A 66654-nucleotide genomic window follows, 5' to 3' on the forward strand; every position below is an offset into this window, starting at 1 on the left:
GCTGGAGCTGGCACTGGTGGGAGGATTCAAACCAGCAGAAATATGTAATATGTTTCATAGTGATAAGAGCGAGGTTAAGGAGATACAGAGTAACAAGGGTGTCTCTCCCCATTAAACAGTTCTACCCCCTCTCCTTCTCATCTATGCTCCTGTGGGTCTCCCTGCCTGTTGTCTGCCAGAAACTCTGGCTGAGCCAAGGTCACTTCCAGACACCGTCTGTTCTCCCCAGGAGTGGGGCCTGTACCAGCTTCAGCGTCTGGACTCTTGGCACGGAGCCCCAGAGCCCTGGAGCGAGGGAACGCTGGCCTGCCCCACATCAGGAAGGGAATCCTCCAGTTTGGCTGTCTGGGACTGGTGAGATGGAGGGCTTCCGAGAAAGAGAAGCCGGTGCAAGCTGGGTGGCCTCCCTGAAGGAGGTGGAGGACTGCTGGGCGAGAAGAGTTCCTTAATTAGACTGATGAAGACGGATGTAAACAATTATATTCCTAAACACCATCAAACACGTTCAGAGTGCCTAGTTTGGGGCAAATGTTGGACATTTGTTATGGCACCTAAGTGCTTTATATATGTTATCACAGCTAAGAGGCAGGGGGTATTTACGCTATTTCACAGATGAAGAAATTGGAGTTCAGAGAGGTGATGCCATTTTCCAGAGGTCACACAGCGAGTGCTTTGAAGAGCCTGTAAAGGAACTCAGGTCTGTGTGGGTCCAAACACTGACTCATAACCACCACCTGTACCACCTGCTAAGCAGCACGCCATCCCGGGCCCACTCCCAGCACCGCCCCTTTCCCTGGAAGCCCCCGTCGCACCTTCTGCCTCTGCTTTCTCCCCTCCACTGGGGCCGGCAAGAAATACAGCCCTGGGTTACAATCTGCGGGTCGGTCCTAGTACCAGTCGTTTACCTTGGCCAAGTGAGCACACATCTCTGAGCCTCAGTTTCCTTAACTGCCTAATAGGGATAGAAATAGAGCTACTGAGAGGAGTCCGTGCGTTGATGAACGTAGGGTATCTAACCCCCGCGCCGGGCGCAGTCTGCACTCAGTGACCCGGCGGCACGCTTTTAGGCAAGTTCTAACTCTCTGTGCCCGTTTCGTCCTGGGCACGACAAGACAATCAATGATAGTGCCTCTTAGGTCGTTCTCGGGAATAAATGTGTACGTGTACATGTAAAGCACTAAGAACCGTGCCCACAGTTAGCCGGGGTTGCTGTTTTTACTGTTGGGGACGGGGGAGGGCAGTGGGGTGGAAGCAGGGCCAAGCCAGGAAGGCTCTGGAGAATCGGGGCGCCCTGTCCTCCGTCCTGCAGCGTTTGGGTCTGGGTTCGGGATGTCAGGGCCCGCTGACCTCGGAGACCTCCGCCTGCTCCTCCGCACCCAGGATGGCAAGGACCAGCGCCGGGCGCTGACGTCGGCCTTCAAGGCCCCATTACCCACCCCACCCCCGCCCACCGCGGCCTCCTCTGAGGGCGGAGCCCGCGAGCCCACCGCCCCGCCCCTGCGCGCCGCGGGCCCGGGGCGCTGAGAGGGGCGCGCAGCGGAGCTCTCAGACCCCGTACCCCGAGGCCCAGACCCCTAGGAGCGCGGGACTCACTGAGTTCCCCCACCCTGAGCGGCAGGATCGGGGAGGGTGTCGGTGCGGAGAGCCCAGGAGGTCCCGGCCTATAGCCGTGGGCTGTGAGAGGCGCAGCTTGCGGGGCACCGCTCTTCTCCCGGGTCCTGGCGCTGGGGACAGGGAGGCAAAACCTTGGCCAGGAAATCGGCTCAAGCCAGGTTTGGACTGAGGGCGGGAGACTTGGGGACCCCCGCAGGGGGACTGTGAGGGCGAGAATAGTCTCCGCGGTTGAGTCGTGTGGTGGGTTGGTGGTGTTATGGGGGAAGTGTGCAAAGGTGGATTGTGGTAAAACAGGAGGTGTCAGCGGAGCGGGTGAGTGTGGGCCATGGATGTGGGTGGAGAAAGAGAGGGGTGTGTGGCCCCAGGTGTTTGGGCAGATGTGCAAGGGAAGTGATGCGGACGGGGGAGAGTGTCCAGGCTGCATGTGTGGGAAGCCTGTACATATATGTGCCTCTGGGGAGAATCTGATGCTGGGGGGATTAGGATGAATGTGCAAGGAGTTATTTAGGGTGAGTGAGTAAGACCGTTGGGAGCTCGTGTTGTTTGGGGCAAGTATGCAAACAGTCCCTTGGGATGTGAATGTGCACAGGTGGAGGTGGGGACTGGGCTTGCCTGGATGGGTATGTGTGGCAGGTATTGAGAGTGTGCAGGCTTGGGGGCACAGGCGGTGTGTGAACTAAGCATCATTGGGGTTGGGTGTGGGGGAGAGGGATGAGAGTGTCAACCCAGGATGGGTGTGTAGTTCATGGGCCAAGTAAGTGTGTAAGGCATGGTTTGGAATAAATGTGCAACAGGTGTGTGGTTTTTGCCTGAGGAGAGAGAAGCCTGGAACTGAATGTCCAGAGTCCTGAGTTCTCTTCACAACTTGGACCAACCTCTGTTACTCTCTGGGCCTTGGTTTTACTATCTGTAAAATGGGTCTGAGGATGGTTCAGCTACCTAGTCTCTGCCTGGAGTCCCTCCAAAGCTAGGAGTCAGGGGAAAGATAAAAGTGAGACTTTTACAACTTGTCTTTTTCTTTCCCCAACTCCCAGGAAGCTCCTCTGGGAGCCTCTCCCGAGCCATGGACAACCCCAGTCTTCCAGATGTCCAACAGCCTCTGCTGGTGGGTGTAGGCGGTGAGCCCCCTGTCCAGAAGCCTGGCGAGCCTGAGCCAGGGCCTCCCTTTCGAGAGACAGCCTTTGTAGAATCACTGAGGGGTTGGCAGTTCCTGCCACCATCTCTTCCTTCTGTGAGTGCTGTACTGGGGGAGCCAGGGCTCCCCGACCTTGAGGTAGGAGCAGGACCACTAAGGTAGGCTCCTTAGTGGGAGCTGGGGGAGGGGGCTGGAGGTGAATCCAGCTGTGGCCAACATCCGGCAGGCTGCTGGCCAACTCCAGCTGCCAGCTGCTGGCCTGGAGTCTCACTTCGCAACTGCGTTTGGCCTTCCTGGGTTTCCAGGTGTGGTTTTTCCTGTTCTCCATCCCCCCTGGCTTCTCTACCTTTTTCTCTCCAGATTCATCTCTCATCTTTGTTCCCTTTGTGTCTGTTTGTCTTCCCTCTGATTTCTGACCCCCCCTGTTCTCTATCAGTCCATCTCTTTCCAAAGCCGATGCATCTCTGTGCCTCTGTTTGCCCTGGTCTCTCTCTCGCTCTCTTTTCCAATTAATGCCATTTTTTATAATTTCTTATTCCTTGTGCATTTTGTCAAGCTTGTCTTTTATCTGCTAAACATGGTTTTCCAGTTGCTATTGCCACATAAGAAGTCACCCCAAAGCTTAGTAGCTTAAAACAACAACAATCATTATCATGGCTCATGGTTTCCATGGGTTGGGAACTTGGGAAGGACTTGGGTGGTTCTGCCTCAGGGTCTTTCATGAGGTTGCGGTCAGCCAGTGGCTAGAGCTGGAACAGTCAGGGTTTGAAGCAGCTGGGGTCTGGTTGACTAAACTCTCTCTTAATGTAGTCTCAGGGCTTCTGCAGGAGTCTCCCCACGTGGGCTGGTTTGGGCTTACAGCACAGCGCCTTCAGGGCAGCCAAGACTCCTTATGTGCCTCCAGCCTCCGGCAGGAGTGTTTCAGCAAAGCAGAAGCTGCCTCACCTTTTCTGACTTATGCTTGCAAGTCGCGTTGCATTACTTCCACCACATTCTATCAATTACAAATGAATCATAGCCTTCCCAGACTCAAGGAAAGTGGACATAGACCTCACCCCTGATGAGATTATCAGTCACACAGTAAGAAGAGCATGTGGGAGGGGAGAGATGGGTGTGGCCATCTTGGGAAACACGGTCTGCCCCACTGTGGCAGTAAGCGTCCCTTTGACATGGTTTGTGTCAAAGAAGCCCATTATTTTAAGACCTCGAGGGCCTTATTACCTAGCTCTCCTCCATGGTTCCTGTCTGCCTGGTTATCTTTGCATGCTGGTCACTGTATTTGAAAAATTGTCTTGAGGCCTAGAATGAAAGTACCTTCCTCAGGAGAGGATTTGGTTTGCTTTTGTCAGCTGTCTGGGGGTACTACCAGTGAAAGATCATTTTTAATCTAGTTCAAGGTCTGAACGAAAGGTTAATTTTTCATTCAGGGATTGGTAAATGGGATTGGTAAATGCCTGCAGGGCGGAAGGGGCCTTCTCTGTTCATTTGACCTCTCTGTTAAATTAACCTTGATTTTCACTTCAGTTTTGGCTTTACAGTAACTCCTTAAAGTCTTGTGAGCTATTTGATGCAAGATTTAAAAATATATATTTTTAACCTAGAACCTGTAGTTTCAGCAGGCAGGTTTGTCCTAGTAATTTAGGCCACCAGAGCTGGCTCCCCTAATCGCCATCTTTTTGCAGGTTCCAGTCACCATTGGTTTCTGTCTCCACTTCAGCGGTTTTTAACTTAGAGCTTATAAGCGGCTGTAGTATCCATGAGTGGACCTGTGAGCTTGAAACTGAACTCAGAGCTTTTGAGTGTGGGTGAGGCTTTTCTCTGGAGACAGGGTCCAGAGCTTCCCGTCAGAGGGATCCAGGATGTGGGCAAGTGAAGGGCCTACCTCTTGGAACATTTTTCTCTCTTGGTGTCTTTGGGGGCACGGGGAGTGGAGCAGTGGGGCAAGGAGGATGGGTGGAGATGACCACTTAGGCTGTCTCCTGCCCATAGGATGTGTCATCCAGTGACAGTGACTCGGACTGGGACGGGGGCGGCCTTCTCTCCCCACTCCTACCCCACGACCACCTTGGCTTGGCTCTCTTCTCCATGCTGTGCTGTTTCTGGCCCGTGGGCATTGCCGCCTTCTGCCTGGCCCAGAAGGTCAGTCTGTGGGTGGAGCTGGGAGGGGGTTGGATAGAGAAGAGAAAAATGCATTCGAAAGAAAAGAAAAAAAGAGGAGGCCTGCTTGGGGGGGAAAAAAAAAGTGATGGAGAAAGGATTTACATAGAAACATTCAGGGGTAAAATGAGGCATTTTTCACAGAGGGCAGCCCAGAGTGGTGGTTAAGAACCTGAGCTCCAATCCTAGGCCTGCCACCCTCTGGTAAGGTTGTGGGCAAGCCACTTAAACTCCTGGTGCCTCATTTTCCTCGTCTGTAAAATGGGAACGAATAATTCCTGCCTCAGGGTCATTGTGAGGCTCAGCGAGTTAGAACTGTGGCATATAGTAATATATGCATCTTTTCATTAATCACCCAGTATCCCCAGTGCCCAACTGTGCCTGACCACAGTAGCTGCTCCCTATGTTTTTGGAACATATGAATGAATACGTGGGTGTGTTGGGTGGGGGAGGGGTCGGGCTGCGGGAAGCAGGGTGGGATGAGGGGATACCTGAGTCACCGCTGCCCAACGCCTCCACAGACCAACAAGGCTTGGGCCAAGGGGGACGTCCAGGGGGCAGGGGCCGCCTCCCGCCGCGCCTTCCTGCTGGGGGTCCTGGCCGTCGGGCTGGGCGTGTGCACGTACGCGGCCGCCCTGGTTACCCTGGCCGCCTACCTCGCCTCCCGGGACCCGCCCTAGCTGCCCCTGCGGTCCCCACTGTGAACCCAGGGGCCGGCCGCCCAGCGCGTCCGCGGTCGGAGTGGAGAATCCAGGTGGATGAGGCGGCGGCGGCTGCGGCGGCAGCAACGTCCAAAAACGGGGAGTGAGTCGGTTCTCCCCCTCCCCCGCACCCCCCTTCCTGGAGGCCGCAAACAGCGATTAAACACCAGACACTCCTGCCGCCAAACCTGTGTCAGTCTGTGTGGGAAGGCGGAAGGGACGGGCCGGAGTGACAGGGTGCCCCCCGGGGTGCTTCCGGACACCTCAGAGCCAGTGAAGAGGGAATCCGAGGAAGCTCGGCGGGCTTCCAAATTGCAGAATATTCTCTTCACAACGTGGGTGATAGGTAGAGAATTAGAGAAAGCCAGGTTCCAAGGCCTTCCTCCTCCAAGTTCACTGTGTAACCTCTGCCCACGTACCTTCTGAGCCTCACTTTTCCTCATCTGCAAAATGGGACTAATTTCTCCCACACCTGGAGCAGTTCTGAAGACTAAATGAGTCATACAGTGTAAACAGCAGCCTCCCCCAGAGCTCCTTCACCATCAAATGGCAAAATCCAACTCAGACTGCCTTACACCACAAAAGGGAAGCTGAGGGAGAACTGGATTGAGGGCCTCAGATAAAATAGTCTGGTCTCCCCACCTCTTGGCTTCACTGCACAGGCTCCGCCTCGTGGGGGAGGAGAATGGAGCAGGCAGCTCTGGTACCCCAAAGGTCCTCTTCCCCAGGCACCCTCTCAGTGGCCCACCCGGGCTAGGAGGCAGCCCCATCACATAGCCTGAGATTGGGAGGGATGGGGCCTTCAGGGCTCAAAGTGCTGGCACTCTGGCAGGCAAAACAGCCCTGTTCTGAGCTTATCAGAGGTACACTAGCCTGATATTACCAAGTAATAAACTGAGAGTGGTTTAGTTTTTTCATTCCACTTAATGCCATTTAATCGTACTTCTTAGAAGAAAACACTATTCCGTTTGTGCTCTCCTGCATGTCTTCACGGAGTGTAACTTCAAGGTAAAGATATTTATGCATTTCCTTCTTGTTTACTGGGGATGAAAATGACACCTGCTCAAAGGGGCAATTGTGGGCACCGTGTGGGCCAGTTTAAGCATGTGAAGTGTGCAGCACAGGGCCCCCAGATGTGTCATAAAACCCTACACGTCAGTGGCACACAGGACTTGGCAGCCACGTGGCCCACCTGTGGGGACGTTATGCCTTGCTGGATGCTAGCGTGATCTTGGCTCCTGACCCCTGAATGGGAGGGTGGGGATCAGTCAAATCAGAACTGAAAATACACCCATTTCCGAAAGCCCCTCAGGGGGTGCTATCACCCCTGAGAGAGAACCAAGAGGCCTTGGCCACTTCCTTTCACAGACAGGGACCCGAGGTCCAGAATGCGCTGGCACCTCCAGTGTGTGTCTGCACAGTGAGGGCTCTGGGTCTGGACCTTTCTTTTTTGGCCGCACCAAGTGGCACACGGGATCCCCAACTAGGGATCGAGGCCATGCGCCCTGCAGTGGACGCGTGGAGTCTTAACTGCTGGACGGCCAGGGAAGTCCCTGGGTCTGGACTCTTGAGTGGGGCCCGTGCTCCACCACTTAACTAGCTGGTGACCTCTGGTGGATAACTGGCTTCTGAGCTTGTTCCCTTACCTTATTCTTTTTTTTTTTTTTTTTTTGTGGTATGCGGGCCTCTCACTGCTGTGGCCTCCCCCACCGCGGAGCACAGGCTCCCGATACACAGGCTCAGCGGCCATGGCTCACGGGCCTAGCTGCTCAGCACGCAGGATCCCCCCGGACCGGGGCATGAACCCGCGCCCCCTGCATCGGCAGGCAGACCCCCAACCACTGCGCCACCAGGGAAGCCCTCTTTCTTGAATTTTATTTATTTTTTTGGCTGCGTTGGGTCTTCCTAACTACACGCAGGCTCTCTCTAGTTGCGGCGAGTGGGGGCTACTCTTGTGGAGCACGGGCTCTAGGCACATGGGCTCAGCAGCTGTGGCACGTGGGCTCAGTAGTTGTGGCTCGAGGGCTCTAGAGCACAGGTTCAGTAGTTGTGGTGCACGGGCTTAAGTGCTCCTTGGCATGTGGGATCTTCCCGGACCAGGGCTCGAACCCGTGTCCCCTGCATTGGCAGGCGGATCTGTAACCACTGCGCAACCAGGGAAGTCCCTTGTTTCCTTACCTTAAAACAGACTGTAACAACAGCCACACCTCACAGGGTTGTCGTGTGGGTAAAAGCAACATTCAGAGCCAGATTCCCCTCCGGGGCCCACGAAGGCTACTGCCTCCCTGACCATCTCCTTACTCTCCTTAGTCCTCTGCTCCAGCCACACTGGCCACCTTGCTGGTCCTTGAACCTCTGCCCGTCTCTGCCAGGGGGTCCTCTCCCAACATGTCCACGAGTCCCCAAGTTCGTCCCTGGCCTCTTCCTGGGCTTCCCTCAGATGTTCCCCTCTCCACGGAGGTGTCCCCGACTGATGTTATTAAATCTGCCCTCCCCCGACTCACCTAAACCCGTCTTCCCTGTTTGTTCTTAAATAGCATCCGCCATCCAAAAAACACCAATTTTATTTGTCCATCACATCACTGCTCCTCGAACCTGGGACGCGGGCCTCATTCACTGCTGGGGCCTGCACACTCTAACAGCAGTCCCACTTCACCGGGCTGTTAGAATGAGTCGAGTCAGTCAATAAATGCACCATCCTACTAGTGTTTTCCTGGGGTGGGATGGAGTCTGTGCCCCCCGGGCCCAGGGGCTGGCTATAGCCACTTTCTCAGCAGGGCTGGGCTACCAGTTTATTTGATGCTGGAGGTGGTGGGAGGGGCAGCTTGCCCCAGCGTGCCTCAGCTCTTGGAGTAACGCCTCTGCAGAGATTCCCGGTAGAAGCGGAAGACGTGCTGGGAGGCAGCCTGGGCTGCAGCCAGGCACTGCTGGAGCTGGGAAGGGAGAGGGGCTTAGTGCTGCGGGCCCAGGCCTGCACCCACACGGCCTGACAGGCCCCACCTCCCAGTACACCGGGAGCCCCGCCCCCCAAGGGGAGGCAGGTGGAGCGGGATTTACTCTCAGTGCATTTCCTTCTTCCCCACCTCATGGGCTCCTTCAAGGGGAAGAGGCCTCAGGGGTCAGGTTCCAGCAGCTCCAGGCCCTCAGACCAAAGGCATCAGGCATCCTGACCCCTGGACGTGACCCCAACCTTGTTGAGCTCCGGGGCCAGATTGGAATTTTAGAGCCACAGGCCCTGTGACTCCAAATAGTCTTAAAAGCGTGGAACCTGAGACCCCAAATCTTTACTGCCTTGTATACCTGGATTCACAGGAGGGCCAGGTGGGAAATATTCTTGGAGACCATTTGGCCCAACAGGTGCCAAACTCTGTTTTTCAGACACCCCGAGTTCCGGGGTGCACAGCTCTGAGCTGGAAGCTGGGAGGCCTCAAGGCGCCCCCATCTCTTGATTTCAACCTGTGCCCCTCTTCTCATAAATTGGCCTTCCCTTTAAAATTCCCACAAAGGTTTCTATGGCTACAAAGTTTGAAAACTCCTATTTACAGAAGGGATGCAAGGACGAGGCCCTCCTTAAGCTTCCTAGGATTGGGACAGGGCCTCGTGTCAGGTGGGTGGGAAAGATCTGGCATTCACCCCCAATTGCACACTGGTACCTCAGCATCAGAGTAGAGCCCCTTAGTGGTGGACATCAGCAGCTTCCGTTCCACGCTGTCAAGTGCAAAGGTCAGGACTGCCCGGGCCTCCTAGGGATGAGGGGTACAAGGTGGGGGACCTGGGACTCTCTCCTCAGACACAATCTTAGCTGGTCCCAAAGAGGGGGCTTGCTTTTCCCTCACGTATCAAGTGTATTTTTTTTCTTTTTGGGCTACATACCACCCCTTCCCTGCTTCCTTGAGTAATCACTACCCACGCCAAATTCCACCACATGGTTCTGACAGGGGGTTCAGAGCACAGTATCCTGCGCCACAGGGGCAGCAGCCACAGTGCCGGTCATTCCCCGGTGCCTCCCATCTCCCTGCAGTGCTCTGTACCCCTGGGGCTGGAAGCCAGCAAACTGTACTTCCCAGATTCCCCTGCCAGTCAGGTTCTACCAGGAATCTGGTGGGAGACTGGGAGGGAGGAGACAGCATCTTGGTCCTCATTGCAGCAGGAGTTTGGGGTATATCACCTGCCACAGGAGGCATGGAGATGGGGTGGGTTCTGGACTTCAGCAGCCAGGGCAAAGCCAGCCCATCTCTGTGCATCTAGATCTGACTGCATCAGTGTCTCCACCAGTGCAGAGCAGGAGCTGGCTTCCGGCTTCTAATCTCTGGGTGTCCTTTCTTCTTCCCTTTTGCTCCTTCAGCTCTTCCAATACGGTTATAACTAGTTCCTTGCATTAAATTCTGTCTGAAATCTCCCCAGGGGTTTCTGCTTTCCCGACTGGATGTGACTGTTACAGTCCTGAGCAGATAACTGGGAATAACCAGAACCCTAGCACACTGTGACCTTGAGCCAATGAAGAAAAAACTCTTTCCTCCTTTGCTTTTGTTTTTGAACCTCTTAAAATCAGTTCCCTTTTTTGCTTCAGCAGGTTAGAGTTGGGTTTCTAGCACTTGCCCAGATGAACAGGGCAGAGCTTGCCAGCTGAGACTGAGGTGACAAGCCAACTGTTTTGGAGAAGTGAGGCCTAGAGGAGGAGAGGAAGAGTGTCTGCCCAAGGCCTTTCACCACCCTGCCCTTCATACCTACCTTTTCTTGCTTGGCTGTGGGGTCCAGCAGGAGGGTCCCATCAGAGTCCAGAGCACAGGTGACCCCACAGAAGAGGGCCCGCATGGGCACACCTGCGTCCACCAGTGCCATGCAGGCGGCATTCAGGCAACAGGCCAGGAGCTGAGTGCCACAGGCAGTGGTTAAGAGTTTCTTTTTTTTCTTCCTTTTTTTTGGCCGCACTGTGAAGCTTGTGGGATCTTAGTTCCCCAATCAGGGATTAAACCCAGGCCCTCAGCAGTGAGAGAGCAGAGTCCTAACCACTGGACCGCCAGGGAATTCCCAGGTTAAGAGTTTCTACTGGAGGGCTGGTCAGCAGAACATATCCATGCCTCCATTCACCCTGCCAGTGCCTGTAGCAGACATCACTAATTGATCACAGAAAGGCAGAGTAGTTCTGGGATCACGTATCCTTGGGTTCCAGACCTGAATTTGCCACCTCTAAGCTGTGTGACCTTGAGCAAGTTATGTATTCCCTCTGAGCCTCAATCAGGGATCATAATGATATTCAACAGATATGCACCTTCAGGGAAACGGAGGGCAGAAGCCTTCCAAGATCACACAAGTAGGCAGTGGCAGAGCCAGGCCTGGAGCTGGGGTATCTAGAGCATGCAGTGCTACCAGGCAATAGATGGGCAGGGTGACAGCGGGAGGGGTCGGTGTCCTCAGGGAGCCCACAGCCCAGGGGAGAGGTGTGGCCCTGGCATAGTGCAAGGTGAGCACAGGCCTGAGTCAGACAGGTGGCCCCACCTCCGTTTCCTCAAGTCTTTCCTCCCCAGGGCCCAGTTTCACAATCAATCAGTCCCACCTCTGCCACTGACCCTCCATTGCCTCCCCTCTGTGAAATGGGTTCGCAACAGTCCTCCTTTTCCCTCATCTGTGAAGTGTCTGCCCAACGCAGGGCCATGCACCTGCAAAGCCATCTAGAAATGCCTGTTTCTGGTCCTTGGCCTCTACCTTTCTCTACCTCTACCCAAACCACAGCGATCTTTCAAGGCTGAGCTGCTGAACCTAAGGTTCTACCTGCTCAGGGCTCCCCCGGTGTTGAGCCTCAAATCCAAGCTCAGGGTCAGAGTTGAGGTCACTGGCAGAGGCTTTGGATTCTGGAGGACTTCCTGGAGGAGGTGGCCTAGAGGAAAGGATACAGAGCCAGCATCGCTGACGACCTGCAGCACCACGGTTATGGAGGTGCGGGGGTGCAGAGCTCCCAGCACCACCGCTTCACACGTGTTTCTGATCAGCCGCTCCCGGCTCTTCTCCGCTACGCCTGGGGAAATCAGGGGTGGGGTGGGGTTGTCAGGCTCTTCCCTTCCATCTGGCTCACCTTCCTCCATATGCCCCACCCAAGCCCTCTGGAAAAGGGCCTGCAGTCCCAGTCCGGGCTGCTGGAAGACCCTGAATGGATAACAGAGGAGTCCCAGTGGGAAGGAGGCAGGGCCTGACTGCCACCCACCAGACCCCTGCCACTTCCAGCACCCACCAAAGGAGCCTCCCGGGGAAGAGAACCTCTGAGCTCCCATGTCCAGTGCTGCTGTCCACTCCCATCCCAGTGGGCCCAGCCCTGGGGAGTGAGGGGGACAGAGTAAAAGAGTGGAAAAACAGGTTAATGGAAAGGAGGAGAGATGGAGCCAGGAAAGAGGAGGGGAAAGTGAAGATGGAGAGAGACAGGGAGAAAGAGAGAAAAGTGACAGAAACAGAAACTCAGAAGCAAAGAGTTGGAGAAAGAGACAGAAATAGCTGAGGGCAGGGGACTTCCCTGGTGGTCCAGTGGGTAAGATTCCGCACACCCAAAGCAGGGGGCCCAGGTTCGATCCCTGGTTGGGGAACTAGATCCTGCATGCATGCCGCAACTAAGAGCCCGTATGATGCAACTAAGACCCGGCACAGCCAAAATAAATAAATATCAAAAAAAAAAAAAAAAAAAAAAGGAAAGAAATAGCTGAGGGGTGATGATGAGAGGGAGGGGGGGAGTGGAGACCAGGAAAAGCAGTGAGGGAGACACGGGGTGAGAGGCCCAATTACCAGGCAGACCGATCTTCGGCCTCAGGGTCACCTCCAGTGTGGCCTTGTTGAAGATCTCTTTGCTGACTTTCACCTCTGCTGGCCCGTACACGCCTGCCAGGACGGAGGTATCGCCTGGGGAGACAGCATGGGAGGCCTCACCCAAATCTTCCCTGCCTCTGGGGCCCCACGCCTGGCACTTAACATTGTGGGCCCTGAGCCAGGTGGCCAGGGTTGCCCACATCACCCTCACTGGGGCTCACCATTTGCTGGCAGTGATTCTTTGAGCACTTGCTTCATTTCTCTGCCTCCACTTCCTCATCTGTAAAATGGGGATAACTACAGTACCTCCCTCACAGCTGTGAGGATTACATGAGATAAAAAGAAAACACTTACGACTGTGCCTGTAAGTGCCGAGTGCCCAAAAGACTTTAGCTATTACTAGAAACTTTAATGGGAAGTTCTTCCTGAGAGCTCAACTTTCTCCCTCTTACTGCTGCTGTTCCCAACTTCTCCATCCAAAGCTTCCCTTAGCCCAGCTCTCTTCCCTCAGGCTCACATCCCCAAACTGTGCAGCAGTCGGGACACCTGAGAAAGAGATAAATATCTGGGGGTGGGGCCTGACGCCTGCTTATTTCCTCCAGGCTCTGTAACCCCAGCCGATTTTGCTCACTTCTCTGGGCCTTAGTTTCACCATCTGCAGAATGAGGAGACTGGACCTTGGCAGCAGCTTGCAAACTTTCCTGACCCTAACTCCCAATAAGAAATACGTTTTAGAGCAGGACCTAAAACTCACCCAAATCTGTGTGCATATAAATGGAACAAAAGCCTCACAAAACAACTCTTACCGTTATTGCTTTGATATACTCTGATATCTTCTACTCTATTGCAGTTAAAAATAACCACGAATGACGCAGTGGTTCTCAACCCTGGCTGCACAACGGACTCACTGCGTAGCTTTAAAAGATACTGATGCCCAGGTCCCTCCCCCAGAGAGCCTAATTCCATTGCTGGGGGTTGGGGCTCAGGCACCAGCAGCCTCAGAGCTCCACAGGCCATTCTACTGTGTAGCTGGGCCTGCAACCTGCAGTGGGAAGAAACGGAGCTCCAGCAAAGCTTCAAAACACTGGGCTGCAATCAGACTCACCACAGCAATTAATTCAAAAATGGAGAAGGCCAGCCTTAGTTGGGAGTGGGTAGGTTCTGGGGCTTTGCATTTTAACCTCATCAGAGATTCTGAGGCCAGAAGCATGTGGGACACACTTTTGAAGGTCTGCAAAGGACCCTGCTCCAGGGTCCTGGGCTTTGGGGTTTTAGAACACAAAAGGGGCTCAGTATTTCTTAAGCGCTAAGAAACTCCAGGCATCTGCATTGAGCAAGAGAGCTAAGCCCTGGGGAGGTCTCGGGTAGAGGCCTTTTTTTCCCTGGGGTTGGCGGGGAGGAGCTGCCACACAATGGAGGGGATTCTCCCAGCTCCAGGCTCCAGGAGAATGCACCTGAAGGGGGAAATTATCCAAGCAGAACAAGAGCCACACTGGGGCCTTCCTTCCTGTTACTCCAGTGAGCACGAGTCCCTCCCCTCTGGACCCCACATCCATCTAACTCCTGCCCCATTTACCTGGTCCTCTTACAGCAAAGCTCCTGAATAGCTGTCTCCACTCACTGACTCTTTCTTTTCCTCCTTGACCCCATCCCTCCACCAGAACAGCTCTTGACTGCACCACCAATGACATACGTCCAAGTTGTCAACCCACAGGTCTAGCCCATCCTCATGTGATGCAGCCTCTCAGTAGGACTAAGGCAGTTGGTTGGCCCTTACAGCTCAAACACGTTCTTCTCTGGGCTCCAGGTCACCGCCCTCTCTTGGTTTTCCTCCTACCTTACTATCTTCTCCTTCTCAGTGTCTTTTCCTAGCTCTGCACAAGCTAGACGACCCAGGGCTTAGTCCTGGGACCGCTTCTCTTCTCCATCTATACTAATTTTCTTGGTGATCCCATCCAATCGGTAGCTTGAAATACCATTTACCAATCGGTAGCTTGAAATACTATTTATAGCCGAAGGATTCCAAATTCCAGACTTGTATGTACTGCTGCCCCAGTCCACACTGCCACGGGGATGTCTACTATGCATTGTAAATTTAATGTTCCAAACTGAACTCATCTTCTCCTAGCACAGCTGATCTGGGAAAAAAACTTTCGCGTTATCCCTGACTCCTTTTTTTCATATCCCCAAACCAAACCATCTGCAAAATCTGTCAGTTTTCCCTTCAGAATCTCACCCCCTGCACTGCTTCCACTCTGGTCTGAGCCACCCTTACCTCCCCCTTTCCCCCTCTAACCTCAACAGTGCAGCCAGAGAGATTCTGTTAATATATATTCAGATCATGTCACATGGCTCCATTCTCAATCACTAGGCCTTACATGACGGGCAGGCCTCCTTACCTCCCTCCCGCCTCCTGTCTCTGCTGCAGCCACACTTGTTCCCTGACTATTCCTCACCAAGCAAGTTTTGGCCTCAGAGGTTCCCAATGCTTGGTAAGTTTTCCTCTTGATCGCTTTAGGGTTTGCTCCCTTACCTTTAGGTTTTTATTCAGAAGGTACCATCTCAGTGAGGCCGTTCCTTACCATCCTAATTAAGACTGCAACCCTTTCTGGCACACCCTAATCCTCTTCCCTACTATATTTTTCTCCACAGCATTTTACTATATATTTTACTTAGTTATCTTTTGTCTGTCTCTTTGACTAGAACGTAAACTCCATTAGGGCAGGGATTTAAAACAAATTTTTATCCATGTATTCTCAGTGCTAGCAAAAATACGTGTGTTCAGTGAAGGAATGAATGAAAGCAGGTTCTGTACCTGGGTCTGAGGTAATGCCCTAAGGCAGGGCCGGAAGCATTTATGGGGGTGATCCTTAGGCCTGTCTCCAGAGGAATATTTCCCGGGGTCAGGGAGGTGAGTCTAGTCTGAGAATTATTTAGCTAGGGGAAGGGGATATTTACCTCATAGGTAAGACCTGCCCCAATCTTAGGGATATAGAAAGAGTTGTGTATCCCAGTCAAAGGGATATTTACCCAATGGGTGGGGGTGGGGCTGGGGACATCACCCTCAATCTGATAAGTATCTACTTCGGTAGAAGATCTGCCACGGGTCCAGGGAGTTATTAAACCGCTAGTGGTGATCTGCCAGTCTACCGGGTATTTATGCGAACAAAGGGGTTTGCCTCACCCCGGGATGTATGGACGCAGGGTGCGTGTGTGGGAGGCGGGGGAGGAACCTAGTCAAGGGAGACACCCGGGTAAGGAGATTTCCCCTATTCTGGAGTATTCATTCTTAAGAGGAGGTCTGCCCCTCCCTCATTCTGAGTACTTACCAAAGTGGAAATACCTTCTCCCGGCTAGTCTGGAGAGAGAGGTGTATGTATGCAGTAGTATCCACCCCGGCAAGAAATGCACCAGTCCAGGAGGAATATTACCAGCTAGCACAGTACACTCTAACCGCGCCCTAAAACGAATACGACCTGGGTGAGTTCCTACCTTGCAGGAAAGAGGCCGAGCCATCGGGCCGGGACAACAAATTCTGTTCGCAGGCAAAGTTCCGGAGGCTACAACCGGGACCCCGAGGGCCGGACTCTATTCCAGACTCAGTGCGGATCTTAGTCTCAGTCTGCATCACTCCCTCCATCGCCCCGGAGCCCACGTGCAGCCGGGATTGTCGCTTCTGCCCAGAAGCGCGGGCTTGCTTACAGACTGCGTACCTAGTGCGCACGCGCCGACCCAGGGCGGGGGAGGGGGCGTCTCCAGGATCAGCTTCCGCACGTGGCTCCGCGTTTACTAACAATTTGGTCCCTCCCACTCCCGCCTCGAAAGTCCAGGAAAGCCATTGGACAGAAGCGAAGAGATGGAGGGCCTTGGTCCTACCCGAGGTCCCCGGGCCCTGAAACCCTGAGGCTCTGGTCAGGTTGCCCTCTTCTTTGCCTGTTACAGGAACAACTGCGATGAGGCGGTCAGAGTAATTTTGGGGAAGCTAGATTATTTTATCCATCTGCATATGTGCCCTAGAGACCGCAGGACTAGTAGCAGGTGGTTTCTTGACAGGGTGATGCTGGCATTTGCGTCAGGCTTATGAAGTGGCAGCCCCAAGCTCGCCGTGGAGGGGCGGATCGGCGAGGGACTGTTAGCAAAGATGGCGGTGGCGGCTGCCGCGGCGAGGGTCTGGGGATCAAGTCGAGGCTTGGGCCGGGTTGGCCTCCTCCTGCGGCGGCCAGGGGCTCGTGGGCTGGCTAGATCAGTGAGTATCTGGGACAACGGGGAGTTTTCTCCAAGGAGGTATAGGGATGTTTACGCTGTCTTCAGAGTGTGGGGGTTCCTCTAGGGAGTGGAGGAAGGGCTTTTAACAGAAGGGACAAGGGCTGGGAGAACCACTTGGAGAGGACACCCAAGGGAAGAACTTCCAGTTCCTTAGGAGGAGAAAAGCCAGGCAGCCCCTTTGTAACCCTGAAGGAGAGAGACAACTTGGATAGAGCGAGGGAGCTTCTTGTTAGTTGCCGCCGTTCCCCAGGGGAGGCCGCTTGGAGGACGCGGGCGGGGGAGGTGTGACCTTTCCTCTCAGTAGTTGGAGAAAACTGCCTTTGTAAGGGACAGACTTTCTTCTCGGTAAAGACTCCCCCCCTTCAAGGAGGAGAAAAGAGAGATCAGGTTTCCCATCAGGGACTTTTATGGTGCCCTTTGCTCCAACTCTGATTTTAAAGTGAATTGCGTAAAAAAAAGTCGTTTGATCCTGTGCCCCCGATAGAATGCCTTGTCGGTTTTGATGACTGTACAGAGAAGATGATCAATAAATATTTGTTGAATTAATGAGAGGGTGGGAGCGGGGGCGGGGGGAGAGAGGTCCAGACAGAGCACTTAGCCCACATTTCTTAGAAACACTTGAGAAATGCCTTGTTTCTTGTCAAAAGTGTTAGGTTGATGCTGCTAATTGCTAGCTCACACAGCAGAAATCTAGTTAGAAGCCGCTATTTAGGAGAGAGGCCGGGGGCTGAGAAAAGCAGTGAACTAAGATTTCGCACGTAAGAGAGTCGTGGTTAAGAAGATGGGCTCAGGAGCTAGACCATGTGGCACCATGTCCCTAATCTGCCACTTTCCAGCTCGGTAGCTTTGGGCAAGGGACTGCTCCTCTCTGGACCTAATTTCCCCCTCTGTAAAATGCTAACAATGGCCCCATCTTAGGGTTGTGTAACTTAAATGTGTAAAGTGCTAAGAACAGGACCTGGTATATGACGAGTGCAATCAGAATGTTGGCCGCTGTTGAAAGTGAGGGTGGAGGGAAGGGACAGAAACTGGCCTCGGAGATGGGGGAAGAAGAAAGGAGGTGACCTTGGGAGGGTCTGGATTGGTGAGGGCCTTGGCGGGAAATCTATCAAGATCTTGTGGGGTTGGGCCTGACCGTCTGATGCCCAAACCATTGGGAAGGGAAGATAGAATCTGTGGGAAGAAGCTCTAGCTAGGGAGAGAAATGGGGGCAAGAAGATGGGCTGGGAGTGAGGTGTGGGGACACCTGGGAAGGGAGTTGAAGCAGGTAATTTCCGAAGGGCTGCTGGAGCAAGATGGAGGTGGAGAGTCCCTGCCTTTGGGCTGTTCTCGGTCAGTTTTGTTTTGTTTTGTTTTTGAGCCCTCAGATTCCCCACAGCTGAGCTCCCTAGAGCCCATTGGTTGGGCCTGCGCGGTGGGGTTGGGCTGGACTGGGGCAGGAGTAGGGAAGGGTCATTCCTGACTGATTAAATTGGCTTCCTTCCTGGCTCAGTCTCCTTGCTGCCCTTCACGCTTACTTCCCCTCCTTTTTTTTTTTTTTTTTTTTTTTTTTGGCGGGTTGGGTTGGGAGCAGGAGGTCTTTCAGAGTCTCTACGTTTTGCGTTTATATTTTTAGAGTCCCTGTTTTTTCTTCTCCACTTTTAAGTATTTCACTTGTTTTTTTCTTTCTTTTTTTTTTTTTTTGCGGTACGCGGGCCTCTCACTGTTGTGGCCTGTCCCGTCGTGGAACACAGGCTCCGGACGCGCAGGCTCAGCGGCCATGGCTCACGGGCCCAGCCGCTCCGCAGCATGTGGGATCTTCCCGGACCGGGACACGAACCCGTGTCCCCTGCATCGGCAGGCGGACTCTCAACCACTGCGCCACCAGAGAAGCCCCTCACTTGTTTTTTCTTAAGATTTAAAAAGGAAATTTTTTTTTTTTTTTTGAGGGGAGGGAAGGAGTAGTAGCATTTAGTCAAAGATTTTGAGCCTGATCTGGTCAATAGGACTTTTTGTAATGATAGGAGTGTTCTGAATCTATGTTGTCCAGTATAGTAGCCACTAGCCACACGTGGCTGCTGAGCACCAGAAATGTGGCTTAGCGTGACAGAGGAATTGAAGTTCTCATTTAATTTTTTTAAATAAATTTATTTATTTATTTATGGCTGCGTTGGGCTTTTTCTAATTGCGTTGAGCGGGGGGCTACTCTTTATTGCGGTGCACGGGCTTCTCATTGTCGTGGCTTCTCTTGTTGCGGAGCAGGGCTCTAGGCTCACAGGCTTCAGTAGTTGTGGCTCGTGGGCTCAGTAGTTGTGGCAAGCGGGCTCAGTATTTGTGGCGCACAGGCTTAGTTGCTCCGCGGCATGTGGGATCTTCCCGGACCAGGGCTCGAACCCATGTCCTCTGCATTGGCAGGCGGATTCTGAACCACTGCGCCACCAGGGAAGTCCTTAGCTAGTCTTAATGAAGCACTTTATCATTTATAGTGCCAACTGACACCATTATTGTATTTTTTTATTTTTTTCATTATTGTATTTAATACTGCCATACTGCAAGGTATGTACTGGTAGTTTTCTTCTATTACAGGGGAGGAGACTGAAGCTCAGAGAGGTGAGGTCTGAACTTGGAGCTCCGGACTCCAAAGCCTAGTCTCTTTCCACAGTACCAGGCTGCCAGGAGGAGAAGGGGTAGGGCTTCGGTTCAGGTCTTGCAACATCCTGCTTAGTCCAGACATGGTGTGTATCATCAGAGTCTGCCCGGGGCTGGTGGGAAGAGCCGACCTCAGCCCCCATCATGCCCTCCCTTCACTGCCCTTCAGCCCCACTGGCCGTTTTCCCCTTTCCTTGGATGAGCTCCTCCCACCCGGAGGCCTTTGTAGGGATATGGTCCTTCAGGTGTCAGGCTGAGAGTTCACTTCCTCAGAGAAGCTTTCCTGACCCCATGACCGGTCTCAATGTGTAAAACAGGGACAATAGCAGTACCTCCCTCAGAGAGATACGCTGAGGGTGAAAGGAAGCAGCTCTTAGGAAGCACACGTACATCCATGTGCTCGGTAAGGGCTCAAGAAATGGCGGCGGCTGCTTTGCCCCAGGAACAGTGAATCTGTCGTGGCCTTGACTGATGCAGGGAAAGGATGCTTCCCATCTTCAGTGGCTGGGGAGCTTAGTGCTGCTAAAGCCGCTGGGTCCCTGAGGCCAGAGAAAGCCTGACGCATCTCCACACTTCCTTGGCCTCCCCAGCCGGATCCCCCTGGAAGGGAAGGCCGCTGATGAGGTCACTGACATTCCTGAGCTGGAAGTAAAGCCAGGGTCAGCTTTGCACTCTTTGAGGCAGAGCGCCTCAGACTCCAGAGAGAGAGCAGGCTTGGCTGGCCTCAGCTGTCCTAGCTTCCGAGGACTCGGTTACCTGGCACCATCCACACAGCCTTCCCGGGCTGGACCCCGCTCTTCTCTCCAGCTGCCCTGTAGTGGGCAGGCTGCCTGGCTTCAGATGCTGACACCGCTGCGCATCATCTCCCTGGGTCACGGCCAAGTCACCTAACCCCTGTGAGCCTTGGGGCCACCTGTGTGGTACGGAGGCGTGGTCATGGCGCCTGCTTCACCTGGGTGCCGTGCAGGTTCAGTGAGTCACAGGCACCGTACAGCAGGTGCCTGGTGTGGCGCCGAGGCACGTAGTTAACTGCTGTGGTTACCGTGCTACAGCCAGGTGGTCTCCAGGGTGCCAGGATCTCTCCTCTTGCCTCAGAGCCTTTGTCCTTCCCAAGGACTGACGTGTTCTCCCCCCAGCCTCTGCCTGGCTCACCCCTGCTCGTCCCTCAGGCCTCGGCTTCGCTCCGCCTTCTCCAGGAAGCTTTTCCTCCTGCTGCATGTGATGCAGCTAGTGGAAGTCTTCCTACTCGATCTACAGCAGGTGCTTTATACCCGCCTCACCACCAGCCAGTGAAATAGAAACTCTTATTTCCACAAGGGGACGCGGGTTCAGGGAGACAGTCTCCTACCCAAGGTGACGTGGCTGGAAAGGGACAGAGCCAGGATTCAAACACAGGCCGCTTGGCTCTCCAGCCCTCATCCTACCCTGCCTGTGTGTTAACTAACCTCTCTGCAATCCTGCCTCTTCCGACATCGCCCCTCCTGACTATGACTTGTGTGTTCAGTGTCTGTCATCCGTCTCTCCCCGTTGTCCCCAGCCCTCAGTTCAGGGCCTGACTTGGAGCAAATATTCAATGATGACTTGTTTGACCGCTACAGTCATCAAGTACACTTGTTAGCTAGTCATAGTTATCGAGTGTTTGTTACGTGTCAGGCACTGGGCTGAGCACTGTACACCCAGGGGCTCTTTAGATCCTCAGGACCGGGCTTCCCTGGCAGCCCAGTGGTTGAGAATCCGCCTGCCAATGCAGGGGACGTGGGTTCGAGCCCTGGTCCGGGAAGATCCCACATGCCGTGGCGCAACTAAGCCCGTGTGCCACAACTACTGAGCCTGCACTCTGGAGCCCGCAAGCCACAACTACTGAGCCCTCATGCCACAACTACTGAAGCCTGCGCGCCTAGAGCCCGTGCTCCACAGCAAGAGAAGCCCCCGCGATGAGAAGCCTGCGCACCGCAACGAGTGGCCCCTGTTGGCCGCAACTAGAGAAAGACCACGCACAGCAACAAAATAAATAAATAAATAAATGCAGCCAAAAATAAATAAATAAATTTAAAAAAAAAAAAACAAGCACTGTAAAAAAAAAAATCAGGACCATCTGTGAGATAGATGCTCATACCGCCCTTGATTTACACATGAGGAAACTGATGCTCCGGGAGCTGTACTTACACTCCCGAAGGCAGCAGTCAGCTCAGAGTCCCTGCCCTTAACTGTGGCCCCATAGGGAGTGGCTCGAGGAGGGGCCACCCCAGTACGTGTGGGGCAGACCTTGGCCTTCCAGAACAGGCGTCTGTGTCCTGTGTGGTAGGAGAGAGCGTGGCTTCAAGGCTTTGTGTAGATCTGTGCAGCTTCTGCCCTTGTACGTCACTGCCACCAGGACAAACCCACTCCCCCGCCAAAAAGAAGGGAAAATGGGTGGAGACACATATTCCCTCTGCAGGCATTTTACCACCCACTCCCATTATGGAGCGTTTCCTCAGGGCCAGGCACTGTGCCGATCCCTTTGGTAGCTCAAGGAATCAACACAGTAACCGTGGGGTAGGTACCACATTCATCTCTACAGGCCCAGGAAGAGTGGGCACGGGCAAAGCCCAACTCCAGGGTACAGGGGGCATTAGTGTACCCTGACTGTAGCTCTCCAGCCTCTGGAGGCAGACAGTCCTGCCCTGACACCAGGGTTTGTTCGGAGCCCCATGACCCTGTCCTCCTGGCCCCTGGCCTCCGGTCCTAGAGCCCCTCCCCAGATGGCATCTCCCGTGTCTCAGCCTGTCTCTGGAGTGTCCGCTGGGGCCTCGGTCTGGAATTACAATACAGTCTTGAGATGCAGTCAGCCCTTCTCCCCAGCTCCTCTTTTCCCCATCTTCCCAGGGTGCCAGTCAGTTTCCTTTTTCCCATTTCCTGACCCTAGATTTTGGTTTTTTTCCTCTTCTACCAATTTTTGAGCATGCAACGTGTCCCGTGCCTTTGCTGAACCCTTCGTGTGCCTTAGGAACTTTCTGCAGCAGCCCTCTGCAGCCTTTTCGCAGATAAGGAAATTCAGAGACACGGTGTTTTGCAGAGGGCTGTGCAGTGAGCTGAGAAATTGGAACCCAGGTCATCCAGGTCAGTCTGATTCTAACTAAGCCAGTGAACTTAACCGCTCATTCATCCGTTCGGTCAGTAATTGGCTGTTGAAGTGTGTGCTCTGTAAACCATTGTGGACATGCTTCTTGCCTCCCTGGAGCTTGTGATGTGTGTGGGAGATACACATGAGAGGAATGGATCCTCCAGGTGAATGGAAGGGTCCGGCCGCGTGAGCGCTCAGAAGGCGGAAGCACGGTCTGCAAGAGTTGGGCCGCTGCCCTGCCGTTGGCAGTATAATTTCCTTTATATCCTCACAATCACAAATGCAGATAAACGCACACAGGTTCACGTTCCCCTGCTGGAACCCGGGAAGGGCTCTTTGCCGCAATTAAAGGAGGGAGGGCGGGGAACGCATTTGAGCACCCGTGTGTGAGATCCAGCTCACGACAAGCCCAGACATTCTTCTTTAGCACCTATTGGAAGTGAAGCCACAGTTACTGAGCTGAGAGGAACCTGGCGACCGGTGGAAAGTAAAGATGCAGATGGGTGCAAAGTGGGCCAGCAGTGGCAGCTGGGGTTCGGGGCCTGGGTTTCGGGGTCTGGGTGTCAGCCCTGCCCAGGTTGGAAGCCCAGTCCTGACTTATCTGTTTTAGCCCTGGGGCCTGGTGCAGGGCGGTTATGTTACCTGCCTGAACCTGGGTTTCCTCGTCTGAAGGGCAGCAGTACATACTCTGCCTCACGGATGTGCTCTGAGGACTCAGTGAGGGTTCTGCACGCGGACCTCAGCCTGGTGCCCGGCAAAGGCTTACTGCAGGGGCACTGTTGCAGTGCTCAGCCTAGTTCAGGGCATTCTAGCTCAAGTGCTGAGAAATGGAATTGGTTCCCCTCCTGGTGCATGTGTAGGCTTCTCCCGGGCTTTCCCCAGCAGGCCTCCTCTCAGCCGGGGGGGTGTGATGCTCTCCACGGGGCTCCTTCCCAGGTCCAGAAGGGACATGCCATTGCTCACTGTTTGCCTTTTGTGTGTCCCGTTACCCCAGCTTCAAATGCTCTGTCCCTGACCCCTAGATATCCTTCAGGTCCCAGCTCTCATATCACTTCCTCAGGGGAACCTTACCCTCTTTCCACTCTGCTCTCACCCCATGGCTTCTCCTGGGAGAATACGCATCACCCTCATCCGCTCAGCGTTACTTGTTGAACCTCTGTCTTCCTTGCTGGGCGGCAGGGACAGGTGTCTTGCCTCTCTTAGGTCCCCGGAACCCAGCACAGGCCGTGGAACGAAGCAGGTGCTCAGATATTTGTTGAATGAGTCAGTCTGGGCTCCTGAACTGGAGTGGAGAGGGTGGTAAAGTGTGTGGAGCAGTTTGCCAGGCGGTGGGGAAAGAGGCTTCTGGTGCAGAGACGAGAGCAAGAGATGCGGTGGGAGAAACGATGATCGGCATCTTTCTGAGCCTTTACTATACATGCAAGCACTCTGCTCGCCGTTCTATACACGTGATTTTGTTTGAGCCGCGCAACGTTTCCATGCGGTGTTCTCCATTTTACAGGTTGAGAAAGGGGAGACTTGAAGAGGGGAAGTCCCGTTCCCATGGTCACTCAGCAAGGGATTTGAACTTGGCAGGCTGACTCTTAAGGGCTCACAGACATAGCTCTAAGCTGGGTGGCCTCCTTGTGGGTAAAGGGGTCAGTAAAGAGCCCTTCTGGCTGACTGGAGGTCGCTGTGCAGCGGTGTGTGTGTGTCTGTGGTAGCCGTGGGAGATGGAGAGGACGGGGTAGCGGCGGTCAGCCCTGGCGAGGCCTTGAATGCCAGGGTGAGGAGTTTGGACGTCTGATAATAATAGCTACTGGTTCTTGAGCTGCCTGCCACTTTATTAGATTATTTAACCTTTACAGCGACCCTGTGTGATAGATGCTATGATTTTTCACCCCAATTTTACAGCTGAGAGCTGAGACACGAAGCAGTTGTAGGAACTTGCCCAACGTGTGACACGTTGGGAAGGTGGCCGAGCCGGGATTCAGACCCTGTGCATCAGGCCCCAGAGTCCACCGCGGCTGTGGTGGCTTAATCACCAGGCCGTGCTGCCTGCCGCTGCGGGGTTGAGCCTGCAGAGCCTCCGCTGCTCCTGACATGGCTGTCTGCTCCCCTCTCTTCCCCGCCGTCTCTCCCAGCATCCCCAGAGGCAGCAGCAGCACTTCTCGTCCCTGGATGACAAGCCCCAGTTCCCAGGGGCCTCGGCGGAGTTTATAGACAAGCTCGAGTTCATCCAGCCCAATGTCATCTCTGGGATCCCCATCTACCGCGTCATGGACCGGCAGGGCCAGATCATCAACCCCAGCGAGGATCCCCACGTGAGAGGCCGCTTCCCCCCGACCCCGTGCCTCCACGCCCAGGCCCCTTGCCCGTGTCCTCCCCTCTGGTCCCAGCGGGCCCACATATGTCTGTGCCTCCATCTGCAGTTGCCCCAGGAGAAGGTGCTCAAGTTCTACAAGACCATGACGCTGCTCAACACCATGGACCGCATCCTCTATGAGTCCCAGAGACAGGTGCGTGGGCACGGGCTGGGGAGAGGGGCGTGGGGTGACCTGAGGTCCCCCTACCTGTGTTTGGGCCAAAAGACAGCTCGCAAGGAGGAGGGAGTGCAATGGAGATCCTTGTCTTGAGGTCCTTAGAGTTCTTGGGGTTCTGCTGGGGCTCTGGAGGAAGAGGGTGGGAGGGTCCTGCCCAAGGGCAGCAGGGTGGACCAGATCACGGAAAGCCTGCTGTACGCCGTGCTGGGGGCTTAGCTGTGCTGGGAGAGGGCAGGCAGGAGAAGGCTGGACTCCCCTTCCTGTCAGGCGCTCACAGTCCTGAGAAACAGCGTGGCTCTCGGTGCTTCCGGGAGTGCCCGTGTCCACTGTGCTGCGGTGGGGCACTCGGCTGTGTTAGCATCAGCTGACAGAGACCCAGTCAAAGCAGCGTCAGCAGAGAGGGAATTGGGTGCCTCGACTAACTGCAGGTCCATAAGGCCCTGTTTCAGGCACAGCTGGACCCAGCGGGCTCAAAACATGTTTTCAGACGTGTTTCTCTCTCTGAGTGTCTTTTCGGCTCCCCTTTGCCTTGGCTTCCTTCATTCTCAAGCTGCGGTGGTCTCTGGAGGCTCCAGATTCACGGAGAGGTGGCAGAGAAGGGGTTCAGGGTACGGGCTGTGGAGCTAGACTGCAGTTCGAGTCCACATTCTGTCACTCTCTAGCTTTGTGGCCCTGGGAAAGTTGCTTAGCCGTTCAGTGCTTCAGTTTTCTCGTCTCTAGCTACTTTATGGGGTTGCTGTGAGGATTGATGGTGGCCTGTGTAGTGGCCTTAGGAACAGTGAAACTGGCATTTGTCGTGGATACCAGTCTTGCAATTATTATCCTTTCTGTTTAACAGTGGAAAGAGAATGTCTGGTCCCTAATGTTCCAGCAAAAGGCCCAGAGCTGATGCTTATTGGCCAGGCTTTGGTCACAGACCCCGCCTTGAGCCAGCCCATGTGATTGACCGGCCAAGCCGGGGCCACGTGCCCATCCCCAGGAACCAAGGGCGCAGAGGCCTGGAGTCCGTCCCTCCCAGGCTGCGGAGACGGAGAGCAGGAGCATGGGGTTCCTGTTAGGAAAGTGGGAAGAAGGCTGGGCAGGCTCGTCCTCAGGAGTGGGGATGGGCTTGGGCTTGGCAGTCTGCACTTGTATCAGGCCCCCAGGTGACCCCCCTGTGACCCCACTGTGCACTGAAAGCACAAGGCCCACTGAGGACAATTCCGAGCAGGTCAGGCGGGCAGCCAGCTCCCTGGTTCTCTTGCTCACAGGAGCACTACGTGTGGGTTCTCCATCTGCCCAGAAACTTCCCTTGGCTCCTACCGTCCACAGAATCAAGACCTGCCCTTCCTGTCCACCCCGTCTCCCATTCACTGTGGCCTGGGCCATCTGCTCCCCCCTGCATGGCCTCAGTGCCAGGCCACCCCTCCCACACTCTCTCACATGGCCGGGCTCCTTCCTGACCCCTGGGTTGTCTGCGCAGACGGGGGCTTTGGAACCTGGCAGACGTGGGTCCAGTCAGAAATGGGACTTTAGGCAGGTGACTTTTCTTGTCTTTGCCTCGGTTTCTTTAGTGTATTAAAACATAGAAATAACGACAGAACCCACCCCACCCCACCCGACCAGGTGGGGGTTGGAATTCTGCGAGACCCGGCACGTAAAGCCCCTCGCCCCTTGGCTGACACAGGGAACCCTCAGTAAAATCAGCTCAGCCATCAGGTTTCAGCCTTCCTTAGCTAGGGTTATCCCAGCAGCCCCCATCCCAACAGAAATAAAAGCAGTAGTTTAAACAGATTAATAGGTTTTTTCTTCTGCATGAGAGAAATGTGAAAACAGGTGGTCAGGGCTGGTGTGGTGGTACCACAGTGTCACTGGATACCCAGCACTGGCTGCTAGCCTCCAGGGCCCCTCATAAACCACATGGCTGCTGGAGCCCCCTCCGCCACGCCTCGCTCCAGGCAGGAGGCAGAAGGAAGGTGGAAGGTCAAACGTGGCACCGCCCAGCTGTCTCCCCACACCCACATTTATAGAACTTTCCAGGCAGTCCCACCAAAAAACATCACCCGTTTCATCGGTCACTCCCAGCTGCAAGGGAGACTGGGAAAGTAGTCTTTTAGTCCGGGCAGGTGTTGTCTGTGGTGGAATGAGATCTGTTAGCAAAGAGGAAGAGGGATCTGATACTGGGTAGGCAACCAGGGACCTCTGCCCCTAGCCCAGGTCCTGCTTCCTCAGGGGGCCCCCCCTCAGGCTCCTCCCCACACCAACCTCGACAGCCCTGCCAGGCCCTCAGCACCCAGCATCCGCCCCACTCATTGCTTTCAATTGGCTCCCCACCTGGAAGAAAGTGTTGTTCATCTGTGGTTCCCCCCCTGCGACAGGAGGCCCCTGCGGAACACATGAGGCCTGGGCACAGGGCGTCCTGCAGCTGCTGACCCGGTTGGCTCCATTTTTACCTTACATACAGTCCTGCTTACCTCCATCTCTGTGCCAGGCCTCCCGGATCTCCAGCCAGACTTCACCTCTTAGCCCCCGATCTGCTTGGCTTCTCACCCTGGGTGTCCCTCACCAAATTCAGCCCATCCAGGCTTGAGCTCAGCACCTTCCTCCCGGACCTGCTCCTCTTCTGCCCTTAGGCCATTTCTCAGTGCCGGTACCGCCCTCCACCCATTTGCCCAAACTGGAGACCTACTGGTATTCCCTGTCCCCTCCCACCCCCTCACTATCACTTTCCCCTTTCATTCACTCTGCCCTTAGGTATTTAGTTAGAAATCCATTCTGCAGCTCAGCACCACCGTCAGGCACCCAGACTTCTTTTCTGCTTCACCATCGTGGGCGACTTGGCTTTCGGCCCGTGCTTCTTGCCTCACGTTCACAAGACGGCTGCCACAGGTCCAGGCTTCATGGCTGTGTGCAAACCTGGAGGGAAGGGGCGGCAGCAGCTGCAGTGACCTCTTTTATCAAGAAAGCAAAAGCAGAATTCCGCTTAATTCTCTGCCTAGAACTTGTGTCCTGTGGCCACTTCTGACTGGAAGGGAGGCTGGGAACATATTTTTCCAGGCTCTGGGATTAGGGGGCTCAGGAGAAGGGAGTTGCCCTGGGCACCGGTGTAGCGAACCAACAGGGACTGCCGCTCCCTGCACCGCTCACTCTGCTTCTCAAGACTCTCAGTCATCCTCTCCCTGCCGCCTGCCACCACCAGGCCAGGCCGCGCCCCCTCCCACCTGGCGCTTGGCACTCGTTCCTGTCTCCTCCATCCGTTCCCACGTGGTAGCCTGAGAGACATTTTTAAAACATCTCTCCCCTGAGAACTGTTGGCGGTTACCGTCCTCAGGGTAAAGTCCGGATACGTCGTTCTCTCTCCCTCCTCGTCGTTCTCCACCCCTCCCACTTTGTGTCCCAGCCCTTCTGACCTCATGGCCTTTCTTGTTCTCTCTGCCTGGAAACCTCCACCCTCCCTACCTTTGCTCGGCATAGGCATCGCTCCTCGATGCCCCTCCACAGTGGGGCGGGTACCCCTTCAGCCCCCATCACGCAGCCCCATCACCCTGGCTGTAACCAACCTGGCGGTTCCTCTGTGAAGGCAGGGACGCCAGCGCGGCCTGGCCCAGAGCCGGCCTCCAGGAAGCATCTGTTGAACCACGGAGTGGTTGGAAGTCGGTCAGTGTTCAGATGTTTCTCTGGCATTGCCCAGTCTAACTGAACCTGCCCTCTGGGCCCTCCTCCACCCCCAGGGCCGGATATCCTTCTACATGACCAACTATGGTGAGGAGGGGACGCACGTGGGGAGTGCAGCAGCCCTGGACAGCACGGACCTGGTGTTTGGCCAGTACCGGGAGGCAGGTACGTCTGCCCGTGGCCCGGCCCTGTGGAGCAGGTGCCAGGGACCTGGGTCTGTGGTGCCCATCGAGACTCGTCAGGCCCAGTCCCTCCTGCTATGAAGGCGAGGCCCACATCAGTTACCAATGTGCTCTTCTAGGAGCGGCACCTTGCCAGAGAGGCCTAAGGGTGCTTCCCCTCCGCGGAGGCCTGGCAGTATTGTAGTTAAGAGCCTGTGCTCCTGACCATTCCATGCCTTGCTGGTGACCAGTTATTCGATTTTGGACAAGTCACTTCCGTTCTCTGAGCCTCAGTTTTCTCATCTTTGAAATAGAGATTATGATGGGATGGCAACCCCTTGCGCTGTGGGGCTGCCGCGAGCCTGCAGTGAGGTCAGGCCGAGCTGGCCTCTTCCCAGGTGCCGTGTCCTTCACGCAGCCACAGCCGAGGCAGATGGGTGGGCGTGTTCCAGCCTGGGAGTGGCTAACTTCTGAGTGAATGAGGGAGAGGATGGAAGGAGCGACGACTAGGAATGAAGAAAACGGATGAGTGTTAAGGAGAGACTGGGGGTGCAGGAGTGGTCCCGGGGAGCTGAGGGTGGGGTTCCACAGCAGTTGTTGGTATGGGGCCCAGCAGGGGAGCCAGATCTGACCCTTCCTCTCAGGTGCTGCACGATCTTGGGCAGGTTGCTTAACTGCTCCTTGCCTCAGTTTCCTCATCTACTGGGGGAGACAGTGAACCCTCCCAAGACGGTTGTTGAGGGGTTTCAGAGGGCAGATGACGTAAAGCCCTCAGCACAGGGCCTGGCGTGGGGTGAGCACTCGGAGTCAGAGGCGGTGTCGTGAGCAAGGCCTCTCACCCGGGGACAGCTCTTCAGTGGGGAGGTGTGGCCTGGCCAGGCAGGCTGCCCAGAGCGCTCCCGGGACCAGCACAGCCTTCCAGTCTGCTCTCAGACTATCTACTGTCTCAGCTGCACCAGACCCCCCCACCCCACATGCTCCAGGGGAGCAGATGCCCTGTGATACCGTCCGTGGTTCTGCATCATTAGGTTTGCCTGGGCATTGGGCCGCGAGCCAGGCCCCTGCCACGTTTGCTAAGCGCTTCTCACTGTTTCTGCTGAGGGGATCTCTCTGGGGAGGGCTCCATGCAGGGCCTGGAGCGAGGGTCCTGGAGTTACGGGTGGCCGCTGGGCTCTGCACATGGGGGCTGTTTGGGCCCCAGCCGCCTCTGCAGGAGTGAGCCGTCCTGCACCAAGGGTCACGGAAGGCCCTGCATCCAGACAGCTGCCGAGGCGCCTGTGAGGGGCAGGGAGGAAAGGCAGGCCCCGCTTGTCCCAGTCCTGTGAGGGGCAAGGAGGAAAGGCAGGCCCCGCTTGTCCCAGTCCTGTGAGGGGCAAGGAGGAAAGGCAGGCCCCGCTTGTCCCAGTCCTGTGAGGGGCAGGGAGGAAAGGCAGGCCCCGCTTGTCCCAGTCCTGACTGGGCCGCTACTCCCCGTGTGACTCTGTGTCTCCTGTGAAGTGGGGAGAACAAGGGCACTGAGAACGGCAGCGCTCACTGAGCTGTCCTCAGTGCCGGAAACCTTGGAGCCTGTGTCGGTTCCCCTCACAGCAGAGTGGAGGCCCCTGCCCACCTCCCACTGGAGCGGCCGCAAGGGACCCCCGCCAGCCCCACCAGCTGTGTGAGCCAGCTAGTGCGAAGCTCGCGTCAGAGAGGTGTGGCCTTGTGGCGCCTTTGATGATGAGGTGGGCATCCACCGGGGTTTTGTTTGAAGAAAGGATTTTACTGCCATGAGCAGGTTTGAATATTTCCTCTCTAGTCCACAGGTCGTGAGCACGGCCCATACTTCTTTTTGGTTCATATGATGATTTTTTTTTAAGTAGATGAATTAGTGGAAACTCTTAAAAATCAGGTAGCTTCCCTTCCTCTCCCCTAGCGCCCCCCCCAAAAAAGCACGCTGGATTGCTCCTTTTGAAAAGCTGGACCACCTGCCTCCCTGGGCAGAGGTCAGTTGGTTTGAACAGCAGCCTCCGCTTTAGGCAGGCCTGTGCTTTCTGCTCTGCCCGCCTGCTTCCTGCACCCGCCTGGTCCCTATGAGCGTCCGAACGCGCCTTCCCTGCTGTAGGACAGTCAGCGGAACGGGTCCCGGGCAGGAAGGGCCTGGCCCAGGGGCCCTCACAGGGTTGGCCTGTCCCGCACACCGCCCGCCACGGTAACCCTGCCTTCTCCTGCACCAGGCGTGCTCATGTACCGGAACTATCCCCTGGAACTGTTCATGGCCCAGTGCTACGGCAACGTGAGCGACCTGGGCAAGGGGCGCCAGATGCCCGTCCACTATGGCTGCAGGGAGCGCCATTTCGTCACCATCTCCTCTCCACTGGCCACGCAGATCCCTCAGGGTGAGGATGCACGCCCCGGGCCCGCACACACAGTCTGAGTCGTTACCCTGCTTGGGCCCTAGCCTCCTCCATCCCTTCCGGGGGCTTCCTGGTGGCGCCAGGGTCCTAGCGCTGGCCTGGGCTCTAGACTTACACCCCTCTTGTCTGGGACCCTCGCAGGAGGGCTCTAGTGGCGTCTTCGCCCCATTCGGCAGGTTTGAGCACAATCACGCTGTCAGTTTCTCACGCTTGTGCCCAGCCCGTGTCCGTTCACCGGCACAGCCAGCTGCGTGGGACTGAGCGTGTGCCAGCTTCCTTACTAAAGGTCACCCGGCCGGTAGCAAGAAGAGGAGGCACTCAAATCGTGGACCGTGTGGCTCCAGAGGCTGGGTCCTCCACCCCGGCCCCGTCCTGCCTGCCCTGAGTGCCTCCCCTGAAGCTTACTCCGCAAGTGCACGATGCTTAGCGCAGTTGGTGTGGCTTCTGCTAAAGGTGACTGCTTGTGAAGCAGACCCGCCGGGGGAGGGCTGTGGCCACACAGTGCAAAGACGGGGATGTGGACGGCCCCCGCCCCCGCCCTGTGGAGCCTGCACTCGGTCGAGGGTCAGTCTGCTCCAGGGCAGACACGTGAACTGATGTGTACAGGGCTTAGAGTGCCTGGCATGTCAGAGGGCTCTGGGCACGTTCGCCCGGTGTGTTCTATTTGGGAACAGGAGCGGTTTGTGTCTGAGGTGGGAGGCGGACAGGGCAGCTTTCTGGGAAGAGGTAGCATTTTCACTGATTTCCATTTCGTAGGCTTTCCATAAGGTGGGGCCTGGCCCTCATCTTCCATTTGGGTGACCAGTTAAGTCACTCAGTTGGCCAGTGTACGGAGTCCATGCTGTGTGCTGGGTGCCATTCTAGGTGCCTTGAACAGAGGCAGCAAAAACCTCAGCCTTCCTGCTGCTGACACTGGTGGGAGAGACGGACAATAAACAGGATGAAGTAACACATGGAGTGTGTCAGGGGTGACAAGGCCCACAGGGAAAAGTAAAGCTGAGAGGGAGCGGTTCTTGATGGGGGAAGGTGGGGACAGCTGTCACCAGGTGACAGTACAGACCAGAAGGTGAGAGAGGGAGCCACTCGGGATGTGGAGGCGGGTGCCTGCTCGGTGACGTGTCCGAGGTGCCAGGAGGAGCCAGCAGGGCAGGTGTGGAGGGAGGGGTGCGCACAGGTGGGGTCTCAGGCTGTCGACTTTTGAAGACACTTGGACCCAGAGTGGCCCCGAGCTGGGGGAGGGGGAGGAGTCCGCTGCAGAACCACCTGCCGGCTCGGCTGCTGCCCTGAGGGTAACAGCTTGGGTGGGAGGAGCAGGGGGCTGGGGAGGAGGCTGCTCGGGCCAGAGGTGGGGCTGGGACCACCAGGGAGAGGTTAGGGAATGGGGAGAAGGGGTCGGATTCTGGCTCCGCTTTGAAGGCCGAGCGGGCATGGGGGCGTGACAGAAAGTCAGGAGTCAAAGATGCTGAAGTTCGTGGCCTGAGCAGTTGGAAGGATGGAAGGATGGAGCTGCCTGACCGGGAGGAGACTGTGGGCGGGGCAGCTTCTGGGGGGGGGCGGCGGCTCAGGTGTTTTCTTTCCCCTCAGAGCCTGGCAACAGCTAGCCTGAGGGCCGGAGCCCCAGGTTGGGGTGCGAGGGTGTGGACGCGGGGAGGGTATGAGTGCAGGGAGACGCGTGTCTCTGCTCCTGCAGCGGTGGGGGCAGCCTACGCGGCCAAGCGGGCCAACGCCAACAGGGTCATCATCTGTTACTTCGGAGAGGGCGCGGCCAGTGAGGGGGACGCCCACGCCGGCTTCAACTTCGCCGCCACCCTCGAGTGCCCCATCATCTTCTTCTGCCGGAACAACGGCTATGCCATCTCCACACCCACCTCTGAGCAGTACCGCGGGGATGGCATCGGTACGGGCCCTGGGGGCTGCTCCCCGCTCTGCCTGCGCCCTCTCCTTCCTCCCCTCTCGCCCCACTCCCTGCTCCTGTCTCACCTGAGCCCTGGGGCCTGACCTGCCTCCCTGTCCCTACAGCGGCTCGAGGCCCCGGATACGGCATCCTGTCCATTCGCGTGGATGGCAATGATGTGTTTGCTGTGTACAACGCCACCAAGGAGGCCCGGCGGCGGGCCGTGGCAGAGAACCAGCCCTTCCTCATTGAGGCCATGACCTACAGGTGCCTGCCGCGCCCCCCGCCTCCGCCCCCGTCGGCCCCCAGCCTCGACCACTGCCGTCCTCAGCACCTCCCCCACGTGGATCACCGTCCCCGCGGTACAACCCCACTGCCCTGCACCGTGTAGCCCCTTCCGGCCTTTATTCCATTTCCCGCCTTCTCCCCTAGTCCCCCCCGTTCCTTCCTGACCCTCACCTGAGGGGCGCCAGCCTGACCCTGGGTCCCCCTCCGGCTGGTAGGATCGGGCACCACAGCACCAGCGACGACAGCTCAGCGTACCGCTCAGTGGACGAGGTCAATTACTGGGACAAGCAGGACCACCCCATCTCCCGGCTGAGGCACTACCTGCAGAGCTGTGGCTGGTGGGACGATGAGCAGGAGAAGGCCTGGAGGAAGCAGTCCCGCAAGAAGGTGAGGAAGGGCCACCCTCCGTTGGAAACCACCCCAGGGGTCGTGTTCCGGGATGGTGTGTCACGGAGAACCCTGGAAGGATGGGGAGGCTGGGGGTTGGGGGCCATTGAATTGGCAGCCTCGGGGATAACCCTGGTGATGTCTCTAATGTCATGATGCCAGGACACGTGCACCTTAGCCGTGGTCTGCCCTCAGCTCCTCCGCCTCTGAAGAGGGATACTGGGGTACCCACCTCAGGAGCTTGTCTGAGGGTTTGCATCTGATCCAGATGGGGTGTAAGTGTCCGCCAGAGTCTGTGCACTGCCCTCCTCGGCCCTGGTCATCAGACACCAGAAGCACTGCGGCCCAGTGGGCAGGGCAGACCCTGGTGTCGGGCAGCATGTGCTTCCTGGCTCTGCCCCTGACCACGGCATCGTGGGCATGTCCCTTCTCTGTGCCTCGGTTTCCTCACCTCTGAGCTGCCTGCTTCTTAGGGCTGCTGAGAGGCTGAATCGATTCCATACTCTTAGTATAGTGCCTGGTTCTGCTAAGGATGGAGATGCTGGGATTTGGGACATCAGTTGTCACCACTATTTTTTTTTTCTTTTTAATTTATTAAATTTATTTATTTTGGGCTGCCCTGGGGCTTCGTTGCTGCGTGCGGTCTTTCTCTAGTTGCAGCGAGCGGGAGCTACTCTTCGTTGCGGTGTGCGGGCCTCTCATTGTGGTGGCTTCTCTTTGTTGCAGAGCAGGGGCTCTAGGCGCGCGGGCTTCAGTAGTTGTGGCGCGTGGGCTCTAGAGTGCAGGCTCAGTAGTCGTGGCGCACGGGCTTAGCTGCTCCGCGGCACGTGGGATCTTCCCGGACCAGGCCTCGAACCCTTGTCCCCCTCATTGGCAGGCGGATTCTTAATCACTGTGCCACCAGGGAAGCCCGTCACCACTATTTCTATTGTCCACGTGGGAACTTGAGGCTCAGGGGGTTAACCCCTCGCCAGGATCCCACAGGTAGGAAGCAGGTTCCTGGGTGAGAGGTCGGCTGCCTGCCCACTGCCGCTTGTCCCCCAGGTGATGGAGGCCTTTGAGCAGGCCGAGCGGAAGCTGAAGCCCAGCCCCAGCCTGCTCTTCTCAGATGTGTATCAGGAGATGCCTACCCAGCTCCGCAAGCAGCAGGAGTCTTTGGCCCGTCACCTCCAGGCCTATGGGGAACACTACCCCCTGGATCACTTCGAGAAGTGAGGCTACTTGGCCCATCCCCACCTACGCCAACTCTGCCTCTGAGGGCAGAGGCGGCCAGGGCAGCACTTGGGGCGGCTCCTGCCTCTCCGTGCTGTTAACGTTGGTGGGGCCTTGGTCAGCCCCTTCTTCGCCTTTAGTTACAGGGTCTTCTCCCAGGGGCTGGGCAGGGGCACCTCCAGGACTGGAAGCCCCTCAGGGCTGGGGGTGGACGTGGCAGGTCAGCCTGTGGAACTTACTCAGAGTGAGAGGTGGCCAGCAGGTAGTGAATAAACTGTGTCTCTGCATTTGGCTTCATGCTACCTCTGGTTTCTGTTTCCTGGAGTTGGGGATGTGGGAGGAGAGGCCAGCATGACTGGTTTGGGGCCGCCCGTGCTTCTCCAGTTGAGATAAATAAGGCCGAGGCTGTTGAGCTGTCATCTTCCTCCAGAAGCTTCAGCAAGCAGGGTGGGGGTGGGGTCCTCCGGAGAGGGCCTCTTGTCTCCCGTAGAACGGGTCAGAGCTGGTGTCCAGCGAGGTGACCGAGAGGCCATCGGAGCCGGCCTTGCCCAGTAAGGGTGGGGAGAGCGTCTGGTGTGAAGGTCAGGGTGCAGCTGAGCTTTGCTCCGTAAACTGCCTCAAGGCCCCATAGACAGAGACGACGACTCCAGGCCTCAGAAACTGAAAGACGGCAACAGTCTGTCGCCTCTTGGGGAGGCCCAGGGAGGGCTCAGGCAGCCTCCATTCCAGGACCTCCTTCCTCGCACCGAGGCCTAGAAAGAGAGGCTGAGCAAGGGGCTGGCGCCAAGGCCCAGGCCAGGTCTGCCCTCCCCGCCCCGCCCCACCTCCGAGTCTCAGCACTGGAGCTGAGGGTCCCGCAGCTGTTTCCAGAGCCGGACGCTGTCCTGGGGGCTGAGGGGCCGCACCAGCAGCAGGTCACGGAAAGCACAGGGGTCAGCAGTGCGGCCTGCCGGCCAGGCCGTGAGGAAGCCTTTGTGGGTCCTGGGGGCCAGGCCCAGGGCTTGGAAGCACAGGCCGGTGTAGACATCATCGAAGGGGAAGGGCGCCACGCGGGCCGCCGCCCGCAGCAGCCAGGGTGCCAAGCGGCCCGCGATGATGTAGCCGCCCCCACTTGCGTAGGCTGGGTAGCCGCCTTCAAAGAAGGACCCAGGCACGTAGAAGGGTCCTCCAGGCTTCCGGAGGGGCTTGGCCTGGGTGAAGACCTCACCCAGGTAGAGGCCACGGGCCGTGCTGGGCGGCAGGGCCCGCAGGTGGTCCAGAAGGGCGGGGACGCGCACGAAGGCGTCATCCAGGGCTTGCAGGATGAAGCTCACGCTGGGGCAGTGGCGGCCCAGCCAGGCCAGCAGCAGGAGGTCCTTGAGCGTCTGGTTGAAGGGGGCGTCAAGGAAGTCCCAGAGCAGCAGGTCACTGTAGCGGCGGCTCTCCCAGGCCACCAGGGAGCCTAGGTCAGGCCTCCCCTCGCCCGCCGGGGACCCCAGCAGGAAGAGCAGCCGGACCCCGGGAGCCGGCCTGCCCCACGTCTCCCTCACGGCCTGTCGTTCTGCAAAGCGCCCTGGTTCCGACTTGACGGCCAACAGCAGGTAGGGGACGTCGGGGTCCTCGCAGCTGGCCACCTGGCCACCGCCACCCCTGGGCAGCCACCGTGGGAAGCTCCGGCAGGCTGCCGACAGCAGGAAGTGGCGGAGGTCCTCGGGGTAGGAGGCGAAGTCGGGGATCTCGGCCGCAGCGGCAGCTCCCCAAGCGCGGCAGCCCCCCACCTCAGTGCTGTCCCCACTGGGCAGGGTCCCCAACCGCCACTGCTGCTGGTTCCAGTAGGCCGAGGGCAGCGGGTCAGTCTGGCCCAGACGGGCCGAGAGGTTAGCCGGCAGGGTGGGCTCGGGGCTGGCTGGCGTGGGGCCTGGTGGGGTGCTGCGGGGTCCCGGGTAGGCCTTACCCAGCCGGGGCTCGGACGTCCACTCGATGTACACTTTGAGGCCCAAGAGTGTGAGCAGTGCTGACAGGCAGAGAAGGCACTTGGGGCAGCGCATGACCCGGCCCAGGAAAGGGCAGCTGTGGGACCTGCGAAAGAGCCACAGAGGCCTTTTGGGGTGCAGGGGCGGGCCCTCGGGCCCTGCCGAGCCCTCCAGGGCTTCTCGTAGTCTCAGACCCTAAACCAGCCCTCCACCAACGACCCTGTACGAATCCCTATTCTACTCGCATTCCAGCACCCTGTTCTTTCCACTCAGCCTAGCTCCTTCCACTTTCGTAGAAACCCGGGAGGCTACCTATTCCCCATCCGCACCCCAGAGACCAGGGACTCCGCCATTCCAACCTCCCTCTCCCCCCAGTTCATCCCCCTTACCAGGAGTCAGTATCACCGGGGTCACCTCCTCGCCCGACAGTCCCCACCCCAGGCACGGCTCCCTCCCCTTTACCTCTGGGTCTGGCTCTGGCCAGCTCCAGCGCCCTGGGCCTTGGGCCGGCCCTCTGCCCTCGTCCGGCAGCGCTGGTGTCTCCAGCGCTGTTGTTCTCCAGCCCAGCCCAGCCCAGCCCAGCCCAGCCCAGCCGGTCTGTGGGAGGCTGGGAGGGCCCCAGGGGCCGGGAGGGACGGGGCGGGGCTGAGGGAGGGGAGGGGGGAGGACAGGAGGCAGACCTGAGGGATGGGGCTGTGGCGTGTTGGGGCTGGTTTTCTGGTGAGACAGCGGGAAAGGTGCAGGGGTGGCTGCAGAGACCGGGAGCTGACAGGCTGGGGAGGGGAGAACCAGGGGGCCTGGGAGAGAGTCCAAGGGAGGGTGAGGCCGAGGGGCTGGGAAGTGTCAGAATGGCCCAAGGGCAGGCAGAGTCCTGAAGTGGCCAGGCTGGAGGCCAGGGGCAGGGCCTGGCCGGGGGAGGAGGGTGTGTGTGTGTGTGTGTGACTGTGCTGAAAGGGCATGGGTGACCTTGCCAGAGGTGGGGGTGTGTGGCCCGGAGTCAGGGTGGGGATGGGGAAGGGGGCTGGTGGGGAGGAGGGGATACAGGCAGAGACCGACATTGCAGAGAAAGAAGAGACAGCCAGGGAGACCCCGGGGGCAGGCAGGGAGGAGACAGGCGGCAGAGATTCAGGAAGGCCCAGAGGAGAGAGCTGCAAGAAGAGAGAGATAGGACGGGAAGGTGGAGACAGCTGGCGAGAGATAAGGGAAGCCCTTGTGGGGGAGGGTGGAGAGATGTGCAGGGGCAGGTGGAGGGACGACGGGGTGGGAGCAGAGAGCAGGGAGTCTGCCAACCGAGCCAGAGCCAGGCAGAGGCAGCCAGACCCAGAGAGGAGCCGGGGAGGAGCAGATGGAAGGGGTGGGGGGAGGGGGGGCCAAGCCAGAGGGCAGTGAACGGGGCGGTGGGGGGCACCAGGAGCCCTGGAGCTGCGCTGACCCCTGTGCCTCCTCCCTCCCTCCCTGGTCCCACACGCAGGCCCTGGCTCTGCCACGCCCTGAGGCCCTGGCTCTGCCAGGCCCTGAGGCCCTGGCTCTGCCAGGCCCTGAGGCCCTGGCTCTGCCACGCCCTGAGGCCCTGACTCTGCCACGCCCTGAGGCCCTGGCTCTGCCACGCCCTGAGGCCCTGGCTCTGCCGACAGCGGCAGGCATGGTGATTCCAGGGACACTCCCATCCGGCCCCCCGGGACCAGAGAGGGTGTCTGCCGGTGTTTCCGTCGCAGCCCTCCGGAGGCGTCTGCTGTTTGGGCTGCATCAGCTGTCTGGGGTGGCAGGCAGGTGGGGCCGCCTCATACCAGAGCTCCTGGAGCCTGGGCTGGGACGCAGGGCCCCCCAGTGAGCCCGGCCTGACCCCCTTCACCCCCACCCGGGTTGGGAACTGCCCGGATCACCTCAGGAACCCTGTCCTGGACAGGGCAGCAGCAGCTGATCATCTGTCTAGCGGATTCCCTCTCCCCAGGATTGAATAATGGAGCCCATGGGACCAGATGGAGGACGAGGGTATGGAGAAGGTGGGGAATACTGATGGAATAAAAGCAAGAGGGGGCTGGGGCCGGGCCCTGAGAAACCTTGGAAGGGGTCTCCAAGCCCTCTTCCCCCCAGGCCGGGGTGGAGCCGTCCAGGCCCCCCCGACTCGGCTCATCTAGCTTCTCCCAGGGCGCGGAGGTTTCTCCACCGGGGGCCGAGCGGCCGCGTGCCTCAGTCTGCAAATGCTCCAGTCAGGAGAGAGAAACTGCTCGGCAGCCGGAAGGTAAAGTGGAACGTCGAGAATGACTGAAGAGCTGCCCTCTTGTGGAGTGCGGTCGGGTGGATGTGCGGGCTGAAAGCGGAGCACCCCACCTTCCTGTCTCCCCCAGCCTTTGACTCTCCCTCTCCAGATTATGCGAGGGCGGTTCTGGCTTCTCGCCTTAGTAACTGTAGGTCACTGTTGAGTCCAGATGCCGGCCAGCCAACTAAGCAAGCTGTCCGGACCACGCCAGCTGCACTGGCTAACTTGTTATACCCAGAAGCTCTAGTAAGTGCCCTCCTAGCGGTGAACTTGGCCCCATGCAGTGTAAGATCCACTGGCCTAACACCCTGAGAACCCACTGCTGTGCAGGTTCCCCAGAGTTGACTCTACATCTGTCTGCAAGTCTTGCCCTTCAGTGTAAGAGCAGTTCCCTTCTGGGTCGTAGTGAGCACCTGTCCTCTGGAGCGTGCTGAGACTTGACCCCTGGCATCTGTGGGTCTAGTGGCAGCAGGGAATGCTTGTGAGCAGGATAGCTGGTGGTCTCCTCACACGGGTAAGGGAGGCTCCCAGTGACTTGGGAGTTCGAGATCATCTTTCCTTTGGGTCCAACCAGATGACCCGATTCCAGATTTCTGGATCCCACTGTTTACCAGTGCCCTCACTTTCTTATGAGAAACTTGTCAAGACTGGGAATTCAACTGTCATAACTCAGCAACTCGAAAACCCAAATGTTGTGTTGTATTTTCAGCAGTATCTACAAGTAAGAACTTTGGGGGGCGGTGGGGGACTGCCATGGGAGCTTTCCAATTCTGAAGGGGTGACTTGAGCTGGGCACTCCAGGCAATCTGCCTGGCCCTATCTTTAGAACTGTCATTACTGCCACAGCATCAAGTGCAGCAGCCATAGGGCCTCCCAGGGCACAAGGCTTCAGTTGGCACCTCATCACGACCCCAGGCAATAGCGTTTTCGTGATGCGGTTGCATGCCTTAGATTTTTGGGGTTTTTTTTTTATTTTATATTGGAGTATAGTTGATTAACAATGTTGTGTTAGTTTCAGGTGTATAGCAAAGTGATTAATGTGCATGTATCTGTTCTTTTTCAAATTCTTTTCCCATTTAGGTTATTACAGAATATGGAGCAGAGTTTCCTGTGTTATACATTAGGTCCTTGTTGGTTATCTATTTTTTATTTTTTAAATGTTTTTGGCCGCACTACGCGGCTTGTGGGGTCTTAGTTCCCCAACCAGGGATTGAACCTGCGCCCTCAGCAGCGGAAGCACGGGAGTCCTAACCACTGGACCACCAGGGGATTCCCTATCTATTGATATTTTAAATATAGCAGTGTGTACATGTCAATCTCAAACTCCCAGTCCATCCCTCCCCCCCACCCTTCCCCCCTGGTAACCTTAAGCTTGGTTCTCTAAATGAGTCTGTTCCTGTTTTTTAAGTTCATTTGTATCTTTTTTTTTTTAGATTCTGTATATAAGTGATATCGTATGATGTTTTTCTCTGTCTGACTTAATTCACTTAGTATGATAATCTCCAGGTCCATCCATGTTGCTGCAAATGGCATTATTTCATTCTTTTTAATGGCTAATATTCCATTGTATATATGTACATCTTCTTTATCCATTCATCTGTCGATGGACGTTTAGCCCATGGATTTCTAATGTCTCCTTTCCCACTGCCGAGGAGCTTACCAATGCACTCAAGCCAAAGGCGGGATGAAACCAAGCCCCAAATCCCATCTTTGTGTGTTTATCTCTGGGAACACTCCAAATGCCAGTGCTCTATCAGTTTGGATCCAGTCTGGAGAGAAGAAAAACCATACGGTAATTTGAACAGGGAAAAGTTTAATATAGAGAATTAATGACTTTCACAGCAAAGTGAAATAAGGAGGGAGATTCATTGGTAAGGTGCCTTGGAATTTACTGGAAATCCACCTTCAGGGGTGTGGTGGAGAGGCATCCACAGGGAGGTGCGTCAGTGGAGGCTCTATAGAACTGCCAGGTCAGGGGTGGTGGGTGCCGGGGAAGCTGCTGACCACCTGACGCTTCAGGAAGCAGGTGCGCGGGGCAGTCATGTGCTGCAGGGCCGCTGAGCTGGCACTCCTGAGTGCCGCCAGAAAGCAAAAGCCTTGCCTCTCTCAAGGAACGTCTCTCGAGCGCCCTCTACTGGCAAACCTTATCAGGCCACTTAGCAAAGGAAAAATATTTCAAAGGCCCAGATCAATTTTCACAGAGCAAACAAGCCAGCTGAAGTTGGAGCTGAGTCGGTAGCGAGAACACTGTGGGGCTTGGGATGCTCCCAGCATTTAGTGGGTGTGGCCCAGGGATGCTTCAGCCTGCAGTGAGCTTAAGTCGTCCCACACAGGGAAGAACCATCCCTATAAAATGCCCATAGCACCTTCTGTATCAGTCAGGTCCTGGCAGGAAACAGTAGCACACTCAAGTGAGATAATCCTACAAGAGTCTTCTGAGAAAAGTCGAGGTTTCTCTGACAAAAGTCAAGAGAAGTTTCTTGACATAGAGGTGGGCGCGCTGTGGGAGCACCACAAGGGAGAGTGCAACTCCCTGAGGCTACTTGCAGCCAGAAGCCCTTACCTCCCCCAGGCCTGAAGAGGCAGGAGACGGGGGTTCCTGGGACTGGGAAGGAGAGAATGGTGTGGAAAGGGCTGCCTGACAGGCTGACAGGAGCTGCGAGCTTCACCCCAGGGTGCAGCCAGCCAGAGCACCCCCGCGGTAGGGGACAAGCCACCTCACTCCTCTTGCCTCTGACCTGCCAGTGCCTCTGATCCTAGCCCGACCCCCCGAGTTGAATGAACCCAACTGGAAGCTAGAAGAAGGGTGAGCTGTTAACCTCTCAGCACAGCCCAGCTGAGACCCAGCTCCACACGGACGGGGCCAAAGGCTAGGCAGGAATGGGGCTGCTGGCTGTGTCGCGGGACTGCTCCTCTGGCCCCAACTTGAGGCCCTGGGCCCAGTCAGCCCCCAGAACCTCACAGTTGGGCAGCATCTCCTCCACCAAGATCTGAGTGAGGCCTGGGTTGGACACGGCAGGAAGGTGAGAGATGTCCAATCTGCGGAGGTTCCTGAGGAGGCAAGGTTGGGGCGTGAGGACACGCATGAGGATGGTGTCTGTGGCAGCGGGTGTATGGGAGCGTACCCACCCCCACGTTAACCCCTAGCTTTCTAATAAAAATCTTTGTTCAACTACGTGAGACCCACCGTGTTCATTACAAACAGACACCTCTGGCTCCTACTGTGGTTCTGCAACAGTGTAAATTTCTTGGGGTCTCATTAAAACAAAAAGAAAGGCAGGCTAGGAGTCCTCCCATCCTCCTAGAGGCTCCCTGTGCCACTCATCTGTGCTGACCCACCGCAAACGCTCTAGGTCCACCGTGGAGGCAGGGATGTGGGAAGTGCCCAAGAGCGCCCCTCCCTGGCTGGGGGCCCAGCCTGAGCTGAGGTCTCACTGGAGGTGGTGGAGGCAGGCGAGGCCCCGTTCAGAGATGCGGGGGCAGCCGGCCAGCGAGAGCTCTCGTAGCGAGTTGGCTAGCTGGTAGAGGCGGCTGAGACACCAGTCATCCACGTGGGGACAACACTGCAGCGACAGGGACTGGAGCTCCTTCAGGGCCACTGCAGGGGCAGAGGGCAGACGGCACTGAGGGTCCTTCTGGGGCCCACCACGAAAGGGAAAGCGCAGACCTTGCCCACCTCCACCCGTCCCCGCCACACCCCACTCACAGAGGTTGTCCAGGCCTTGGTAGGTGATGGCACAGCCGCTGGCGTCAACAGCTTCTATAGGCACCTCCCGGAGCTTCCAGAGCTCACCAGAGAGACCACGCCCATTTGGCCGCATCCACTCCTTGTCCTGAAACCTGGAAGGGGGGAGAAGGAGTGTCAGCAGGGTCCCCCAGGCCACCAACCTCTTGAGAACACTCCCAGCCCCGTAATAAGAGAACATGGCACACGCACTACACACCAGGCCCTGAACTAAGGGCTTTACGCGTCTGGTCTCACTGGATCCCCTGACAACCCCATCAAAGATGGAACATGTGGCCAATTTTACATACCGGGAAGTTGAGGGTCGGAGAGATTACTGAGAACAGAGAAAAGAGCTATACGACAAGAATCCTTGTAGATGGGCAAAAGTTGAGGTGTTTTCAGACAGGTACATCATTTCTAAGGTGCTGGAGGAAGTGCTCAAACCAAGTGAAAATTTTACTTGGAACCAAGATGAGGGACAGATGAAGCCTACATGAATTGTTTTCAAAAAAGGAAAGTAAAGGGGAAAACAAAGGGAGGAGGAGGAAGGCAAGAAAAAGGAGGGGAAAGGAGGAAGGAGAAGACGCACTAACGCCGACTGAGCCACGTGCTAAGCCAGCCTGTGACCTGTGACAAGCGTCCAGATTGCAAAATATCTTTGAATCTTTACAGTGCACCTTGTAGGTTAGACACAACTACCATCCCATTTTACAGATGTCAGGAACAAGTCCCCAGCCACACAGCCAGGAGGGGGCAGAGACCAGGGCACGCACGGAAGCCTGTCTGACTGACTGAAGAGCCCGGGGCTTAGACAGCCGCTCTCCCGCCTCCCCCAACCCCACTGTGACACCTTTGCCATCATACTTGACTGCGCCTCCCTGCTTCAGGATGAAATAGGCACCTGCGACGTAGGGGCCATATCGCTCCTTGATGTAGGTGGAGGACCTGCCGGGAGAACAGTAGCCGAGGGTGAGCCTTGGGAACACCACACCCCTCGCCAGGCCCCAGTGCAGCTGAGAGGGTCAGAGTCCACAGCACAGGACTGAGACTGGCAGGCAGGAAAGACTGCAAATATTTACTGAGGGCCTGTGAAGTGCTGGGCACCGGGGGACAGTGGTAATCAAAAGGCAGATAAGTGTCCCTGCCCTTGTGAAGTTATTTCACCGGGGAAACAGGTAACCGGGAAGTAAAAACAAATTGCAGAGTGTCAATTCTGTGATGAAATTAACACCAAGGGACAGACCAGGAGTGGCTTGGGTCAGGGGTAGGGATAGAGGAGGCTAATTTAATTTGGGTGTTAAGAAATGCTGCTTGGAAGAGGTGACACTTGAGCAGAGATTTGAGTGTGGGAAGGAATGCAGAGGCCAAGGTAAGAATCTGCCAGGCTAAGGGAACAGCTAGTGCAAAGGCTCAGGGCTTGAATTACGATGGTTGAACGAATAGCAATAAGGACACTGAGCTAGCGGGGGTGAGGGGTGTCCCTGGTAGGGGTCTCAGAGCTCAGTAGGGGCCAGGTTTTCGGCCTTAGAGTTTGGCTTTTATTCTAGTTGCCGTTGGAAACCATTTGAGGGTTTTTTTTTTAAGATTTTTTTTTTTTGATGTGGACCATTTTTAAAGTCTTTATTGTGTTTGTTATAGTAATGCTTCTGTTTTATGTTTTGGTCTTTTGGCCACGAGGCATGAGGGATCTTAGCTCCACGACCAGGGATTGAACCTGCACCCCCTGTATTAGAAGGCAAAGTCTTAACCACTGGACTGCCAGGGAAGGCCCCATTTGAGGGTTTTAAACAAAGTAGTAATGTTATCTGTTTCCCTTTCTTAAGAGTCCTCTGGCTGCTGTGTAGACTATAATAGGGGGCAAAAGGTGACCAGTTAGGAGATGACTGCAGTAATCGAACCATAAAATGAAAGGGCTCAGACCAGGCTATAAACAGCGAGGAGGTGACCGACCACCGGTCAAATTTGGGATATTCTGGTATTTTATTGATGGACTGGATGTGGAGGGAAGGGATGCAAAGAGAGGAATCAGGGATTCCTTAGAATGTGGTCTGAACAACTGGGTAAGCAATGGTGCCGTTGACTGGGATGGAGAAGGCTTGGGGGTGAGAAGACTTTTTACGGGGGAAACCAAGGGTTAGCCATGTTAGGTCTGAAGTACCAGCTAGACCTCCAAGAAGAGATGGGCGTTGGGTTGCGTCTGTGAGCCGGAGAGCTTGGGAAGTGTGTGGGCTGGAGACGAAGATGCAAGTGGGCAAGGCTGGCACTGGAAGCCCCAGGGCTGCCAGGAGTGGCAAGGGCAGGGTGGGCACTGACTGGGGAGGCCTGAACAGCAGGGTCGTGCAGGCCAGGGGTTCTCACCGATTTTTCCGGAGCACCTTCAACACCTGCTTATGGAGCAGGTACTCCCTCACAGCCTCCACATCATAGAAGTGGTCAGCCAGGAACTGGAGCAGCGTCCTCCCCTTCCTCTGACTGCCCTCCGGGTCCACTGACCTGCTCAGGCCACGGATGCCGCTGGTACCCCTGTTCCATACTGGAGCCACCAGGCGAAGGGACTGGGGAGGAGGAGAGGGGAGGAGAGGCTGAGCCTGGAGCCTCCTGTGAGACACACAGCCAGGTCCCCCTGCTTTTGCTCCCAAATCTCCCCTCCTCAGTGCTTCCCTGCTCACTTAATTCTTCTCTTAGAACTTCCAATTCTTTCGGATCCATAAAATTTCCCCATGTTTCCCCCAAGTTCCTCCCCTTAATCAACCTTAAATTCTCTTTGATTTGGCCAAACGGTCTTGGTTTTCCTAAATTCTCCCCCTAATTTCCCCCTAAGCCCTCACTTTCTCTCAAAACCTCTATTATCTGAACTCTTAATGTCCCACAAATTCGCCCCTTAATTTTATCCAAATCCCACCAGACTTCCTGAATAATGCATTCCTTTCCCCCAAATATAATCTTAATTTCTCTCCAAACCACCCTTAGCTTATCTCTTAAAGCTCCCAAACTCTTCCTTCAATTTCGCCTCCAAAGTTTTCTCTTAGTCTGCTTCAATTTCTCTTTTTGCTTTAACCAAGTTCTCCCGATAATTTTGCCCAGATCCTTACTTTCCCTTAAAATTCCTCTTAAGTTCCCAACCTCTTACTTTAAGTTTTCCTAGGTCCATTCCTTGATTTTGCCCAATTCCTTCTAAATTCTCTCCACAATATGGCAAATCCTCCCCTTAATTTCCCCTAGGTCCTTCCCTTAGAATTCCCAAATTCACCTCTTGGATCCTGCCCCCACCCCCCATCATCCCTTTGATTTTCCATCAAAATTTCTAACTCTCCCATGAGTTTCCCTCACCTTTGGTTCCCTACCCTTGCACCTCAAATCCCAGTTTCTCTGCCAATCCCTCCCAAACCCTCATCCCTTGCAGGTCCCACTCTCGCCAGCCCCTCGGCTCCAGGAGCTCGCAGTCGGATCCCTCCCTCTGATTGGCTGGGCGCGCTTTCTCGGACCGCACGCGCTGCTTCCCCATTGGTTGCCACTGGTTTCTCTCCTCCGCGGCCTGGGAGCCTCACCGATCCTTCCCGGCCCCCGACGGCTACACGTCTCCGCGCCCAGCTCCAGGCCTAGCGGGAGAGGCCCCCTGCTCCCCCTCGCTACTTGGTCCCTGGGCGCCGACAGAGGCCCTGAAATCAGAGCGGACATTAATTGGGGGGCTCCAGAAGCTCCGTTCACTTACCGCCCCGGGGGCCGCCATCTCGCTAGGATTACGTAACCGGAAGGGGCTGGTCTTTTCTTACCTAACCCACCCGGTTCAGGGTTGGGCGTCTTCTCTTATGGCCACGCCCCCTCCATTTTTCCAGCCCTCCTCTTAAAGGAGCACACACTTATTACTCTTCTCGGGTTTAGGGATCGCTTGGAGCTCCCTCTGCCATGGGCCTTAAAATGGGACTCGGCAGCCTTTCCCTAGGAGAGCGTGGGCAGTTCTTCCTGTCGGAATACCATCCTTCCCTCCGACTGCACTCTTAGTCCACCTGAGGACTTCTTCTACCTCTAACTTGCTACCTCCTTAGAACAGGGAATGATGCGTTGAGAAACTGTCCGCCTCTTCTTTAAAGCAGGGTCAGGGAAGGGAAGCGTCCAGTAGATGGTGAGGTTAGACCTCAGGGTAAAGGACAGAGGTGAGATCTCAAGACTAGTATTGTGATGTGTTGGCAATTTCAGTTTGGAGTTCCAGGCTACATCTTAATGTGAAAATTCAATATGAAGTCTTGTGGATAGAATTACTCATTCATTCCTTCTACAAATATTTACTGAGTCCTACCACGTGGCAGGCACTGTTGCAGTAGTGAGGTTGCCATGGGACCAAGACTCTTTCTCAGGGAGTCGACATTCCAGGCAGGAAGAGGCTAGATAAGAAACACATGAATAAGCAAGATAATTTCAGACAGTGTTTGATAAGAGGCAAATAAAAACAGGCAATATAACAGGGAGTGACTGGGGCACAGGGCCATCAGCAAAGACCTCTGTGAAGTGGTGACATTTAAGTGGAGGTGAAGGATAACAAGGAAACAGCCATTCAAAGATCTGGGGGAGGGCTTCCCTGGTGGCGCAGTGGTTGAGAGTCTGCCTGCCGATGTAGGGGACGCGGGTTCGTGCCCCGGTCCGGGAGGATCCCACGTGCCACCGAGCAGCTGGGCCCGTGAGCCATGGACGCTGGGCCTGCGCGTCCGGAGTCTGTGCTCCGCAGCGGGAGAGGCTGCAGCAGTGAGAGGCCCGCGTACCGCAAAAACAAAAACAAAAACAAAGATCTGGGGAAAAAGTGTTTCAGGCAGAGAGGTACAGCCAGTGCAAAGGCCCAGAGGTGGGACCAGCTTGCAGAGAGAGAGGTGGGAGACTGGGTCAGAGAGGTTAGCAAGAAACTGCTTTATTCCGTTCGCCGGGGCATACCACGATCTGATTTACATTTTGTAAAGATCATTTCTGCCAGGTGGAGAACAGACCTTAGAGAGCAAGGGGGGAAGCACGGAGCCAGCAAAGAGGCTACTGCAATCGTCCAGACAAGAGATGAATGGGGGCAGCAGCAGGGACCGGGCAGTGGAAGTGCTAAGTGCTCAGATTATGAGTCTTTTTTTTTTTTTTTTTTTTTTTTTTTTTTTTTTTGCGGTACGCGGGTCTCTCACTGACGCGGCCTCTCCCGTTGCGGAGCACAGGCTCCGAACGCGCAGGCTCAGCGGCCATGGCTTACGGGCCCAGCTGCTCCGCGGCATGTGGGATCTTCCCGGACCTGGGCACAAACCCGTGTCCTCTGCATCGGCAGGCAGACTCTCAACCACTGCGCCACCAGGGAAGCCCCTATGAGTCTGTTTTGAAGAAAGAGCCCATAGTTCGAGAAACTAAAAGGATAGCGATGCCATTTTTGGAGAGGGGGAAACTGGGAAAGTAGCAGGTATGGAAGGGTAGGTGTGGTAGGCTGAATAGTTCCCCCGCCCCCCAAATGTCCACATCCTGATTCCTGGAACTCGTGAATATGTTACATTGTATGGTAAAGGGAAGATGTGATTAAGAATCTTGAGATGGGGAGATTATCCTGGATAATCCCGACAGGCCCAATGTAATCACAAGAGTTCTATTTTTTTTTCTTTATAAATGTATTTATATTTATTTATTTTTTTTTGGCTGCGTTGGGGCTTCGTTGCTGCACGCGGGCTTTCTCTAGTTGCAGCGAGCAGGGGCTACTCTTCGTTGCGGTGCACAAGCTTCTCATTGCGGTGGTTTCTCTTTGTTGAGAAGCACGGGCTCTAGGCGCGGGCTTCAGTAGTTGTGGCTCGCGGGCTTAGTTGCTTCGCGGCATGTAGGATCTTCCCAGACCAAGGCTCGAACCAATGTCCCCTGCATTGGCAGGCGGATTCTTAAACACTGCGCCACCAGGGAAGTCCCAAGGGTTCTATTTTACTTTTTTTTTGGTCATGCTGCACAGCATGTGGGAATCTTAGTTCCCCGACCAGGGATCGAACCTGTGCCCCCTGAAGTGGAAGTGCAGAGTCTTAACCAGTGGACTGCCAGGGAAGTCCCACAAGAGTCCTATTTATTTATATAAAAATATTTATTTATTTATTTATTTGTCTGCGCCAGGTCTTAGTTGCAGCATTCAGGATCTTTAGTTGTGGCATGCAAACTCTTAGTTGCCTCATGTGGGATTTTAGTTCCCCGACCTGGGATCGAACCCCGGGCCCCCTGTGCTGGGAGTGCAGAGTCTTAGCCACTGGACCTCCAGGGAAGTCCCAGAGTCCTATTTAGATGGAGGCAGGAAAGTCAGTAAGTAGAGGACGTGATGACAGGTGCAAGAGGTTGGAATGATGCAGGGAAGGCCGTATGAGCCAATGAATGCAGGTGGCTTCTGGAAACTGGAGAAGGCTAGGAAATGGATTCTCCCCCACAGCCTCCAGAAGGAACCCAGACCTGTGGACACACTTTAGACTTCTGGCCTCTAGAACTGTAAGATGATAAGTCTGTGTTGTTTTAAGCCGCTGAGTTTGTGGTCACTTGTTACAACAGCAATAGGAAATGAATACAGTGGGGTAGATCCCAGCTGAGAGTTCTGTTTTGACCACATTCACCCTGAGATGCCTGAGACATCCAGCTGGAGATGCTGAGTAGTGGTCTGGAGGTCAGGACTGGAGTCAGAGACTTGGGAGACTTGGGAGCCATTGGCGTATAGGTGGAATTTTAACACCCCTGCAAGAGGGGTTCTAGCAGAGGGAGGCCCACAGTGCCTCCCCACCTTCTCCATGACGGGACCCAAGCTGCTAGGGATGATGTCTCTGGGCAAGTCTAGGGTCGGCAGAACTGGCTGCTCAGCTGTGGGCCAACAGCCTGGACACCGAGGCACCCTGGCCAAGGGATCGTTTTCTCGGAAGCCACTCCTGGCTCCTCAGGCACATTGTCTGGGAAGCCCTGGGAGGGCCCGAGTGGAGAAGACTGGCAAGGACCAAGCCAGGGGAAGCCAGAGATCAAGCGGAGAAGAGGGCTGCAGGGGAGGCTGGGGAGGAGGAGTGGGTGGGACCCAGGAGGGGGCAGGACGAGTGAGGCCTGGCACCCACACACTGGGGAGGGGTCAGGCCTGAGAAGAGGCCAGGAGAGGTGGAGTTTGACCTCCGCCAGAGAGGCTGAGGTTGGATCCTTGTGAGCAGAGTTAAGGTTAGACTTTGATTAAAACAAAACAAAAACACACGAAGCTGCTGATTCTCAGTGGAGAATGGACTTTGGGTGGCCCGAGGGGGTGGGGCTGGCCCTCTCCTACCCCCCACTGCCCTTTACTCCCCCCACCCAGCCCCCGGCTCCCCAGGGGACTGGGTCACTCTGGACCTTGCTACTTCCTGCTCCTGGCTGCCACTGCTCAGAGACTATGGAGCTGTGGAAGCAGCTGAGGCAGGCTGGACTGGTGCCCCCAGGGCTGGGCCCACCCCCACGGGCCCTGAGGGTGGTGCCCCCAGTGAAGAGGGTGGATCAGACCCTCATGCTCCCAGGGGCTGACACTGGAGGTGCCAGGGAGAGTCTGCTGTGGCTCTGGAAGGAGCTGGTGAGTGAGGGGTTTGGAGGGGTAAGAGATGGGGTGGGGGGAGTGGATAAATGAATAGGAATGAATGTAAGTAAAAAGGGCCAGAGATTGAAAGACAGAAAGTCAGAGACAGGAATAGAGAAATAGAGGCAGAGGCAGACACACACACACCCAGACAGAGACACAGAAAGACGCAAAGAGTGAGAGACAGGACTAGAGAGAGGCAGAGACAGAGAGACCCAGAAAGAGACGAGAGATGGAAAGCAGAGATTGAGAGCCGCAACAAGGACAGACTCATTAAATCTGAAAGACAGAGAGGTGGAGACAGTCCAAGGCAGGGGCAGAGAAATAGAGACAGACAGAAAGACAGGGATATAGAAGGACAGAGACAGACAGAGACAGCCAAGTAGAGACAGAGAGGTGGAGACAGATCACAAGAGAGGGAGACCCAAGAAGAGAGATAAAGAGACTAGGGCTCAAGACACAGAGAAAGAACGAGAGAGATGGAGACAGCAAGGGACAATGCAATGGAGAGACCAAGACAAAGGGAGACAGGGCAGAGATCAGAGACAGAAGCAGGACGGCAGAGTCCAGGGACAGAGTGAGGATCCCACCTGCGGTGCTGTGGGCCAGGACTGTTAAAGAGAAAGTAATTTATGACACCTGTTAAAGATGGCAAGGCTCTAGGTATGAAGACTGCTGTGATGGGGATTTTGCAGTAGAGGAGAGAGATTGGGCTCAGCTCTGAATACAGCATGGGCAAGGGGGAATTTAAGGCCAAGGAGCAGGAGAGGGGTCAGGGGGTAGAAAATTCCAAGGAGGAAACATCAGGGGTATAGGGGGGATTCTGGCTCAACCTATCTAGCAGGATTCTTGCTGAAGGCGGGTCAGGGTGAGCCGCCATCACCTGGGGGAGGGGGGAGGGTGAGGAACCCGATCAAATAAGGAGGAGGGGGGATTCTTGCCAAAACTGGATTTTACAAAGAAGTGCTGATGGGCCTAGGAAAAGGTTCAGGATCCTGGGACTTGAGCTGAGACCTGCTCCCACGCAGGTTTCATGGCAGGGGCACACTAACCCCTTGCCCTCTGGGGTGGGATGCCCATGACTGCCCCTTCCCACCCGCAGGTGAACCTCCGCCTGGTGGATGTCCAGCTGCTGGGCCAGCTATGCAGCCTGGGCTTGGAGATGGGGGCAATTCAGGAGGAACTGATCACCTTCCTGGAAGAGGAGGAGGACAGAGAGCTGGAAGGGAAGCAGGAGGGGGCCTGCGGTCCAGCCCCAGGTCACCGCCTCCCTGACTTTGAAATGACTATCTGAGGCCCTGCTGCTGTGCTTTTGGACCCATGAATGGTATGCAAATTTATGCCAAGAAGATGGGGAGATTTGCAGGTCAAATCAACCTGCAAACGTCGATTTGGCATTGGCACGCGCTCCTTGAGCAAGTGCTTTCTCTGAAAATGTCGGAGATTAGACTGAGGGGTGGGCCCCTGAGCTGCGGGCATGTTTGCAGGGGATGTGGGAGGCTTGCAGAGAAACTCTAGGTGTATTTGCAGATGCGCTGCAGGTGTGTTGCAGGGGAGGTGTGGGTCTTTGCAAATATGATGGAGATGCGTGCAGATGGCTATTGAGTGCTTGAAAAGTGGCTAGGTCTGACTGAGGTGTGCTGTACGTGTAAAATACACGCTGAATTTCCAAGTTGGGTGTGATAAAAAGAATAGACAAAATTTCAATAATCATAAAAATTAATTACATTTTGAAATGATAATATTTGAAATGATAATATTCTGGGATAAATAAAAATGTGACTAAAGCTAATTACACCTGTTTGTAAACTCTTACTGTGGTAAAATACATATAACATAAAAGTTACCATTTTAACTATTTTTAAGTGTACAATTCAGTAGTATGAAATATACTCACGTTGTTGTGTTGATGTGTTTTCATCTTGCAAAACGGAAACTGTACCCCTTAAACAACAGGTCCCCATTCCCCCTCCCCCAGCCCCTGGCAACCACCCTTCGACTTTGTGTCTCTATGAGTTTCGCTACCCTAGGGACCTCATGTAAGTGGGATCACATAGTATTTGTCTTTTCGTGACTGGCCTATGTCACTTAGCATAATGTCCTCAGGGTTCATCCATGTTGTAGTGTGTATCAGAATTTCCTTCCTTTTTAAGCCTGAATAATATTCCATACATGTGGTATGTACAACCACATTTTATTTGTCGATGGGGCCCTTGGGTTGTTTCTACCTTTTTTTGGCTGTGGTGAAATACATTGCTCTGAACAAGGGTGTACAAATATCTGTCCAAGTCTCTGCTTTCAATTCTTTTAGGTATGTACCCCAGAAGTGGAATTCCTGGATTGTACGGTGAGTCTCTGTGTAATTATTTGAGGAAGTACCATACTGTTGGCTCTACCATTTGTCATTCCCACCAACAGTGCACAAGAGTTCCAACTTTCCACCTCCTCGCCAACACGTTATTTTCTTTTCTTTTTTCCTTTTTTCATGATAGCCATCCTAATGTCTGTGAGGTGATACCTCATTGTGGTTTTGATTTGCATTTCCCTAATGACTAATGATGTTGAGCATCTTTTCCTGTGCTTATTCATCTATTTCTTTTTACATCTTAAAATATGACTGCTAGAAAGCTTAAAGTTACATAAGTAGCTCCCACTGTATTTCTCTTGCACTGCACTATTTCAGACGTTTGAAAAAAGAATGTGGGTGTGAGCAGATGAGCGGCGAGGTTTCCTCGATATTCCCAGACGCGTTGCAATTGTGTTACAGCGCCACCTTCAGGAGACAGGCAGATAGAAGCAGGGCTGCAAATATAACTCCTGCCCAGGTCCACATTTGTAGAAAAGATGCCCAAGACAGCAGGTGGAGGGCTCCAGCCTGAGGAGAGACAGCTCTTCTGGGAAGACAGTTGGACATTCCTCATAAAACCATTACTCCCAGTGAGGAAAAATACACGCTTGCGTTTCTTCGATTCTTCAAAACAATTTTCTGGTTGGGAGTGAGGATATTCCCAGAGAAGTGAGATGCTGGCAGGTGCTGAATTCCTGTCCGTGGGGATTTCTGTCTTCAGAAAAACCTGCTTCTACTCTAGAGCCCGCGAGCCACAACTACTGAAGCCCGCGCGCCTAGAACAAGAGAAGCCACTTCAGTGAGAAGCCCGCGCACTGCAACGAAGACCCAACACAGACAAAAATAAATAAATAAAATAAAATTTAAAAATACTCTGCTTCTTTTTGTGCACTGGAGTCACCCAAGACTCGAGGGGTTTGGGGGTTTGGGCTCCATCCTCAAACTGGTCCTCCTTTGCCTACCTTAGCCAGGTCTGCAGCTGCTGGGAGTTCTCCTGTAGGGGGTGATGCTGGGGAGAATGCTGGAAGTCAGACCCCAGCACCCAGGGAAGGGGAAAGACAAAGCAGAGCCCCCTCTCCGACACTGGGCACTCTAGAAAGAGGCAGGGGGCAGTCCGGGTCTCTTGGCAGCTACATCGAGTCCGTGGGGGTCACCAGGGCTGGGGAGGTGGGGCTCCATGGCCACAGGGTCTGGGTCATGCTTCACAAATGCCAAGGTACTCTGCCTCTTGGGGAGAAAGAGACCGGGAGGGAGGGAGGCACAGACGGGAGACTGGAGGGGGCGACTTGGGAGGGAATGCTTACTGTTCAAGAACAGCATGATGGGTGGCCCCTGATGTCTGGGTGGGAGTTGCTCTGGGCCATGTCCTGGGCCATAGAAGTGACATCTATGGGGGAATCACCTCAGTCAAACACTAAGGGAAGCTTGGGTGAATGTGGTCAGCTCCCCCTCCCCGGTACTGTCCTTCTCAATGCCAACTTACTGAGCTACATCCAGCAATGATCAAGTCAGCACCAAGTCTGCCCTCTGGAGCTCCCAGCCCAACAAGGTGGGGGGACCCCTTAACACACAGAGACAGCTAAGATGATCAGGGCCGGGATGGGGGAGCACGGACTCTCCCATCTGCCAACATCTCACTTCTCTGGGAATATCCTCACTCCCAAATAGAAAGTGTCTTGAAGAAGAATTGCAAAAATGTAAGCGTGCATTTTTCCTCACCGGGGAGCATGGAGCAGGATGGGAGAGGACTCAGATAAGGCAAGAGGCCCAGCCTGAAACATCAGGAAAGTGTTCTTGGAAAAGAACCTAAGGAATAAGTAAAGAGCCAAGCAGAGAAAGAGAATGGGAAAAGAGTAACAAGAAGGAAAATTGCACATGCAAAAGTCCTAGAAGGTCTAGTGATCTAGCTTCTTGCTACTCAAAGTGCGGTCCATGGACCAGCAGGATGAGCATTACTGCAGCTATCTACTGCTGCATAACAAACAACCCCAAAACTCAGTTATTTTAAGCAATGACAGCATGTATTTTGCACATGAATCTGCAGTCTGTGGGGATAATGTATGACGGGGACTTCCCTGGTGGTCCAGTGGGTAAGACTCTGTGCTCCCAATGCAAGGGCCCTGGTTCGATCCCTGGTCGGCGAACTAGATCTCGCATGCATGCCACAATTAAGAAGTCTGCGTGCCGCAATTAAAAAAAAAAAAAGATCCCACGTGCCACGAGGAAGATCCCACATGCTGCAACTAAGACCTGGTGCGGCCAAAATAAATAATTAATTAATTTAAAAAATTAATATACAAAGGGGAAGAATATACAAAGGGGAAAAGACAGTCTCTTCAGTAAATGGGAAAACTGGGCAACTCATGTAAAAGAATAAAATCAGGACATTTTCTAACACTATACACAAAAGTAAACTCAAAATGGATTAAAGACCTAAGTGTAAGATCTGGAGTCAAAAACACCTAGAAGAAAACATAGGCAGAACACTTTTTGGTATAAATCACAGCAATAATTTTTTTTGGATTTGTCTCCTAAGGCAAAGGCAAGGATGAATGGATAAGCAACATGTCATGTATCCATACAGTTGTACATTATTCAGCCATTAAAAGGAATGAAGGACTGATACACACCACATCATGGATGAACCTTGAAAACATTATGCTACACTAAGGAAGCCAGATACAAGGCCACATATGGTATGATTTCATTTATACAAAATATCCAAAGGAGGCAAATCCATAGAGAAAGTAGCTTAGTGGCTGCCAGGGGCGGAGAGGAGGGGAGAATGAGGAATGTTGCTTAATGGGCACAAGGTTCTATTTTGAGATGATGAAAATGTTCTGGAGTTAGTTACAGTGATGGTTGTCCAACATGAATACACTATAAGCACTGAATTCTATACTTTAAAAGGGTGAATTTTATCTTATTTATTTTTTTATAATTTTTTTTTTTTTTTGACCATGCCATGTGGCATGTGGGATCTTATTTCTCCGACCAGGGATCCAACCTGCAAGCCCTGCATTAGAAGAGTGGAATCTTAATCACTGGACGGCCAGGGAAGTCTAAAAGGGTGAATTTTATGATGTGTGAATTATATTTCAAAAAGCTACAGTGTTGGTCAGTAGAGGACCCTGGTGGGCTAGGATGGGGCTGGACCAGGCAGGGCTGTGGGGAGGGGAGGAGAGCCCCGGGGGAGGGAGGCTCAGGAGACCGATGGGCAGGGCTGGGGTGGGGAGGGGTGTTATCCCCGGGACTGGGGGACTGGGACACAGAGGAGGGTGATTCTGGGGGGAGATCACATTTGTGGTTCTGTTGCATCTTGAATGCGTGTATGGGAGGCGTGCAAAGGCCCATCTCGTGTGTGCACACACGTGGACATGTTAATGCCACTGCCTCTTGGCCTTTATGGCCAGGCCAACCCCTCCCCCAGGCTGTATCCCTTCTCAGAGTCCCCTCCCCCCACCTTCCCTCCACTCATCCCTCTCTCTGCCCCTCAATCTTCCTCTAGCTCTGTGCTGTCCAATATGGCAGCCAACCGCTACGTGTGACTTCTGAGCACTTGAAATGTGGCTGGTGTGAACTGAGAGGTGCTGTTAAGTGTCAAATACCCGCCAGACTTCGAAGGCTTAGTATGAAACAAAGATTTGAAAGTACTCGCTATTTTTGTTGTGGATTACATGTCAAAATGAGTGTGTTTTAGATACATTGGGTTAGATAAGCTATACTATTGAAATAATTTTCACCTCTTTTTCAATATGGCTATTAAAAAATGAAAAATTACATACCTGGCTTGTACTGTATTTCTATTGGACGCACACCTGCTGTGGCACGCTGTGTCCACCAGATGGCGCCAAATACAGACTGCCGCAGCTTCACTAGAAACGGGGGAAACTGGGCGGAGCTGGCGTGATAACCCACCTGTGAAGCCCTTTGAAGTAGGACCTTATTAAGGACATTGAAATATGCTCTTCCCACACCGGAGGCCACTGTTGGGGGAGAACCCCCAAGATCTGATGAACAGGAGATAGTATGGTAGGCTGAATGATTACCCACTAAGACATCACTGTTGTAATCCCTGGAACCTGTGAATGTTACCTTATAAAGCAGGACTTTGCTGATGTGATTCCATTAAAGATACTGATGGGAAGGTTATGGTGGATTATCCAGGTGAGCCCTAACCCACCTTGGCCTCTCTACTCTCCAGAATCACTGGAGCTTTGGGCCTCCACCCCCATCTCAAAGGCCCCAAGAGTAACTGCCCGAGGCTGAAGCAGGCTGATTGGAAACAGGAAATGAACGCTCAGACCACCTGCACTTTGTACTTATCGAGCCCAGAGCTTCCCCTTCAAGGCAGGAGGTTCTCAAAAGCCCCAGGGTTCTTAACCCCAAATTTCTCCCTCAAAAAACTTTAATTATCGTAAAAAGCACAGAGCATTAAGTTTACCATCATAACCCTTAACCAGTATACAGTTCAGTGGCTGTTATATGTAGGCTGTTAGTTGTGCAACAGATCTCTGGCACGTTTTTATCAGCAGAACTGAAATTCTACACTTTAACAACTCCTCATTTTTTCCCTCCCCACCCTAGCCACAGGCAACCACTGTTCTTTTTCTGTTTCTATGTATTTTTGACTACTTCAGATATCTCATATGTGGGGGAGCACAGTGTCTGTCTTTTTGTGACTGACTTATTTCACTTAGCATAAAGTCCAGAAGTACCCTCTTTTCTAAGGCTGAATAATACTCCATTGTATGTATGGACCACATTTTCTTTTTCCATTCCTCTGTCTGTGGACATTTGGGTTGCATCCATCCCTTGGCCATTGTAAAGAATGCTGCAGTGAATATGGATGTGCAAATATCTCTTCAAAATCCTGCTTTCAATTCTTTGGGATATAAAACCAGAAGTGAGTTTGCTGGATCATATGGTAAATCTATTTTTTGTTTTTGAAAGAAACTCCATATACTGTTTTCCACAGCAGATTCACTATTTTATGCTTCCACCAACAGTGCTCAAAGTTTCCAATTTCTTCACATTCCTGCCAACGCAGGTTATTTTCTGCATGCCTGTGTGTGTGTGTGTGTGTGTGTGTGTGTGTGTACATGCATGATGGCCACTATAAAATGAGTGTGAGGTAATATCCTACCGTTATTTTGATTTACATTCCCCTAATGATTAGTGATGTTGAGTATCTTTTCATAAGCTAGTTGGCCACTTGTATATCCTCTTTGGAGAAATGTCTATTCAAGTGTTTTGACCATGTTTTGATCAGGTAATTTGGGGTTTTTTTAGTGTTGTTGTTGAATTGTAGGGTTTCTTTATATATTCTAGGCATTAACCCCTTAACAGATATATGATTTTCTTTTCTAATAAATTTATTTTATTTATTTATTTATTTTTGGCTGCATTGGGTCTTCGTTGCTGCACGCGGGCTTTCTCTAGTTGCGGCGAGCGGGGGCTACTCTTTGTTGCGGTGCACGGGCTTCTCATTGTGGTGGCTTCTCTTGTTGTGGAGCACAGGCTCTAGGCGCGAGGTCTTCAGTAGTTGTGGTGCACAGGCTTAGTTGCTCCGCAGCGTGTGGGATCTTCCCGGACCAGGGATCGAACCCGTGTCCCCTGCATTGGCAGGCGGATTCTTTTTTCTTTTTTTTTTGCGGTATGCGGGCCTCTCACTGCTGTGGCCTTTTCCGTTGCGGAGCACAGGCTCCGGACGCGCAGGCTCAGTGGCCATGGCTCAAGGACCCAGCCACTCCGCGGCATGTGGGATCTTCCCGGACCGGGGCACGAACCCCTGTCCCCTGCATCGGCAGGCAGACTCAACCACTGCACCACCAGGGCAAGCCCTGTTTTTTTTTGTTTGTTTTTTTTGTTTTACTGTTAATATTTCTCCCAGACTTCTTCCCCAAAGTGACCTTTGACCTTTTACCAGAGTGACCATACATCAAGGAAAAAGACATAATCAGACTTTTGGGGGGATTGATGGACACAGGCTCTGAACTGACACTAATTGCAGGTGACCCAAAATGTCACCGTAGCCCACCAGTCAGAGTAGGACCGTATGGAAATCAGACAAGCAATGGAGTTTTAGCTCCAGTCCATCTCACAAGGGCCCACTGGGTCCCTGAACTCATCCTGTGGTTATTTCCCCAGTTTTGAAATGCATAATTGGAGTAGATATATTCAGCAACTGGAAGAATTCCCACATTGGTTCCCTGACCTGTGGAGTGAGGGCTATTTTGGGGGGATAGGCCAAATGGAAGCCACTAGAACTGCCTCCACCTAGGAAAATAAATCAAAAGCAATACTACATTCCTGGAGGGACTGCAGAGATTAGTACCATCAAGGAATTGAAGAATGTGGGGAAGGTGTGATATTGTGGTTTATAATCAGAAGCACACATTTGGTCTTTGTCCCCATTTCTGACACAGAGCTCCTTAAAACCCTTGGAATTTCCTAAGTGCTTAGAGCTACGAAGGTGTCTTTTGTTATGTTAATGAGGTCTCTACTGGACTGCATCTAAAGATGAGGGCTGGTGGCTAGTGGACCCAAAGGAGTGATTAGAGGGTTGGAACTTTCCGTCCCATCCTGCCACTGGACAGCCACATGCAAAAGAGTAAAACTGGATGACTATCTTACACCATAAAGCAAAATTAACTCAGAATGGATGAAAGACTTGAATGTAAGACCTGAAACCGTAAAAATCCTAGAAGATAAACATAGGCAGTAAGTTCCTTGACATTGCTCTCGGTGATGAGTTTTCGGATTTGACACCACAAGCAAAGGCAAGAAAAGCAAAAATCAACAAGTAGGACTACATCAAACTAAAAGGCTTCTGCGCAGTATAGGAAACAAACCATCAACAAAATGAAAAGGCAACCTACTGAATGGGAGATAAGATTTGCAGATCATATATCTGATAAGGGGTAAATACCCCAAATGTTTAAAGAACTGAGACAACTCAATAGCACATAACCAAACGATCTGATTAAAAATGGGCAGAGGATCTGAGTAAGCGTTTTTCCAAAGAAGACATACAGATGGCCAACAGGTACAGGAAACAGTGCTCAACACCACTAATCATCAGGGAAATGCAGATCAAAATTGCATGAGCTATTACCTCACAGCTGTTAGAATGGCTGTTATCCAAAAGACAAGAAATAACAAGTGTTGGTGAGGGTGTGGAGAACAGGAAACCCTTGTGCACTGTTGGTGGGAATGTAAATTGCGTAAATTGGTCCAGCCACTAGGGAAGACAAAATGGAGGTTACTCAGAAAGTTAAAAATAGAACTACCATGTGACCTAGCAATTCCACTTCTGGGAATTCAGCTGAAGAAAATGAAAACACTAACTTGAAAAGATTTATGAACCCTCATGTTATTGCAGCATTATTTACATTAGTCAAGATATGAAACGAACCTAAGTGTCCATCTACGGGTGAATGGATGAAGATAATGTGGTGTACATATATATAACGGAATATTATTCAGCCATTAAAAACATGAAATCTTGCCATTTACTACAAACATGTATGGACCTTGAGGAGATTATGTTAAGTGAAATGTCAGAGAAAGACGAATGCTGTATAATCTCATTTATATGTGGAATTTAAAACAAATCAAAAAACCTCAAGCTCAAAAACAGAGAACAGATTGGTGGTTGCCAGAGATGAGGAGTGGGGTGTGTGTGAAATGGGTGAATGGAGTCAAAAGGTATATATTCGGGTTTGGGCTTCCCTGGTGGCGCAGTGGTTGAGAGTCCGCCTGCCGATGCAGGGGACACGGGTTCGTGCCTCGGTCCGGGAGGATCCCACATGCCACGGAGTGGCTGGGCCCGTGAGCCATGGCCGCTGAGCCTGCGCGTCCGGAGCCTGTGCTCCTCTAATGATCTCCTCTAATGATCCACTAGCAAAATTTACACTTCCTGTTCCCGTGACTTTATGTTCTGCTGGCCCAGAGGTCTTGGTTCCAAAGGGAGGAATGCTTCCACCGGGAGACACAAAAATGATTCCACTGACACATCAGGGTTCCTGGCTTTCAAGCTGTCTAAAAAGTGTAGAACCTGGAGAGTACCAATCTCAGCTTCAACCTCCTTTCCTCACAGGGATCAGGGGTCAGAAAAAATGAGAGAGACTAGTGAGGCCCAGAGATTGTGAGGGGGCAGAGATCACAGGGATAGCTGCCTAGAACGGAAGCAGGTGAGGTCACTGGCTGAGGCTGTCCGTCCACAGAGTCCCAGGGAGAAGGTGGTACAGGAAAGAAACCCCAGGAATGGGGGAGGGAGAAGCAGAGGATCACAGGCGCTGAGGGAGCTACCCCGAGGCCCTGGGTGGGACTGTGTGTGTGAAGCCACCTCAAGACCAGGGGCCTCTCCATTCATAGCCTATGTGTACAGAGAGCGCCAACGACAACCCTGGATAAAAGTGGACTTAACACGAGAGTTCAGCCATGGGCATAGGGCACCCGTGAGGCCCAGCTCTTGATGAACAAGAGGGAACCAGCTCCCTTCTCACCTGACCCAGGCCCCAGGAGCGAGAGGGGAAGTTGACTGTCCATCCTTTCCCCCTCTGCTCCCCTGACCCAGACCTTCCCCTCCTGACAAGCCTGGTTCCCTGCTCCTGCCTCTTCTTCCCATAGACCCATCACCTAGTGCTCCAGCCACATTCACTACTGTCTCCCAGGGACGCACACAGTATAACCTACTGGAGACAAACACAGACTCATCTACATTCCTGGAAATCTGAGCTTGGTGACGTCTCATTAAGGAACGGGGCTGGAGTTCTTGGAGCAGCAGAGACTGTGACTCACAGAGCTGGAACATGATGCAGCATTCACATGATACGTAACCCATGTAAAAAGTTCATGGTGTTGAATAAACATGCAGAGCAGCATGGCACGGTAACTGCTGCACTTCCCTCCTTGTCCACCAGAGGGCGGCAGTTACTCCACAGGCTAGAGCCTCCCCAAGGGCTACAGACCTCCCTCAGCCCAGCAGAATAGGACCCTCACCAGTGTCACCTTAGGCCACAGCTCTCCAAGCTCCCCACAATGGACAGCTCCTCCATCCAGCCAGGAGTTGGCCCACTTCACACCTTTAGGAACTACTATTCCTTCAGGTCATCAGTGTGTGTCCCAGGAAGCTGTGGCCCAGCTAGACCCCCATGGAGAGAGAAGGAGCGTCCCTCTCACCAGACATCACTCACGTTGCACCCTTTCCAGCCCCTCAATCCTTTCCTGGAGCCTTCTGGCAGGAACAGAAGGAAACCTTCTCAGAGCATTTGAGAACATTGGAAAGACCCTCCGTGTCACAAAGGGAAATAAGATCCTGGTTTGGGGACCTCTAGGTGTCTGTGTGGTGCTGACAGACCTTGCTACTGAAACTGTGCTCCACAGCCCGTATGATCAGCGTCACCTGAGAGCTAGCTCGATGCAGACTCTCAGGTCCACCCCACACCTGCTGAGGCAGACTCTGTGCTTTCACAGGATCTGCAGACCCTCCGTGTGCACAAGAGAGGGGAAGAGTCTACCCCAGCCCATTACGGGGTCTCAGCCTGGCTGGGCATACATGTTACCTGGGCAGCTGCTGAAACAGCATTTCTAAGGGGTCATCTGGGCATTCACAGTCTTTATAAAGTTCCACAGTGATTCCAATGCACAGTGTGGGTGACATTCCTGTGACAAGGGTATGAGATGTAGCCGCAGGGCTCCTGCTCTAAAGGGAAAACCCAGAAGGGGAAGGGGAGGCTGTGGGGGAGAGGCTGACTGTGCACCCCAACTGCGAACTGTGGGGAATGCCCAGGACACGGAGCCCCAGGGTTGTGCTCCCCCCAACCAATGGCAAATTGTGTGTGTGTGTTTCTAGGCTGAGGAGTCAAGCTGAAAAAGGCAGAGAGAGCAGCGGTTCACAGGGAAATGAATTGTAAACAGGAAGGGAAGGTGGAAGAAGAGAGAAGGCAGGCAGAAATGAGAGAGGAGGGAGAGGGAGGGCCCTGGGCAGAGACCCCGCCCCTGGCCCACGTGACCCAGCGAAGTGCTCCTGCCCCAGGAGGAGGCCCAGCACAGAGGGAGGAAGGACAGCAGAGCTCACACATCAGACAGCAGTGCTCGTGAGCATTTCGGGAGCTGAAGCTCTTCTCACAGAGCGAGGGACACAGCAGACAGCAGACACCATGAAGCCCCCCTTAGCCCATGCCCACAGAGGGTGCAGCCCCTGGAATGGGCTCCTGCTGGCAGGTGAGAGGGGACAATTTTCAGGGTGTGGGCAGGGGTGGGAGAACAGAGACAGGCTGAGGTCTCTGGGGGAGACAGGGCTCTGAGAGTGGACAGAGGGCTTCTGTCTGGACCTGAGGGAAGAGGACATGGGAGCAGGGGAGGGTGGGGGGAGGGACTGAGCAACAGGAAAATCTCAATGAACTGGAATTGGTGAGGGGCAGGAAAACCTCAATTACTGTACATTTTCCAAATTATTCATCACTGAGCAGTAATTTTTCAAAACTGGTGACAATAACAATTTATGTCAGGGTGTCAATCCAGAAAAAAACGCAACCAGGAAGTTAAACACTGTCCTTACCCACCACCCTTAGAGATTGACAAATAAACACCAGGCGGTGGAGGCCCTGGGAACACTCATTCCTTCCTCACCTGGTATTTGGAGCCTGGTCCAGGCCCTGGGTTACAACCAGGATCAGACAAGTCCCTGCCGTCCCAGAGCTCACACTCTATGGGGAGGAAGACAGACAAGCAAAGAGATCTAGAATGTGCTGTCAGGTGCTGACAAGTGTCATGAAGGAAACGGAGCAGGGAAAGGTCAGAAAGTGAAGACGGAGGGTCTTCGGAGCAGGTGTCAGGGAGGGCAGCTCCCAACAGGCCCCTGAGTGTGAACAAGCGTGTGAGGGCAGCAAGGGAGTGAGCCAGGAAGACATCTGGGGAAACAGAGGAAATAACAAGCTCAGAGGGGCTGAAGTAATGGGGGTCATGCTGCTGACCCTGAGCCAGTAGCAAACACACATGCACACACAGACACAGACAGACAGATAGACACACACACACACACACACACACGCACTACAAAAACACACACCAAGGCTGAGGGATGAAGAGCCCTGCTCAGGACCCAGGGCCCCATTTTTCCATCCCAACACATAGGTCAGAATATTAATTTCTCTCTCTTCCCTCCTAGTCGCACTCGTAACCTTCTGGAAGCTGCTCAGCACTGTGAAACCCGCTATTGAATCGGTGCCCGTCATTGCTGCAGAAGGCACGGATGTGCTTCTACTTGTCCACAGTGTGACAGGGGATCTTCTAGGCTACAGCTGGTACAGAGGAGAAAGGGTAGAGAACAACCAACTAATTACATCACATAGAATAGACGTTAGTACAAGCACCACTGGGCTTGCACACAGCGGTCGAGAGACAATATACCCCAACGGATCCCTGCTGTTCCAGAATGTCACCCAGCACGACACAGGATACTACACCCTGTTCATCATAAAGAATGATTTACAGACGGAAAGACTAGCTGCACAACTCCGCGTATACCGTGAGTGATTCCTCTCTGACCTCTGGGTGTTGGGTGGGGTGAATTCTAGTCACACACAGAGGACTGACAGGCCTGGACTGTGTCTCCATCCCCCTCTGTATCACATCCCAGGTTGGGGTTTGAACATTTAGTGCAGGACACACACACAGTGGAGACAAACTTCAAAGGATCAGAATTCTTTCGCAGAATCCGGACCCTGAAGACATTCTGTGCAGGAAGAAGGACCAGGCTGATGGGAGTAACACAGCAGAGGAAGATCAGCCGCAGTTCAACCCCCTGGGCCCCTCCCTGTGCCCATGACGCTGAGGGAGACCCTGTAGGACTCAGTATGGGCCTGGCCTGAGGGCCCCCTGGGACCCCCACAGAGAAGCTCAGCCCCGGGAAGCCCCTGCCCAGCTCCTCCGCTCCCACCTCCAACAACCCCGGAGAACATTTGCCACTGTTGGGCTTTAAGCTCCTGGACGGGGTTGACTGGGAGCAGTGACTTCCCAGCTGCCTGAGTCCCAAGGCTTCAGAGCTGGTCACCAGCCAGGGCTCAGCCCCAAGAGCCACATTTGGGCAGGGGTGGAGTCTGGGCCTTCACCTGAGACTCAGCATGGAGAGCAAGACAGGTTATTAGCCGACCACCTGGGGGACTAAGGAGACTCCAGAGGAAGGTCAGCATCCTCAGGGAGGAACAGAGGACAGAAGATGCTCCTGGCAGCTCCTTGACCACCGGGCACAGCCCAGGGAGCCCTCTCCTGTGGATGCACCTAATAATAGATGCAGTTTTTATGGTCAGCTCCTCTATGCTCAGCTTTAGGTCAGTTAATTATTAATGATTTAAGCTTAATACACAGGCAACAGGGCAATCCTGAGACAATTTACCATTTTTTCTATTTTAATGAGGAGAAACTGAGTTAAAGGGGATTACACTCACTGAATCAGAGTCACACAGACCATGACTGGCCAATCAGAGTCATGCCAAGATGACAGCCCCGTCCTCTCCTCCATCCCGGGGGCCTTGTTGTGCATCTTTGGACCCAGAAGCCAGATGTGGGTTCAGATCCTTTCTTCTTGGGCATCCCCAGCTCATAGGGAGACTCTGGCATGGAAAGTGAAAGGAAATGGAAAATGAATCCTGTTTACTCTAGAACTAAATGACCTGCATCAATGATCATAGTCAGTGACAGGAATGTCCAGGCCTTCCCTCTTCAGGCAGCCAATGCACAAGCTCCTTGCACTGGATGAGAAATCATTTATTTATTTGTTTCCTAATGTGCTGGGTGTCACTCCCGCTGGAATAACATGGGAAGGACTCGGTTTCCTCACTCTCCAGCCTACACCTGCAAGCAGCATAGGGCCCAACAGGTAAACTCTCAATCTTTCTTTGATGAAGGAAGGATGGAAGGTATAAGAATGAGTGAATGACCTATAATCTCTTCAGGCACTGGAATCTGGATGCAGAATCCTAGGAGGTACTGGCCACACCTACTGCCTCTCTCTCCAGGGATGGGACCCATGTTCCATCCTCTGACCACCCGCCCCTAAAGCACGTTGGGAGCCAGGTCTCACGGTGACTGTGGGGCTGCTCGGCCATGGGAGGGTTTTCCAGGGCTGTAGGGATCCTGCCTCTGGGCAGCAGTAGGGCTCTTGGATCTTTGATCTTTGACGGCACTTGTAACCCCCACTTTGAAGTCACTTGTAAATGGACATTTTTTGCTCTCTCTGCTGCTTCCATGTCTCTCATCTTCCTCCTCCTTCTTTCCAGCCGGGACTGGCCCTGCTCTGCACAGCTCCCCTACCCTTAAGCCTTCCACAGATACTCCCGCAAATGGCTGACTGCCCTGTTCCCGTCCTGCTAACACCTGTGGCCAGACCCACCCTCCCGGGCAATAGTAAAGGACGCAGAAATCAGTGGGAGCAGCAGCCTCTGCGAGGCTCCAACACGAGCCAGTTTCCCCAGGTCACCAGGAGAATGAGCTCCCACTTTGCCCTGGTCCAGGGCTCTTTCCCTCCATGATGGCAACAAGTGGAACACACCACGTAACAGGTGGTGAATCTTAAGGCCTACATGACTCAACCAGGAAGTCAAAGGCAGAAAGACAGTTCTGCAGTCCCCAGTGGCTCACTTCACCTCTTTGATTTGTGACTCACATTCTTGTCCTTCTGGGAGCCTCCCGTTCCTCTCAGTGGTTCCCAAGACCTTCCCAGGGTGGGGCTGACAGACCCTGTGCCATCTGACTGCTTTCCTGACTGTTTCATTCATCCTCATGATGGTACCTGTATCATAGGGCTCTCCGACGATGAGGTGCCCAAGCCACTGTCCTTTCACTTAGACTTGGCCCAACTCAGACAAATTTGATCCAGCTCTACCTGTGTTTCCTG

The 66654-nt window shown here is 54.2% G+C and overlaps 7 protein-coding genes across 12 annotated transcripts in view; 4 read left to right on the forward strand and 3 right to left on the reverse strand.

Annotated features, from left to right (window-relative positions):
- The first annotated feature begins 1515 nt into the window (after positions 1-1515).
- Positions 1516-5866, forward strand: TMEM91 (transmembrane protein 91). The gene is made up of 4 exons (XM_079907009.1): positions 1516-1772; positions 2649-2887; positions 4739-4888; positions 5428-5866. The coding sequence occupies exons 2-4, from the start codon at positions 2678-2680 to the stop codon at positions 5584-5586; spliced, it is 519 nt and encodes a 172-aa protein (XP_079763135.1). The 5' UTR covers positions 1516-1772; positions 2649-2677; the 3' UTR covers positions 5587-5866.
- Positions 5867-8145: 2279 nt separating this feature from the next.
- Positions 8146-16102, reverse strand: EXOSC5 (exosome component 5). The gene is made up of 6 exons (XM_079907588.1): positions 15892-16102; positions 12379-12492; positions 11502-11623; positions 10339-10479; positions 9261-9350; positions 8146-8540 (listed from the first exon to the last, which is right to left on the reverse strand). The coding sequence occupies exons 1-6, from the start codon at positions 16037-16039 to the stop codon at positions 8448-8450; spliced, it is 708 nt and encodes a 235-aa protein (XP_079763714.1). The 5' UTR covers positions 16040-16102; the 3' UTR covers positions 8146-8447.
- A 403-nt stretch (positions 16103-16505) lies between these two features.
- BCKDHA (branched chain keto acid dehydrogenase E1 subunit alpha) lies at positions 16506-35345 on the forward strand. Of its 3 annotated transcripts, none has more exons than XM_079907540.1 (9): positions 16506-16645; positions 24520-24699; positions 24808-24894; positions 28629-28737; positions 30947-31108; positions 32817-33023; positions 33146-33287; positions 33524-33695; positions 34740-35344. In XM_079907540.1, the coding sequence occupies exons 1-9, from the start codon at positions 16541-16543 to the stop codon at positions 34908-34910; spliced, it is 1335 nt and encodes a 444-aa protein (XP_079763666.1). In that variant the 5' UTR covers positions 16506-16540; the 3' UTR covers positions 34911-35344. The 3 variants fall into 3 exon arrangements, 2 of the variants coding, with proteins under 2 accessions (XP_079763666.1, XP_079763667.1); XR_013825305.1 differs by having other exon boundaries at positions 16531-16645; positions 33146-33382; positions 34740-34878; XM_079907541.1 differs by lacking the exon at positions 30947-31108 and having other exon boundaries at positions 16531-16645; positions 34740-35345.
- Positions 35346-35524: 179 nt separating this feature from the next.
- B3GNT8 (UDP-GlcNAc:betaGal beta-1,3-N-acetylglucosaminyltransferase 8) lies at positions 35525-37426 on the reverse strand. Of its 2 annotated transcripts, none has more exons than XM_079907542.1 (2): positions 37322-37426; positions 35525-36965 (listed from the first exon to the last, which is right to left on the reverse strand). In XM_079907542.1, the coding sequence occupies exon 2, from the start codon at positions 36932-36934 to the stop codon at positions 35741-35743; it is 1194 nt and encodes a 397-aa protein (XP_079763668.1). In that variant the 5' UTR covers positions 36935-36965; positions 37322-37426; the 3' UTR covers positions 35525-35740. The 2 variants fall into 2 exon arrangements, with proteins under 2 accessions (XP_079763668.1, XP_079763669.1); XM_079907543.1 differs by having other exon boundaries at positions 37249-37358.
- A 2716-nt stretch (positions 37427-40142) lies between these two features.
- On the reverse strand, positions 40143-46579 carry DMAC2 (distal membrane arm assembly component 2). 2 transcript variants are annotated; one of them, XR_013825322.1, is made up of 7 exons: positions 46559-46579; positions 45205-45401; positions 43711-43791; positions 42826-42959; positions 42555-42717; positions 41939-42170; positions 40143-40888 (listed from the first exon to the last, which is right to left on the reverse strand). XR_013825322.1 is itself a non-coding variant. In XM_079907824.1 (6 exons), the coding sequence occupies exons 1-6, from the start codon at positions 46574-46576 to the stop codon at positions 41990-41992; spliced, it is 774 nt and encodes a 257-aa protein (XP_079763950.1). In that variant the 5' UTR covers positions 46577-46579; the 3' UTR covers positions 40926-41989. The 2 variants fall into 2 exon arrangements, 1 of the variants encoding a protein (XP_079763950.1); XM_079907824.1 differs by lacking the exon at positions 40143-40888 and having other exon boundaries at positions 40926-42170.
- Positions 46580-50227: 3648 nt separating this feature from the next.
- ERICH4 (glutamate rich 4) lies at positions 50228-51698 on the forward strand (the record flags this gene model as incomplete). Its single annotated transcript, XM_079908128.1, has 2 exons — positions 50228-50401; positions 51507-51698. The coding sequence occupies 2 exons, from the start codon at positions 50228-50230 to the stop codon at positions 51696-51698; spliced, it is 366 nt and encodes a 121-aa protein (XP_079764254.1).
- An 11126-nt stretch (positions 51699-62824) lies between these two features.
- The window catches only part of LOC307179241 (cell adhesion molecule CEACAM7-like), an 11969-nt gene continuing 8139 nt past the window's right edge, over positions 62825-66654 (forward strand). The window contains exons 1-2 of one of the 2 annotated variants that reach the window (XR_013825349.1): positions 62825-62981; positions 63928-64287. Coding sequence is in view for 1 of the 2 variants with exons in the window: in XM_079908129.1 (XP_079764255.1) it covers positions 62918-62981; positions 63928-64287 (424 nt within the window). In the remaining variant the exon portion in view is untranslated. The remainder of the gene's footprint in view (positions 62982-63927; positions 64288-66654) is intronic. The other variant, XM_079908129.1, reaches the window with a different exon arrangement.

This window comes from Stenella coeruleoalba, assembly GCF_951394435.1.
Source record: "Stenella coeruleoalba genome assembly, chromosome: 20".
In the NCBI taxonomy this organism is placed as follows: Eukaryota; Metazoa; Chordata; class Mammalia; order Artiodactyla; family Delphinidae; genus Stenella; species Stenella coeruleoalba.

Bases quoted from the DNA above. Each gene is read 5' to 3' on its own strand.
- TMEM91 (XM_079907009.1), top strand. From the start codon at position 2,678: ATGGACAACCCCAGTCTTCCAGATGTCCAACAGCCTCTGCTGGTGGGT. The intron at 2,888-4,738 runs GTAGGAGCAGGA...TCCTGCCCATAG, and splicing joins CAGGGCTCCCCGACCTTGAG to GATGTGTCATCCAGTGACAG. The intron at 4,889-5,427 runs GTCAGTCTGTGG...ACGCCTCCACAG, and splicing joins CCTTCTGCCTGGCCCAGAAG to ACCAACAAGGCTTGGGCCAA.
- EXOSC5 (XM_079907588.1), bottom strand. From the start codon at position 16,039: ATGGAGGGAGTGATGCAGACTGAGACTAAGATCCGCACTGAGTCTGGA. The intron at 10,480-11,501 runs GTATCCTTTCCT...TGTGGCACTCAG, and splicing joins TCGTCAGCGATGCTGGCTCT to CTCCTGGCCTGTTGCCTGAA. The intron at 9,351-10,338 runs GTAGGTATGAAG...CCTCATCCCTAG, and splicing joins CCACAGCCAAGCAAGAAAAG to GAGGCCCGGGCAGTCCTGAC.
- BCKDHA (XM_079907540.1), top strand. From the start codon at position 16,541: ATGGCGGTGGCGGCTGCCGCGGCGAGGGTCTGGGGATCAAGTCGAGGC. The intron at 24,895-28,628 runs GTGCGTGGGCAC...CTCCACCCCCAG, and splicing joins TCTATGAGTCCCAGAGACAG to GGCCGGATATCCTTCTACAT. The intron at 31,109-32,816 runs GTGAGGATGCAC...CTGCTCCTGCAG, and splicing joins GGCCACGCAGATCCCTCAGG to CGGTGGGGGCAGCCTACGCG.
- B3GNT8 (XM_079907542.1), bottom strand. From the start codon at position 36,934: ATGCGCTGCCCCAAGTGCCTTCTCTGCCTGTCAGCACTGCTCACACTC.
- DMAC2 (XM_079907824.1), bottom strand. The intron at 43,792-45,204 runs GTGAGAACCCCT...TTCTCCCGGCAG, and splicing joins AAGGTGCTCCGGAAAAATCG to GTCCTCCACCTACATCAAGG. The intron at 42,171-42,554 runs GTGAGACCTCAG...TTGCCTCCTCAG, and splicing joins GCCTGCCTCCACCACCTCCA to GAACCTCCGCAGATTGGACA.